The 72,089-nt window shown below is 38.8% G+C and overlaps 4 protein-coding genes across 4 annotated transcripts; 3 read left to right on the forward strand and 1 right to left on the reverse strand.

Moving 5' to 3' along the window:
* The first annotated feature begins 21,978 nt into the window (after positions 1–21,978).
* LOC141590526 (uncharacterized) lies at positions 21,979–22,818 on the forward strand. Its single transcript, XM_074411113.1, has one exon. It carries the CDS (start codon positions 21,979–21,981, stop codon positions 22,816–22,818), a length of 840 nt encoding a protein of 279 aa, XP_074267214.1.
* Positions 22,819–47,358: 24,540 nt separating this feature from the next.
* Positions 47,359–56,090, reverse strand: LOC141592550 (GDSL esterase/lipase At5g03980-like). The gene is made up of 6 exons (XM_074413281.1): positions 55,799–56,090; positions 48,881–49,056; positions 48,578–48,790; positions 48,326–48,474; positions 47,790–48,063; positions 47,359–47,688 (listed from the first exon to the last, which is right to left on the reverse strand). Exons 1-6 carry the CDS (start codon positions 55,960–55,962, stop codon positions 47,447–47,449), a joined length of 1,218 nt encoding a protein of 405 aa, XP_074269382.1. The 5' UTR covers positions 55,963–56,090; the 3' UTR covers positions 47,359–47,446.
* Positions 56,091–69,141: 13,051 nt separating this feature from the next.
* LOC141590528 (uncharacterized) lies at positions 69,142–70,022 on the forward strand. The gene is made up of 2 exons (XM_074411114.1): positions 69,142–69,537; positions 69,624–70,022. The coding sequence occupies exons 1-2, from the start codon at positions 69,142–69,144 to the stop codon at positions 70,020–70,022; spliced, it is 795 nt and encodes a 264-aa protein (XP_074267215.1).
* A 27-nt stretch (positions 70,023–70,049) lies between these two features.
* Positions 70,050–70,439, forward strand: LOC141590529 (uncharacterized). The gene has a single exon (XM_074411115.1). The coding sequence runs from the start codon at positions 70,050–70,052 to the stop codon at positions 70,437–70,439; it is 390 nt and encodes a 129-aa protein (XP_074267216.1).
* The last annotated feature ends 1,650 nt before the right edge of the window (positions 70,440–72,089 follow it).

Raw genomic sequence — 72,089 nt, forward strand, 5'->3', positions numbered from 1 at the left:
TTGGGAAGTGTAGTGAGACGTGTCTTGGGATGCTAGTGCTTAGAACTTGACTTAAAATGGATGAAATTGAATGGTGGATTTGAGGATGTAGGATTGACTAAGTAAGTCGAGTTTGTGATTGGCTTTCGTAGTCGCTTTGGATATGAAAACCTTGTGGAATATTTGAGGAACCTTTCTGGGAATTTAGGACTTGAGATTAGGATCCTTGATTGAGGATTTTACCATTTTGGGAAACTTATAGATGACACCAGTTGGATACGAGTATAGCCTTGTTGGAAGTTTTGATCTTGATCTTGTGGAAGTTGTTTGTGGATGTTTGAGGATTTGGAGTGATGAGATCACACTTATAGTGGAGTACCTTGTTTCATGGAATTGCTTAGGATGAAGTAACATGAGTGTTTTGAGGAAATCCTTGGAAGTGTTGTGATTATGAGTTTTGTTGTTAGGAAATTTTCGGAACCGTTTAGGCTGATATTGTTATTTGGGATTCGAGTACTTGGCGTTTCCTTTTTGCCTAATTCTCTTTCTTCTTTGACCATAAGTGTTACCGTTCGTACCTCTCTTTCTCGCTTCATCATGCTCCTCCTTTAAGTTTGGACTCTCTTAGCTTACCTTTTAATTATGTTGTCTAAATTGCCTTTCATTTTATACAATGTCTAAACTTTCAAGCTACCATTTTTGTTTCATTGTTAAAAGTTTATGTTACTTTTACAAAACCTTGCCTATTATAAAAATTTTGAAAATAAAAGTTTGATTTAATTCCATATTTGTTCCTTGAATATAGACTTATTTATCATGATTTTAATTGTTAAACCCGAGATTTCTTTAAATTTTATCCAATTTCTATTAACTTTGATCTATTTATGGCTTTTTGTCAAAATTTAATATTACATTTTCAGCAATTTAACTCCCTTTTGAGCTTAAAGGTGAAACCTTCATTTTTATTTTGACTTTTGCAAAAGAAAATTTAAGTGAACTACCATTTTCTTTTGATTTTGACGTTGACCGGATGTTAGAACTCGTTATTGGAGACGTTTGATAACTTGTTCTACGCTTGTCGGCGAATGATTTTTGTTTTAAACTTGTCTTTGACTTGGAAAGTTAGCGTTCTTGTGTGCACGACAAGAACAATTTCGTTCCATGAATGAGACTTACACTTTTGAAAACTCTCCGTTAATGTTTTTGAAAGTGTTTTGATTTGGATTTATACAAATGATTTGCCTTTCGACTTGGTTCTGTCGGAAAATTTTAGTTGAAACTTTCGAAAGAATTTTAAATTCCTAAAAATAACCTTTTAATGTTTTGGTTACCGATTTTAAAAGTCGAGTTTTATTTTTATATAAACTTTCACTTCAACTTTCAAGTTTCGAGGACGAAACTTTTTAAAAGATGGGGTGATTGTAACACCCGCGAATTTCCTTTTTTTGACAGTTAAAATTTATTAAACCGTTTAATTATTTTGTTATATATTTTTTAATTATTCTATTTAGTTAATTTTATGTCAAAACACGATTTTTATAAACGTATATTATATAAAAGCTCATTTTTATAAAAATACGTATTAAATTATATTCTTGAGGCATAATTTATATAAGAATAAATGTATACATATTTTTAGTCGGGTAATAATAATAGTGACTGTAATAATAATGAATTCCGTCTTAATTTCCGTCTAATATTAGACCGTCACATTTCACTTTGTACCTCCTTTAATCCGGACCAACCAGAATTTGACAACACGCTCACCTACCCCTTACACTCTACCTTTAAATATCTCTTCTAATTATTATTACTATATATTATTATAATTCATTTGTTATTATTATATATTATTATTAATATTATTATGTAATATATGTTATTGTTGTTGTTGCTTTATCGGGTCCCAACCCCACACCCGCTGCATCTCCTCTTTCTTCTTTCCCTTCATTTGAAAACAACAAAAACGCAGCAACAACAACCCAAACTTAGCAGCTCCGCCATTTTACGCTCCTCCCACCTCAGATCCCGACTTCATTCCCCAACCAAATCTCATTATTTTTGCACCAATAGCTTCCCCATCTCGTCCTCCTCCTTTATATACAAGAAAGAACCCAGCTTTCGTCCGGTTTCATTTCGACCATCTTTCAAGGATGCAGTTTCTGGGCTAATATCTTCCATTTTTGGGTTTAGAATCACCCTTGGATGGTTCCTTGGACGTTTAAGAGATCATAAACAGGTAACGGTGATAGGTTACTCGACAAAATGTCGAACTTTCGTCTTATGGGTCGTTTTATATGCTTTTATTCAGTAAAGATTGGTTCTTGTGTCCTTTCTCCTTCGTATGTAAAGTTCCGTCTCGAATTGTTGTTGGTAAAGGCTGTTTTGGGATAGTTCTTCCTCTGTTTTAGGAGCCGTCGCAATAATGGTAGCGGGACTAGTGTTGCGGGTTCGGGGTAGTCAAGATAGGAGTTGTGAACCACAGTCATGGTCACTGTTGGATCAAGCTTTTATGGTTTTGCAGGTTACCCGACATGACCGTGCATGGCGTGTTTAGAGGGCTGTTTGGTGGACCGTTTTTGATGGGTGGTGGTGGTTGTTTGGTTTCATTTTGGGTCGGGGAGAGTAGCCTTTCAGGATTGATTCGGGTTACTTCTTACCTGTGAACTCCCGCTTTGAACCCGTCTTAGGTGCTCTCTTAGCATAGCTCAAACTAAGACCGCTTTGTGCGCAAGTTTGTAGTATATTAGGGCGTGTTGCACTCCGTCTGTGAGAATCAGTTTTTGTACATATATTTCAGGACTGGTTGGAGGTATTTTTGGCAGGTGTGCGGACTGTATTGGAGCCGTGGTATGGGCTGTTTGAGTCGAGTGTTGGCGGCTTGGCCGTGGCCTAGGCGGTGGCCTAGCTAGTCGCGAGGTTTAGGTCGTGTATGGTGGGTTGTGGGGCCGAGTAGTGTTGGAGCTTGTGTCCTCCAAAAATTAGTGTGATAACATTTGTAAATCTCTTACAGGTTCACAAGGGCATACTTCGTATTTTAATCAGTTGATTAACGATTACCTAATAACGGTTGGCTTGCTAGAAAGTTTGACGTTATTATCATACAGATGGCGGTGATCAACTGGTCCCTAAAGGTTACACCTAAAGGATGTTTTTGAGAGATATGGTTATGGAAATGTAATCACATTGATGCCTTATATGACTAAACAGTTAGTCAATGTGTTGATGAGACAATTATTTAATGCCGATTAAATAATATTAGTTGAGACGAATTAATCATCAATTAAGTAAATTGAATATAATAAATTATATTTAATTAATGTATATGATGTTAGCTTGGACGAATTAATATGTTAATTCGTAATTAAATGTAATCGGTTATATTTAATCAACAAGATGAATGTGTCATAGTGGTAATAGTAAGGGTACTCAAACCAAGAGGTTATGGGTTCGATCCTCACTAGATGACAATTTATATTTAACACATTTTATACATTTTTGGAATAACCGAAAATAAGGATTTTAATCCTTATTATTTCGGTGGGATTTGGGCCGAAATGAGGAAGAAAAAAAGACTCCCCATTCATTACTCTTTTTCGGTTAGAATAAGAGGAAGTGGGAGCTTATTTTTTTTTACCTAATTCTATTCCCATTCTTGCCTCTCATCTAAAAACACACAAAAAAAAAAAAAACCCTAGCAATTTTTACTAAAAATTCGGGGATCGATTCTAGCAACAAGTTAAGGGCATATCTCATATCGTCTTGGGTGCAACTGATAGGCGAATATCAACTTTGATATTGTTCTTGGGCCGTTTTTGCTAGGACCGAATGTTATTTCTTAATCCTTTACGATTTTGTTTATGCAATTTAATATATGACTAGTTTCATCAATATAAATTTCGTTATAATCCTTAAAATTAAGGGGATGCATACAGATAAATCCCACAAGTAGGTGGCTGCCAATTTAACCCTTGAGTCGTACTTACGGATGGCTTGGCGCTAGTTTAGTTCATTTAAAATTTAATTAAATAACCGTCTCGTATTTTTATATAACGATAATTTGTTAATATCGTTCTTTCAGATAGTCATTTTGTTGGGCTTACTATATTTCTTTTCTTGGGCTTGTTATGTTCAATTCGTAGGGATTGTTGTATTTCATGTGTTGGACTCCATATGATTTATTTGTTGAACTTTATATGATTTAAATGTTGGGTTTGACATGTCTTGTTTGTTGGGCTTAATATGATTCAATTATTGGGTTTCTCATAATTTGTTTATTGGACTCATTTTGTCACTGGTATTGGACTTGTTTGCATTCCGTAATTCTCACATGACGTAAATTATTCATTATCATCCATATGTCTTATTTAATCAGCATGTTAAATTATAAAATGAAATATTTATCTGCATAAGACAAGTATGAGATATTTATTGTTAAATAATTATTTGTGAAGGGTCATATCCTTGATAATGTCTAGTATTGTTCGGTTGTGAGAGTCTTGGTTCTACCGGAATACTAGGGGTGAGCCTGAGGCCCTCTAGTTGCGGTATGAACGTCGGGAGTGATGTTCCCATCTGTACTTATGGTGATGCAGGCCATAAGTATGAATATGACATTAATCATCTCGACCCTGAGTCTTGGTCCTATCGGATACTAGGAGTGAGCCAGAGGCCCTCTAGTTGCGATATGATTCGTCGGGAGTGATGTTCCCATCCGTACTCATGGCGATGCAGGCCATAAGTATGAATGTGACATTAATCATCCCGTCCCTGAGTCACGGTCCTATCGGATTCTAGGGGTGAGCCATAGGCCCTCTAGTTGCGATAAGGTCGTTGGGATTGATGTTCCCACCCGTACTTATGGTGAGATGCAAACCATAAGTATGAATGTGACATTAATAATCCCGTTCTATGTGCTTGTTTGTTATGCTTGTTTGTTGTGCCTCGGACATGTTTTAAGGGTAACCTCTGAGTCGGGCACTTGTTTGTTGTATTTGGCCATGTTTTAAAGGTAACCGCTGAGCCAGATACTTGTTTGTTGTGCCTCGGACATGTTTTAAAGGTAACCTCTGAGTCGGGGACTTGTTTGTTGTATTTGGCCATGTTTTAAAGGTAACCGTTGAGCCAGATACTTGTTTGTTGTGCCTCGGACATGTTTTAAAGGTAACCTTTGAGTCGGGCACTTGTTTGTTGTATTTGACCATGTTTTAAAGGTAACCGCTGAGCCTGATACTTGTTTGTTGTACCTCGGACATGTTTTAAAGGTAACCTCTGAGTCAGGTACTTGTTTGTAGTATTTGGACATGTTTTAAAGGTAACCGCTGAGCCAGATACTTTATGTGTTGTGCTTCGGACATGTTTTAAAGGTAACCTCTGAGTCGGGCACTTGTTTTTAGTATTTGGACATGTTTTAAAGGTAACCGCTGAGCCAGATACTTTAGAGGTCGTGCTTTGGACATGTTTTAAAGGTAACCGTTGAGCCAAGGTACTTAAGGACTTGTGTCTCAGACATGCTTTAAAGGTAGCCTCTGAGCCGTATGCTTTGCTTACTATGTGATGTTAGTAGTCTCATTTTATGTATTGTATGTTGTTTGGTTTTCAAAGTTGAGTGTATCATATGCCTTATCTATGATTGACTACGCATATTTTGAATGTTAGTCTCATGTCTGAGTGCTTGCATCAAATAGTTATATTCATGATGTTCTAATATGTTCTTGTTTATCTGTGTTTCGACATATTGTGGCTGGGAGAACCTTGAGTTACTCCCCACTGACTGTGGTGTTCATGTTTACATGAATGACAGGTGGTGAAGATGCTTACGTGGGGAAGACGTGTGGGCTAGCGAGAACTAAACCCTTGGACCTTAGTTTGCTAGTTTAGAAACCCTTTATTTGTTTATTCGTGGGATGTTATTTCCCCGCTTTCTAGACTTGGGTTGTAATAACCTAAGTTTGTCTATTGTAGTATTTGGTTCATTTCTTTTGGCACCCGCGTGTTAATCTTTAACTAGTAATTTTAAAAGTTTTTAAAATCTTATAAATTTCCGCTTCAATTTATTAGTTATATTTTCCGCTTTATCGCGGGGTGTCACATTAACAATTAACTTAGCTCTTGTAGACATCGGCATATCTTTCTTTGCAACTTTTAATCATAAATCTCATTTATATTTAAGGATACAACTTTGTTTCATTTAGGCTCTTAAGTAAATATCAATTTTGAAACTCTATTTATATCTAGGTCATAAACTAGCAAAATCTCTTGTTGAGACTTTTCTTTAGTAAATTTTTTCAAGAACTTTCTTTTGGTCTCCTCATGTAGTTATCTTAAGAACATATTTTTTCGATTACTTCACTTGGTCTCTTTTGTTATGTAGATCTCATCTATTCATGTATACCATCTATTTTGGTATACAAATCATTCTTTCTTTCGTAGTTCTCATTTACTCAAGCATACAAATTATTCTTTGTATTCTTTGTGTCTTCATTTTTCTCCCACTCTTTCTTTAGAATAAATACACTAGATATTCAAAGATAGCTTATGAGACACAAATAATTATTTTGAAGTAGAAGGAGGACTATCTCATAGATTGACTGATAGATTTTAGATTTGATGAGTGTACTTGGTAATTGACATTCCTGTAGGAGAGTTCATCAACTCAACATCACTTTATAATTGATCATACACAAGTTTCAAGCTTGTGGACATATAATGAATCCTATCATTATAATTGTATATTGTTTCACTTTAAGTAGATGTTCATATGTTTCTATGTGCAAGCATATAAAGACGAATTTTTAGAACAAACAAATACGATAAAAGGGGTGACTTGGGTTGCAAGCCAAGCCACCAAAATCCAAAATACAACCATTGTTTAAAAGGATCACACATTTCCATGTCGAACACGGAAATCAAAATAGTTCTAAAATCCATAACATTAAAATAAAGACAATAATAAAAGCCAAACTTCATTGGTAGCTACTCCTAGCTCCTTCATGATTTCTTAAGCTTGCTTCTCTTTTCCCTTGTCTTTGCTTGGAGGAGGCCCTATTTACAATAAAAAGGGGATACATTATCACAACTTGTATCAAAATACCATAGTTGAATTAGAAACATAAAAGAAAGGATAGTCATTTACCTACTGGAGTGATCTTTCCAGCTTTGATGTCACCAAGATACTTGGAACAATTCCTCTTCCAATGTCCAACACTATTACAATAATGGCATTTATCAAGAGGACCCTTCTTGGGTTTGGAAGTGCTAGCTTCAAAAGTCCTAGCCTTGGTGTTCATGGGAGCTTGTCTCTTACTCTTTTTCCCATTCTTCTTGAACTTCCCCTTGCTCTTAGTGCTTATATTTAGCACATCCTTAGGTGGCCTAACATTTAGCCCCATGTCTCTTTCGGCTTGCACAAGTAACTTGTACAACTCCTCAAGAGACACGTCCTTGTCTTGCATATTGAAATTCACCCGGAATTGCACATATGCTTTGACTTTGGATAAGGAGTGAAGAATCCTATCAACAATGAGCTCCGTGGGGATTTCAACCTTTTGAATTTTCAATGTCTCGACTAGCTCCAATAATTTGAGCACGTGATGGCTAACCTTTTGGCCCTCCTTGAAGTCGAGATCAAAGAATGCTGAGGCTGCCTCATATTGGACGATCCTTGGTGTTTGTGAGAACATTGTCACAAGTTTGGAATAAATTTCATAAGCGGTGCCCATTTTGAAAGCTCTCCTTTGGAGATCCGCCTCCATCGCAAAAATTAACACATTTTTAATTGCGGCGGATTCCTTATGGTAAGCTTCATAGGCTTCCCTTATTGCGGCACTCGACCTAGCATTAGGTTCGGGTGGAGAGGCCTCCATAAGGTAACGAACCTTATCGTTACCTTGGGCGGCTAGCTTGAGTTGGGCATCCCAACCGGAAAAGTTTGACCCATTCTTTTCAAGTTTACAACGATCCATGAAGGATCGGAGCCATGAAACATTAGTGAGAGCATGAGCGTTGTTGTTTGGTGCGGCCATTAGTTATGAGAAATAAAAGTGGTCTACAAAACAAAAATAGAAGGAATAAAACACTTGTCGTTTTTAAATTAATAATAATACTCGTAAATTATAATTTAAACAAGTTTTATTGCATTTATCTAGTGACCTCTACCCAACTTTGATAAATGATTCCAAGCCCAAATTCATATCAACTTGGGCACGATTTGGCGATACATCCCTTATCAATATAACTCGGTGGATTAACCCTTTAATCGATTCTACTTTTAGAACTCTTGGTCGATAAAATTACATTAATTTTTATCTTTAGCCCAAAACACATCCGGCTATGGTCGAGAATACTTTTGTTGAGTACAACCCAAATTTCGAATAAATGTGTCCATGATCCAAATTCACATTAACTTGGGCACGCTTTGGCGATACAACCCTCGTCAACATGAATTCGGTGGATAGACATTTATCACCCACTTCCCCTACGTAACAAGGTTTGTACCCCGGTTTGGCCGAGCGCACTCCCTCACGAAATAGGTTTTCATGGTTTCTAATTTTTGGTAAGGCTAAGTCTCAATTGTTTATTTAGCGAGAGGTCATGTCAATTTATTATCTATCACGTTTTAAGTGAACTAAAGCGGTGAACTACGATAATTGTAATTGACACGGTCGATAAACTCGATTTAAATGCATGTTTAGTTATGGCGATTTAGCGATGCATGCAACATATAAATAAAATGCAAAGCATAAAAATAAAATCCTATTATGGCCTTCCTAAAATAGTAAATCTAATAAACTATTACAAATGCGGAAACCAACTCCTTTGGTACCTTGAACTTCGGTCTTGGCACGCAAAACGAGGCAACACCGTCTTCTTCGGGAACTCCGGGAAATTACAAAATAAATTACATAATTTCCTATTATACATTTGTAATAAAAATTAAATAACTATTAAATTACAAATTGGTGATACGAGATCACAAAATTACAACCGAATCGATATTCCCATACATTTCGGGTAATATTAACTAAAACTAAGGCAATACTAAGTAAAATTACATGATTCAAAATTATATAAACCAAAATTATGACAATAATAAATAAAATGAAACATTTATAATATGTATGAACATGCCAAATTTTAAGCTAAATCGCCTTTAAAGAGCCAATATCGTATATTAATCGGTTTTTACAGATTTGCGTGATTTAACTTATTAAATCACAATATGTTACATAAACTCATATTTATGTTCAAGTTAATTATCCTAACTCACTTAGGACTCAAAATTTAGTCTTCACTAACACTTTGACAATAATTCAACTTGATTTGATAATATTGTTCATTATGGACTTAAAATTACAATTTTATAACATAAACTTCAAATTAAATCAAAATAATTTCAAATAATTTCAAAATTTGAAATTAAAACTTATGAACATACTGGAAAAATACCATGACTCTCATAATGTTCAATACTTAGGTTAAATATTTCGAAAAATTATCGAGAAAAACAATGTTGCGGTTTATCGGTTTTAACAAATATGACAATTAAAATATGAGAAAATTTATTTTCATCAATTTTTCACTTTTAGATCTGAAATATATGATAAAATGCAACATGTGACGTTTTTCTTTAGTCATGAAGTATGTTTTAGCATTATAACTAATTATAGTCACTATTTATGTGATTTTTCATCAAAAATTCATAAATCATGCAAAACGACTTCACTATAGCCTAACAATTTACACACATCTTGTAAAATTTCATGTGACAACATACTAAAATTTCATGATTAAATTCGAAATATAACTCATATTAACCTATTTACCCATTTAAATACGATTTTAACTTATAAAATTCATATTTCGAGCAAAACAACTTATTTTAACATGAAAATTTACAGGCCATCAGTATGTATTACATGTGAAAACATATACAAAAACCACTGGAAAATTCGAAGTTTAAGTAATTTTCGTCTAAATATGACATTTATATATACAAAATCACATTTTTATGTCATAAATTAACAAAATGAACAATATAATCCATAAATGAACCAAAATATCCCAAATACATTTTAGGACCAGAAACTTTAACATGCAAAGTGATTTCGTGATATATCATAATAAACACAAAATTACAAATTTTGTTTGTTAATAAGATTAACTCGGAAAAACAATAAATCGATTTGCATGCAAACAACCTAAGGCTCTGATACAACTTGTTGGGATTCATTAATTCTATTTCTATACATTTCATACAAATGTGATTATTTAGTCATAAAATAATAACTAGATCTTATGCATGCAAACTAAAAACAAGATTAGAGAAGAAAACGTCAATCTTACTTTGGAATTTCGGATCAAAAGGGCACCAACAAATTCACCTATTTGTTAGTTCTTGAGCTTCCTTATAATGGATGAACAAAGGTTCAAATTAGAATCTCTCCCAAAATCTTATACCCAAGGTGTTACTCTTAATAATTAATAATATTATGAACTAGTAATATTATTAATCTAGCTTAAAAATTTGACCCAAAATATAATTTTTGGTCTCTTGTTATTCGGCCAAGAGAGGAGAGAAATTGGATTATTTTCTTTCTTTAACTTCTCTAAGTTTTGTAGTGAATGAAAAATGAAAAATTACACTAGTGAAAAGTGTTGTAGTGTAGTGTAATTATAGAGCAAAATCCCTTGGCTTTCTCCTTTCTCTAAAACCGGGTGGGGTGGGTTTTTAGGGCCAATGCATGACCTTTCCTTCTACCCATAAATTATAGGTATGTAAGACTAGGTTTTTAGTGTGATAATTTCTATTTTAAATAAAATATACGGATAATTCACATGGCGCCCTTGAAGTTTGCCTCGTTGCACATGGTACCCAAAAAATTAAGTTTGTGCACCAAATACCCCTTAATTTTCATTTTTGGTACAATTTGGCCAACATTAACAGTTTTGTCTTAACAGCCGTCAAGATTGCATATTATGGATCATCCTTGTCATTTATTACCTCTAACTACATTTACCATACAATTAATCATTTAGCTAACCTTTTCTATACTTCTATACTGAAACATTAGACATCCCCCTCAAAAAAAAAAAAAAGTAGAAAAAAAAAACTCATTTCCTCAAGACCACAAAAACTCATTATTCAATCAATCCAAAACCTATCTATTTCCTCTATCCTGAATTCATTATCCTTAAATTCCATTGATCTCCCTTCAATACACCATTGTACCACCTTTACGCGCCACCAATTATATCATCGATTGTCTTAGGAGCCTTGAAAAATTCGTCTCAAGCATCCCAAATGACAAAATTGAAGAGAGTATGATCCAAATTTAACATCACAAAACCCAAATAATTAGTCAACCATAAGAGTATCAAAATAGATACAAATATTTGGTGTTGCCCAACAAATTGGGTTGGTAAATTATGGGTTTCAATGGGCTTGTAAATTTGGAATGTTAAAGAAGATAACACTTTTTTAACAATTAAAATCTTAAGGTTTGAGATGAAAAATCTGGTTTCAAATTGATTTTGAGGATAAATTTAAAAATGGATTATAGATGGTGTTGATGATGAATTTTAGCAATTTGTGGGTCTTTGAAATTAATTGTGGTTTTTTTGTTGATACTACGGAGGATGAGAGGATCAAAGCTCAAATCTCAAATCTCAAATCTCAAATCTCTAACAAGGCAATGGTGAGATGGTGATTATAGTAGTAGAGATGATGATTAAGGTGGTAGAGGTGATGTTTTTTTTTTTTGATGTATATGTTAAAGGGGATTGAAAAAATGGAGGCGATTAATTATAAAAGAAAATACTGTAACTTAATTCACCCATTACCATTTTTTAACATTAACCTCACGACACATGGGCAATATTACTAACAAAAGTTAACAAATATGATGGTTTTGGTCACGGTGTACCAAAAATAAAAGTTGGAGGGTATTTCGCGGACAAACTTATTTTTTTGGATACCACGTGCAATGAGGCAAACTTTAAGGGCGCCATGTGAATTATCCGTAAAATATAAAGCACCCTTCAAACCCTAAAACCACCCTATTTTTTTCGGTACATATCATGTAAAATGGAAAGTCCATTTATTTTACACATTATTTTGTCAATTTGTCAAATGTCACATGTTACTTGTCATGTGAAATTGTAATGCATTTTTAACATATTAAAAATCAACATACTCATAAAATATGTCATATACAAAATCGACTAGTAATTCGTAATTACTTGTACCAAAACGGTTTATCGTATTATAGATTACAACGTCTTGTATTTATATACAATAAATTATTCATTCAATTTCAATTGTTTCGTAAACAATAATTTTATCTAAGTAATAAAACAATTTGATTACTTAGTCCGTATCTTATTTAATCGAATTACAATAAGACACGTCAATTATACTCACAAAATCGTCCGTCAATTTCAAGCAACTTAATCAACCCGTATCTACATACGATTAATTAAATAATCAATTAAGAGCGTCACCCTTTAGGTATGACCTAAGGGGATCAACTGATCACCACCGTCGCACGACAGTAATGTCAAACTCTAGTCAGCCAATCATTACCGATATGTGAGGACCAGTTGACTGTAAAATATTACTTCCCACATGTATTCTTAAATATGAGATTTAAACATGTGATCATCATGATCGATAGTTGTGATCGCATTATTGTCGAAGGACACTTATTCCAACAGAAAAGTTGTACTCATCTTTAAGGTCGTTCCCATCAAATCCTGCAACTCTTGCCAAAACCGTGATATAAACCTCGCATCTCAATCTGACACTATGTCCTTTGGCACACCATGTAACCGAACCACATGCTTCCTATAACCCAAAGTTAGTTGTATCTTGGTCCAAGTATCCTTCATCGGAATGAAGTGAGCTGACTTTGTTAAACGATCGATGATCACCCAAATCATACTGTTACCTTGCTGAGTCCTTGGTAACCCCACGATGAAGCCCATGGAGATCGACTCCCACTTTCACTCTGGCACCTCAAGTGACCGAATCGTATCTTGTGGTCTGCGTTGCTCACCCTTTACTCTTTGGCAAGTTAGACACTTAGCCACAAACGCGGCTACATCCCTCTTTATAATAGACCACCAAAACGTTTTCTTTAGGTCCTTATAAAGCTTGTCACCCCCTGGGTGAACTGAATAAGGAGTGCAATGAGCCCCCGTCATGATCAACCTTTTCAAATCCGCATCACTAGGAACACACCATCTCCCATCAAAATGAACACTCTCATCTGTGTGGATAGAAAACCTCAAAGCCATGACACTCTCTACCCTTGCCTTCCACTCTTGGATCTTTGGATCAAGCTCTTGTTTCCTCTTTATGTCATCATACAAGTCTGGTTCGATCGTCAAGTCCCCGATGGCATCCCCTTTTCGAATCATATGAATCCCCATCTTGGATATCTCATCCCTCAACTTCAACAAAGACACAGCTATATATAACGAATGTACACTTTTCCTACTCAAAGCATCTGCCACAACATTGGCCTTACCCTCGAGATAGATGATACCCATGCCATAGTCCCCGATCAACTCCATCCACCGTCTCTGTCGCATGTTCAGCTCTTTCTGTGTGTAGATATACTTGAGACTCTTATGATCTGAAAACACCTTAAATGTTACTCTATAAAGGTAGTGCCTCTAAATCTTAAGAGCAAAGACAACTGCACTTAGCTCCAAATCATGAGTAGGATAGTTCTCCTCATACGGCTTCAGTTGCCTCGACGCATAAGCTATAACTTTCCCATTCTGCATCAAAACACGCCCCAAACCATTCTTTGAAGCATCGGTGTATACCTTAAAATTCTCACTTCCCTCAGGTAAAGCTAGGATAGGAGTCGTGGTCAAGCGCTCCTTTAAGGTTTGAAACCCCGTCTCACAACTCTCATCCCAACGAAATCTGGTCTCTTTTCGCATCAGCGCTATCATAGGTCTTGCGACCTTAGAAAAGTCTTTCACAAACCTCATGTAGTAGCCAGCTAAACCCAAAAAACTTCGAACCTCGGCAACATTTTTCGGTGATTCCCACTTAGTCACTACCTCAATCTTGCTAGGATCCACCGACACACCCTCTTTAGATATCACATGACCCAGAAAAGCCACTTTCTCTAACCAAAACTCGCACTTAGATAGCTTGGCGTATAACTGATTATCTCGCAAAGCCTACAAAACTAACCTCAGATGCTCCTCCTGCTCCTCCTTAGTTTTAGAGTAGACCAAGATGTCATCAATGAAGATGACCACAATCCTATCCAAGAACGGGCTAAAAATCTGGTTCATAAGATTCATGAAAACAGTTGGTGCATTCGTCAACCCAAAAGGCATCACTACATACTCATAGGGACCATAACGTGACCGAAAAGCTTTCTTAGGAATATCCTCATCTGCTATTCTCAACTGACAGTAGCCCGACCTCAAATTGATCTTAGAAAAAACCCCTGCGCCACTCAGCTGGTCAAAAAGATCATCAATCCTTGGCAAAGGATACCTATTCTTCACCGTGACATAATTCAGCTCCCTATAGTCGATGCATAGCCTCATGCTCCCGTCTTTATTTTTCACAAATAACACTGGTGCTCCCCACGGTGACACACTAGGCCGGATATACCCTTTGTCTAACAGGTCATTCAGTTTCTTCTTTAACTCTTCCAACTCTTTAGGCGTCATACGGTACGATGCTTTAGATATAGGTCATGTCCCCGGTTTGAGCTCAACATTGAAGTCGATATCTCTCTTAGGTGGTACCCCCGGTATATCATCTGGAAAAACATCACTAAACTCCCCAACCAAAGGTATATCAGACGCCGACTGCTCCTCCACACACATATCCCTCACTTGGCAAAGAATCAAGGGATACTTCTTTCTCAAACATGACTTTAAAGCCATCACTGCGATAAACTTACACTTTGGTCTCACCACAAACCCCCTATATGACACCTTGACTCCCTTAGGACCCTTTAAAGACACTGTCTTTTGTCTGCAATCTATCTTAGCATCATATGTGAACCCCCGCAATAAAGGTAAGATAAATACAATAATAAAATGCGGAATTTTAGGAAATTTTTGAAACTTTTAAAAATCTAAAGCGCGGGTTCATTAAAATCCAAAACACAAATAAAGGTTGCGGAAATAAAGATTTAATTATACAAACGTGATAGTCAAGGTGAGGGAAAATATATCCCTCGAATGACAATACAATAAAAGGTGAGTCTAAGCAATCCTAATAAACCGACTACAAGGCCAAAGTGCTCGCTAGCTCACACATGTCTTTACCCCATAAATGCACCAACTAGTACCTATCATTCATTTAAACATGAACGCCACAGTCAGTGGGGAGTAACTCAAGGTTCTCCCAGCCATAAATTGTCAAAATGAACATAACAAAGAACTAAAACAGGTAAATCATATAAGATACTTGTAAACGATATAAATATCAAGTTTATATGCGAACATGGCAATTAAATGAGATGGAACAAGATAGATAACATCGACATAATAAAGATTCAACTAATCATGTGAGACAATTAAATAAGTGTTCAACCAATGCAAACTACAAGAATGGAAACTGTAGCCATTACTTGGAAAACCACTTAGCAAACATTGCACAGGACGTGGCTACTAATGTCACATTCATACTTATAGCTTGCATCTCACCATAATAACGGATGGGAACATCAATCCCGACGGTCATATCGCAACTAGAGGGATTATAGCTCACCTCCAGTATCCGATAGTACCAAGACTCTCACAACCAAACAATAGAAGGCACAACTCTTGCCCTGAAAGACATATACAAAGTATAGACTCAAACAAGACAATCAACCCAGACTCCAACCTCTTGTAGGACGACGATCATAATACGGTCCTAGTCTAAACCTTGATCCAGACTCTCGGGATGGACGTCACTCGATTCGACAAACGATATACTAATCGTATCCAAGACTCGAAACATGACACACATATCCGTAACCAAAGGTCGAGTAGCCTCACATCGGAAACATGGCACACATATCCGTAACCAAAGGTCCGATGAAAGACGGAAGGATAACCCAATCCGGAAACATAGCACACATATCCGTAACCAAAGGTCCGAAAGGGGTAGAAGGGTATCCTAATCCGGAAACATGGCACACATATCCGTAACCAAAGGTCCGAAAGAGGAAATAAGGAATGTCAAGTAGTCACACAATGTAAAACGTCACACTTGGGTGACAAATAAGAGTAAGAATGATTACACAAACATAATGTAAACAAATCATGTGAAGTCCAACAAACTAATTATATGAAGTCCAACAAATGTGACACCACTAGCCCAATTTAAAATAAATGTGAAGAGTCCAAATGAATAAATATGACAAATGAATGATATTTAACGAATTACGTTATATAAAGCACGAGTCAAAATTTAAGTATATCCAATAACTCAGAAGTGACACCAAAAGTGCCATAATATGTGGCCCAAATAACATGAGATGTAAACGAGCCCAATCAAATAAACGATACAAGTCCAACTAGATGGACAAGACCAACCCAATTGGATAACCATAGTAAGCCCCAATCATTTAGTAACCAAATAACCAAGACTTGAAATAAACAAGGGAAGAGGGGAAGAAGGGGGTGTGCACTAGCCCCTTTACCTGAGACCAAACCAAACCACTAGGCCACCACCAACTCACGGCCAGGCACCGGCACTCGGCCAGCCTCCACCACGGTTAGCCACTAGCCATGGCCAACACTTCCCCTAGGGCGGTCCAAAACACCACGACCATTACTACCCAAAAGCAAGCAATACATGTAAAAACAAGACGAACTCATGAGTATGATTTGAGACGGAGATTACGACGACATTACTACTTAAAAATAGCCGCCTACAAGCACCAGGTTAGCCACCTAACTAATCCAAATACCACGCCCAATAGGGCAGCCGTGTACAGCCCCAAAAGCAGGCCGCAGACAGCTCCATATCATCCCCAAGAACCGTGTCAAAACCTAAAATTTGACTACCCAAAACAGAGTATAAAAACTGTCCTAAATTACTCCCTTTTTACGCATAAAATAGTCCAAAGGTGAGCTTTACGAAGACAACATTTGAGACGAGATCAAGACGGAAACTACTAACGACATTACGACCCAAATCAACCCTTTTATGCACCCCGGCATAGCCACCTATGACGGTCCTAAAACCGTACCCAAAACAGCTCGCAAAACACTGCACCCCAACTGGTATCAACACAGTCTTAAAAGAGTACCCTACCCGTCCCAAAAATGAACCCAAACAGCCACAATCACAAGTCCATGTGAGCCGTAAACCGAACTCAAGCAAACAGAGCTCAAGACGGAGTTTCGGACTCAAAACAGTCTATTTCAGACACCTATTTAAGACGAAAATTACCATAGAAGAAAGAAAAGAGTAAAGAACCAAACTTTATTACTCAAGAGCATATAAAACAACACATAAGACGGAAATTTCGACATTTGTCGAGTAACCTATCACCATTACCTTAGCTTCTCAAATTTCCGAGTGAAAACGTCCAAAAGAGCACGAGATTCCCTCCGGGTCTTCAAGCTCGTCAGCTAGAAGTAAGAAAACGGGTTATTTGAGTCATAAAACCGAGGTTGTCTCAAGACGGCATTTTTGAAATCTCAACAAAACTGAAACCTTCTTACCTTGAAAGAAGGAGGAAGGAAAGGGGAAGAGGATGGTATAAAAATTAGAGGAAAAGGTGGAGAAATGGAGTCGAAATCCGGGTTTGTAGGTCACGAAAATGGAGGTTGAGTATGGTTGTTGTTGCTGCTATTTTGTTTTGTTGTTTGCAGGATGATACGAAAAGAAGAAGGGAAAAAGAAGGGGAGGTGGGGACGCGAGGTGTGAGTGAGGGAGTATAAATATAATAATAATAATAATAATAATAATAATAATAATAATAATAATAATAATAATAATAATAATAATAATAATAATAATAATAATAATAATAATAATAATAATAATAATAATAATAATAATAATAATAATAATAATAATAATAATAATAATAATAATAATAATAATAATAATAATAGAATTGAATAATAATAATAATAATAATAATAATAGAGGAGAGAGAGAATGACTTTCGAGAGAGACTGCGATTTAGGGTTCTTCTGAATTTGTTACTGCAATGGCTCGATAAAAACGGAATAATCCCAAATTTAATAGAATAATTAGAGTAATGTCAAATAATAATTCATCAAAAACAAAAAAAAAACTAGTAATACGCCAAATACTAAAGCCAGTGGATCGAGATTTCAATCTTTGGATCATGATGACGATGTTCTTCCTGCTGATATTCAGTGCGAGGAACACGATCCTGATTCCGAGGATGTAATCCGTCCATTTTCCCTCAGTAATAGGATGAGTTCGATTGTGGAGGAGGAATCTGATGACGGTAGTAACTGGACGGAGGTATCTCATCATTCCCGTGGGTCTGAATCGTCTAGGGTAAGTCCTCTTCAACTAACTAATGAAGATGTCGAGAATGAACTTGCTTATTGGTCTACTGTGGTGTATTGTTATGTGTTGGGTGCTAACCCGTCGTTCAAAGTGGTGGAGGGTTTTGTCAAACGGGTTTGGGGATATACTGAGTATGAGAAAATTTCTTTTCACTCTAATGGTATTTTCCTTATTCGTTTCAAAACTGAAGCCATGAAATTGCGTGTGTTGCAATATGGTCCTGTGTTTTTTGATAACAAACGTGTGGTAGTTAAGGAATTGACCTCTGCCTCAAAATTGGTCAGGGAAACTGTGGATATGGTGCCCATATGGATCAGATTCTATGGTTTACCGCTGAAATTTTGGGGAAATGCGTTAATGAAAATTGCTAGCCTAGTAGGGAAGCCAGTGAGAACCGATAGTAATACCCACCTAAAAACATTCATTGGGCATGCTAGAGTGATGGTTAAGGTTAAGATGCGGGGGGGGTATTACTTGATGTCATAGAATTTGCTGATGAAATGGATGTTATGCACAGGCAGATAGTCCATTATGAGTGGAAACCTGTTCTCTGTCCGGGTTGTAATGGGCTTGGTCATATACAGCGGGACTATAGGAAGAAGCAGGAGCCTAGACAACAAAAGGCGAGGCAAGTCTGAGTTCCTAAGAAGCAGCCTCAATAACCTCTTGCTGAGCTAGTACCTCATGTGATTCATGTGCCAAACTTTTCTGTGGTCCAATCACAGCCAGTTGGAGGGGGTTATGCTAGGGGGATGGTTACTCCAATACCATGTTCTTTTACTCCTCTATCTCCTGCTATAATTCTTACAAGACTGACTAGGCAGGGGACTCAAATTGGTGCTGGTAGGAGAATATTTATGGAGGTCCTTGAGCATTCTGTCCACTATAGGAGGGTGCTTCAGGAGGACATGACTGGGGAACATAATTTGCTGGAAAATGGGTAGCATTGGATTCTGGAATATTCGTGGTATGAATAGTGTGAATAAGCAAAAAGACATTAGGTGGTTTTTGCATAATAATAATGTAGGCCTTTTTGGTTTGTTAGAAACTAGAGTTAGATTACATGCTATTAATAAAGTTCACCAGGGCATTGGGAGTGAATGGGCTATGGTTAATAATATTGGGAGTCATGATGGTGGAAGAATATGGATTATTTGGGATGGTTCTAACTATATAGTGGAGGTACTTAGTTCTGAGGCTCAAGTGATTAATACCAGAGTCACTTTTATACCTACTGGAAATATTTGGTGGATGTCTGTAGTCTATGGCTTTAACAGGGTCTCTGAAAGATTACCACTATGGCAGTCTCTTCAAATGATGCATCAGGTGGTTGCTGGTCCATGGGTGGTTATGGGGGATTTTAATAGTGTGCTTGCTATGGATGAGAGGATAGGTTCTGAAATTTCTGATGCTGAGATGAGAGATTTCCAGGACTGTGTGGATGTTTGTGGTATTAGGGATATCCCTTCACATGGATCCTTCTTTACCTGGAATAACAAGCATGAGGTTGGTTATATGGTGTTTAGTAGGATAGATAAAGCCATGGTTAATGATGATTGGCTTCTTAAATACCCTGACACTAGTACTATGTTCCACCCTGAAGGCATTTTTTACCATTGCCCTTGCACTATGAATATGAATCCTGATAGGGAAAGGAAAAGAGGGAGTTTTAAATACTTTAATATGTGGGGCAAGGACTCTGACTTTATCAAGATAGTTAAGGATGTTTGGGATGCTCAGATTCCTGGTCATAAAATTTTTCAGTTTGTCAAGAAACTTAAGTTGCTGAAAAAGCCATTGAAAGATTTGAATGGCTCTGTTTATGCTCAGATTGAGACCACTGCAAAACTTGCTCAAGTGATGCTTCATGATGCTCAGATTAATTTTCACTTGGATCCTAAGAATGTAATTCTCCAGAGGGAGGCCAAATATGCTGCTCTGATTTATAAAGAAAGGGTTGAGGCTAAGAGGAGTTTCTTAGCTCAAAAAGCTAAAGTCCATTGGGTATCTGATGGGGATGGCAACACAAAGTTTTTCCACAGTGCGCTATTAAAGCTAGGAGAATGCAGAATAGGATTTTGGCTATCAAAGATCTGGATGGGTAGTTGGCCTCTAATGCTGCAGAGATTGAGAAGGCTTTCATTCACTATTACCAGCAGCTATTGGGGACCTGTAAACCAGTGGCTAGGGTTTCTGTCCCAACTGTTAGGAAGGGCAATGTAGTCAATGATGATCAGAGGGTCCTCCTTACTACTGAGGTAACTGCTCTTGAGATTAAGGAAGCTTTAGCTGCCATTCCACCTAACAAGGCGCCTGGCCCTGATGGATTCACCTCCCAGTTCTTTAAAGATGCGTATGAAGTGGTAGGAGATGATCTCATTAGTGCAGTTCAGGAATTTTTTATTTCTGGCAGGATGCTCAAACAGGTGAATGCCACTACTCTTACCTTGATTCCCAAGAAGGCTAGGCCTGAGAGTATGACTGATTATAGACCCATTGCTTGTTGCAATGTGGTCTATAAGGTCATTTCTAAGGTCATTTGTAATAAACTTACTAGAGTGTTGCCTAGTATTGTAAGTGAGAACCAAAGTACTTTTATAAAAGGGAGATATATAGTGGATAACATCCTTATTTGCCAAGATTTGGTGAGATTGTATAAGAGAAAGACCTGCTCACCTTGATGTATTATGAAAATAGACCTGAAAAAAGCTTATGACTCCATTGAGTGGGAGTTTATCAAGCAAATGATGAAGGCTTTGGGTTTTCCTAGGAGGTTCATTCTTTGGATTATGGAATGCATCTCTACACCTTGGTTTACTTTATCACTCAATGGGAATAGTTTTGGGTATTTTCAAGGTAAAAGAGGGATCAGACAGGGGGATCCTATGTCCCCTTTGTTATTTACTATTTGTATGGAGTACCTCAGTAGGATTCTTGCTGAGGTTACTGCTACCATGGAGTTCACTTTTCATCCTCTTTGTAGACCACTTAGGTTGACTCATCTGTGCTTTGCAGATGATCTTTTAATGTTCTGTAAAGGGGAAAGAAATTCAATCATTGTTATACTTAGTGCCTTTGCTACTTTCTCAAGGGCTTCTGGATTGGTGATGAATTGTGAGAAGTCTGACATCTACTTCAATGGGATGAGAACAGAGGAGATTCAATACATTCTCAACATCTCTGGGTTCAGAGAGGGTCAGCTCCCTTTTAGATACTTAGGGATACCTATCTCTCATAAAAGGATGGCCATAGGTGATTGTTCTAGGCTGGTGGAGAAAGTGGTGCTGAGAATTAGAGGTTGGGGAGCCAGGAAACTTAGTTACGCTAGGAGATTGGTTCTTGTCCAAGCTGTGCTGACTCAATTGCATACCTTCTGGGCACGCATCTTTCTTATACCTGTGACTGTTCTGGACAGAATATAGAGGATTTGCAGAAACTATTTGTGGGGTGGTAATGAGCAATTCTACAAAATGCCTAATGTTGCCTGGGAGAAAGTTTGTTGTGATAAGAAATATGGGGGTCTTGGAATTGTGCACTGCAGGAAGTGGAACTTGGCTATGTTGGGTAAGTTTGTATGGTGGTTGGTATCCAAGGCTGATCATATGTGGATCAAGTGGGTGAATCATATTTACATCAAGGGGCAGGACTGGCTCTCTTATAACCCACATGTTCATTCAAGCTGGTCTTGGCGTATAATTTGGAAGACAAAGGATAAATTGAAAGCAGGATTTTGTGCAGGGACCTGGAATGAGCAACATGGTTACTCAGTTGCTAGTGGTTACCAGTGGTTGCAAGGACTTCAGGTTAGGGTGAATTGGTCTCCTCTGATTTGGAATAAAGTTAATTTGCCTAAGCATGCTTTTCTTGGGTGGATTGCTGTTCAGCAGAAGCTACTGACCAAGGATAGGCTTCTTAAGTTTGAGATTATCACTGATGGTCAATGTGATGTGTGCCTGGCTCATATTGAGATGCACCAGCAGATTCTATATGACTGTGTGTTTAGTGCTATGTGCTGGAGTCAGCTGAAGACTTGGCTAGGGATCAACATGCCTAATTCTGGCATTCTGGACTGGAGTATACGTTGGAGATGCAGGTCATTGATGAAGAAACAAATTGTCTTTACTGCTATCCTTGCAATGGTGTACCATATATGGCAAGCACGGAATCTGTGCAGAATTGAACTTCGTCTACCTAAGCCTGAGGTGATTCTTGCTAGGGTGAAGGTTGATATTCAGTTGCGAGGGCAATGTATAACTTGGAGGACTAAGTTTCAACAGATGCCTTGGGCACCATGGACTAGTATTGTTTGATTGTGTATGTTAGTAGGTGTCGCATTAAGAATGATGTACTGGTGACTATGTAATCTGAACTCTTAATTATTCTAATATATTTCACATTTCACCAAAAAATAATAATAATAATAATAATAATAATAATAGTAATAATAGTAGTAATAATAATAATAATAATAATAATAACAAGAATAATAATAATAATAATAATAATAATAATAATAATAATAATAATAATAATAATAATAATAATAATAATAATAATAATAATAATAATAATAATAATAATAATAATAATAATAATAATAATAATAATAATAATAATAATAATAATAATAATAATAATAATAATAATAATAATAAGAATAATAATAACAAGAATAAGAATAATAACAAGAATAAGAATAATAATAATAATAATAATAATAATAATAATAATAATAATAATAATAATAATAATAATAATAATAATAATAATAATAATAATAATAATAATAATAATAATAATAATAATAATAATAATAATAATAATAATAATAATAATAATAATAATAATAATAATAATAATAATAATAATAATAATAATAATAATAATAATAATAATAATAATAATAATAATAATAATAATAATAATAATAATAATAATAATTGTTCCGAGTGTAATTCCGGAGCAGGGTTTGTTACCACGTAAGCTTATAGAATGATGACTTTGCTTGACTCTTCCTTTCGGCCTCTCCTGAAACAATGAACAAACTGAGGGCTCGGCTTGGTACCGAGCGAACTCACTCCGACGCTCAAGTCAGTAAACTTAAAGGGATTAAGTTGTGTGTTACCTGGCACAAAATATATTGTAGAGAGATAAGGGAGTTTATACCAGATTAGTGTATTTAATCGATTATTTTCGGATCCTTTCCTCAATGAGGGTTGAGGAGTATTTATAGACTTTCACCTTTAGTCACGTAGTGGCCAAGTGGCCAAGTGGCAGAGCAGGTGGAAAGACTGTTCTACCCTCGGCCGAGGGACCCATGGCAGGCCGGCGGGCCCTATTGACTCCATGCCGAGGGGTCTTGGATGTGAGTACGCGGATGTGTATCCCGGCTAGTTGCCTAGCCGAGACCCAGTGACAGCCGACAGTCGCGCTGCGTCGGTTAGGGTCATCCAAGGTGTTGACTTGTCAGTGGATATCTTTGACCTTGCTCAATATATTGACTCGGTCGTGGGGTGCAGAATATGCCCCATCAATTTGCCCCAGCGTAGTCTATGCCGTGGTATGGACCTTCGATGAGTGTTGAGCGTATTCTGCGTAAGTAAAAATTTCTTCCCCAGCTTCTTCTTCCTCGGCTTGGTTCTGCTCAGGCCGTACCGTATCCCCCCTCCACATGGATGTGTAAAGGGCATCAAATGTGGAAAAGAAAATGGCGCTGGCCGAGACCGAGGTTATGAGTGCCGTGTACTTTTGATTGCCCCCAGCCGGTGCTGCCAAGCTCGGTTGAACAGCGGGCCGTTTGGAAAGTAGATACCAAGGATCATGTTGAAGAAGATACGTCGATTGGCATTCTGTCAAGGAGCGTGTTGAAGAAGTTTTGTAATTGTTTGTCGATTGACATTCCATGGCTGCATGCTTGACACGTGGCTCGGCGTTGATTGGTTGACGCTTCATAGGCTTTGCCCTGATTGGTCCGTTTCATGAGCTTTGCTCTATAAATAGAGCAGTTAGCCCCTGATTTTGGCCGCCAAAAATTCACTTTCTCAAAAAAATTTCTTCTCTCTAGCCTTCTTTGACGAAACTTCCCTCTAGTCTTCAAAGCGTTACTCGGCATAACACTTTTCTAAGGTAAACAAACAAATTTTTCAACTTTTATTTATTAAGTATTTGTTGTCATGTCTTCTGCTGATGCTGGACCTAGTAATCCTGCGGCGGGGGGCTCCCCGTCGCGCCCTGATGAAGAGGAGGCACTGGTTGTCACCCCGTTAACCGTTGGGGGTCCCAGGCCGCTTTCTCCTGAAATTGATCCAAAATATTTGGAGGATTTCGAGGATGATGGTGATGATGTTGATGATGACGGTGATGATGTTGATGATGACGGTGATGATGTTGATGATGATGGTGATGATGAGGAAAGGACTCATTCCGAAGAGGAGAGGCCGCATCTCTTGGATCACGGCGACGCCTGTAAGATCAGTCCTGATCGTGCTTGGACAAACAAGTTCGCCGGTTGTTCGTTACAACTTTTTGAACATCATTTCTCCTTCAAAGGGGAGTATAAGATCGTTATTCCTAAGGAGGGTCAGGGCTCACATTGTCCTCCCCCTCGGGTTGTATCGGGCGTATACATCGACACCGGAGTATGGGCTCCGGTTTCCTCTGAATGCATACGTTGCTGCCATAATTAAAGCAATGAACGTCGCTGTGGCACAGCTGCATCCGTTGGCCATTAGGACGATTGTTGGCTTTGTGTGGCTATGCCAGTTTAAGGGGGAGGCCCCAACGGTGAACCTCTTCCGCCGGCTTCATCACCTTCGACAGAACGTCCAAGGTGGCACGGGGTGGTATAGCATCTGACCGAGCGGGTTATATCACCGTCTCTAAGCTTACTTCCTGCAAGGACTGGAAGGCGCGGTGGGTATACGTCGAGGTTCCGGAGGATTATCCACTGCCCCGGTCCTTCCAGCACCGTGTCAATTTGCGGTGTGAGAGTCGGGGGAAGCGTGAGAAATATGTCTCCCGGAATAAGCTTAAGATTGACGCCTTGAGGGTTCATCTCAATGAGGACGAAAGGCGGGCAATGAAGTTTGTTTGAGGCGAGAAGGATGGGACGCCTTGAAGGGATGGATGCCCCAGACGCAGATCATTCTTCGGATGAGCCGCTCAGCACGTCGGCCTCATACCGCCCTCGAACAGGGTGAGTGGGGTCGGTGTGAGGCCCATCTCTGCTTTTAATGTTTCTGTTTTTGAACTTTGATTTATTTCTTTTACTTAACTCTTGCTTCGTTTCCTTTGCAGACCGCTTTGGCCCGGAACTGTCTGTTGACATCCTCGAGAGGTTGGGACTTGACAAGAACAGGAGAGTTGTTGAGTTGCATCCTAAGGCCGCGGCACGTGATCGCAGACCGGCCGCAAACGAACTCATGGAGCAGCAGTTGAAGGTTTTGGATGCGGGGGCGGCTCAGAGGAAGATCGCCGGTAACGTGCCACGCCGAAAGTCAAGTGCAACGTCTACGGCGGCGACGGCGTCAACTTCAGTTCAACCTTCAATCCCTGCAGTCCAAAAGGAGAAGGTGGTGGTCGTCGTTGACGTCGATGAGGAGGTCACCGTTGCAGAGGAATCTCCTCTTCTACGTAAGAGAAATAAGACAGCGTCTGCTGCTGCCGCTGCTACTGCTACCGAGGCCGGCAAAGAAATGGGTCCTCCAACCAAGAAGGCCAAGCCTGGTACAAATCTAACCTGTGGCTCAGATTTAGCTGGTTCATTAGGCGTTCCTGATGACAGGCTCTCTGGTATGTCAATGAATGTTGACATGGATGCTTTGTCCGAATTTTTTGTAGATCAACTGCCGCCGTCTACCGGCCCCTCTGAATGGCGATTAGAGAAGCGGCCTGTGCAGACGGGTGATAAGAATGCCGCCGTCGTCTCCTCCTCCCCGAAGCCGTCAGCCGCCCAGATTAGGAAGATGCTGGCGAAGTGGGCTGACGTGGCCGATGCTCACATTATGGAGCAAGAAAAGGTCATGGCTGAAGCTGCCCCTGTGCTTGAATGGCTTAGGCTTGAGCTTGATGCTTCTAAGCAAGAGGCCGAGAAGGCAAAGAAGGACTTCCAGGCCGCCGAAAAGGTTTTCCTCGCTGAGCGAATGCTCGAGGAGGATGCTGAGAAGGCGGTCCTAGCCGAGGGGGCCAAGGTTGAGGCTACGGAGGCTGACGCCGCTAAGCTGCGGGAGGAGCGGGACAAGCTTCAGCCTGCTTTCGACTTTGCTGTTGCTAAGAGGGAAGAATGGAAGTCTCTGTATTTGGCTCAGTCGAAGGCACACAGGTACACAAAGGCTATCCTCGCCCGGAGGGAGGAGGACATTGAGACGCTCCAAACTGACGTCATCCCTAACATGTGCGCCCAATACCGGGACCAGGCCGAAGAAGCTACCAGGGAAGTAATCAGAGAGCTCTTTCCTGACGGCTCCTTCCCATGGCAAAAATTCGACCAGCTGCTTGATGATAAGGTGGCTGATGCGGATGCAAAGGTCATGAGGAGACAGAGGCTAAGAAGGCCGCTGAGAGAGGTCTGCGGAGAAGGCGGCCCATGCTGAAAAGGTGAAGGCGGCCAGGGAGGAAGCTGAGAAGGCAAAGGCAGCTGAAGCTGCCAAGTCGGCTTCTGGGTCGCCCACTGATGGTGATGTCGTTACTGCTGCTGATGGCGAGCAGAATCAGGCATAGGGAGACGGGCGGTCGTCACGAGATTCACCCGGCATCTCGGATAGCTTCAGCTGTTCGGGGGCTAAATATTGAGCCTTTCCTCCTGTGGACAGCAGGGGCCCACGGGGGCGCTTGGGAAACAAGCGTTTGCATTTGTATGGAGTCGCCACCAATTTTTATGGGAAATTGGAACCGTTCGAGTACCTCGTGTCATGTCAAGACACAAAGTAGAGACATGAACACTAAGCAATCGTTACCCTTAGCATTCTATGTCTAGAATGACTCTCGTGGATGCCAATGAACACGGGTGTTCACAGATATCTGGAGTAAGGGGTGAGGGTGCGTATTAGGAAGCTCTTTTGATCGAACACCTAATCCCGCCCGCCTCGATAGCGGCCTCTACTAATGATTAGGGACATCATTCGTACTTGATATATCGTCGGCTATATGCATGCAATGCAACATCCAAGTTTTAATCCTAGCATGTGAGAATTAGACTAAGTCGGTTGACACGTAATTAGCATACAATTGGGTCGAAGTAGGATTTAATGCTCATTTACATGTGAGAACATACAAACAATAAAAGAAATACAATAATTATGAATTACAATAATGAAAATCACATTAATTACATTGGATTAGGCGATTTATGTCGAAAATACCTTTAAAAACGGATAGTTTGATAAAAAGGATAAAAGAAAGAAATAAATTAACGAACGGATCAGAAGGTGATATTACGAATAATAGTTAGTTAATACGTAGTCTAAACAAACTAGGTCAAGGCAGAAACGGAGTTCAGGGACAGAACTCAGCCAGGAACAGGCGCAGCAGAGCTCGTCCTTTGAATAGGCGCGCAGACGCGTCCATTCCGTGGCTCTGGCCCGTCGTGAAGCCGTAATTGCAAGCCGTTAATGTTAATTGGTGACTTAATGATCGATTGATGATATTTACTCGGATGAAAGTGATTAATAGGTTATTTAACATATGAATGGGTCATGAAAACAGTAAAACGTGAATAAGACGGAATTAAACGGATTAACATAAGATGGAATAATGACAGAAGTGAAAAATATTAATGAGTCAAACGAATTAAATCGATTAACTAAGTTAGATACGATGGATTAATGACTAATATACGATGAACATGTGAATAAACAGATGTAAACTATATCAAAGACGAATTCCAGAAACCCAATATTGACGAATCGAATCTCTACAACCTGGAATTGAATTTAATGACGAAAACCCGCGAATATGAGATTACAAGGGATTTAAGTCGGACTTATGATGGTTAAAACATATTAATGAATGATGATTACAACATACATATGAATTATATACTATTATGGCGAAGAATTAACAAACAAACGAAACAAAAGAAAGGATTTTGGAACGAATAACAGAGGACGAACAAAGAAGAAAGGAAGCAGGAACCGCGGCAGCCTCACGAAGAGGCGCAGCAGGAACTGCGCTCCTTCGAAGAGGCGCAGCAGTTGCTGCGTCCTTTCTCGACGGTTATCTACTGGAAATCCGTAAAAAGAGGTTTTAAAGCATAGTTTTAGAAATCGGTTTTAATGGTATTTTCGACGTAAACCTTACAATTGATGATACAAAAGATAAATACAATAAATAAATAAGGATTATACACCCTCAGACTTACATGTTGACGAAACGAGAAGGACTAAGATATCGATTAGTGATGCTCGACGCGAATGCAAAGAAAGTGCCCTCGTAAGAGGAAAACGATTAATTAATTAAGTTGATTGAGTGTAGTTGGTCAAATTGGTCGGTCATGCAAACGGGGAGGCTGGTACTCAGAAAGATCTGAGCTTACGTGGTCGAAAGTTCAAGCACGTAGACGCCAAAAAGTAAGAACAAAGTCTAGAATGCAAAGGGAGAAGAGAAGGGCGGACACTCGCGTGAGAAATATGAGGAGCGAAGGCTCCTATTTATACTAATCACGTGAAGGAATTAGGGTTTCGGAGACTCTTTCGAAGTGAATCTCGGAAAGATATGAAAAAGATACGAGAAACATGCAGAAAAGGGCCTGGGAAGAGGCGCAGCAGCCACTGCGTCTCTTGGAAGAGGCGCAGCACCTGCTGCGTCTGTTCCCAAGTGGTTTCCTCCTGCTGAAGAAAGATTTCCGTGTTTGAGTTATGGTAGGACGGAAATAATCCGGTTTTTCTTAATATCTTTTGAGAATATTACGGGAAATTGCTTACCAAAAGATAAGATTTATGAAATATGGAATAGAAATATCCGGAACATTCCAGAACATTCTGACTCGGGATTTAACGGTTATCAGAAAATGGAGACGGTTTTAGGCCCGGACTCCGAATGTACTCTAATTACTGTCAAAACGACCGTATCGGGACGTAGATGACAACTAAGAGGTAGACATTAATATTTGAGCAATCACTTGACGATAATCTTACGAATTGTCACAAATCGTTCCGCGTATCAAACATGCGGCCCAATCATCACCGGGTGGTTTGCGGGAGGTGCAGAAACGAGGTATCTACACCTCCCTGCCATCTTTTGGCACTTAATGTCTTATGTCTGTAACCTTTTGTTGTTCCTTCTCTTTTTGTAAACTCTTGGTAGGTTGTGTTTAGGCTATCCCAATGGGGATGGCCGTCGACTTCTTTCTTGTATTACCTGTAAATACTTTAATAAGAGTTTGCTTATTTTGCCTCCAGCTTGGCCGAGGTCTTTATCTCATTTTCATCTGAGTTGTCTTCTTTCGTTATTAGTTGATCGCTTTTTTTTTTTTTTTCTACCTTCGGCTTGGCCGAGGCAGTTAGAATGCGTATCTCAACTGTACTTAACGTTTTTAAACATGTTGGCGTGTCGGTCGCTTCCTCCACCGCCCGAGGCGGTCAGATTTGCGTTTCCCAACCGCCGTTGTGAACATGTTAGCGTATCGGTCGTTGTGTCCCCGTCACTCTCGGTCTGGCCGAGGCAATCGGGGTTACGGCGCGACAGACGTCAGATCTGAGACGTGTTGATCGCTTCCTCTTTCACTCTCGGCCTGGCCGAGGCGTCCGATTTGCGTTTCTCAACCGTACTTATACGTTCCTAAGCATGTTGGATCAACTGCTGTGGGGCAAGTCGCGTTTCCCTCATCACCCGCGGCTTTGGCCGAGATGATCGAGTTTACGTTTTGACTGCTGTTGTAAATATCTTGGTATGACTATGGGAGGGGCACTTCATTTTGATATAAAACTTGAAATATTCTTCATTAGATATAATCAAGCGTTGGGGTGCCCACAACGGTCTCGGACACCTCCGCCGCTATACGAAGTATTTTCTAAGATTGTCGGTGTTCCAGTGGCTCATTAGAGGCACTCCCTCCATGTCTGTCAGCCGGTATGTACCCGGCCTCATTTCTTCAACCACTTTGTAGGGTCCTTCCCAGTTGGCCGTCATTTTGCCATGGATGTTTCCATTGTTGGTGGCGGCCGACTTTCTTAGGACTAGATATCCTACTCTTAGGTCCCTTTTGTGGACCCTTCGGTTGTAGGCTCTTCTCATTCTGTTTTGGTAAACGGCTAAGTTGAGCCGTGCCGTGTCTCGACTTTCTTCGACCAAGTCTAGAGAGGCTTTCAGGCCTTCCTCATTTTCGACTGGGTTAAAGGTTTGCGTTCTGAATGTCGGCACCGATGCTTCAATTGGTAGGACGGCTTCAGACCCATAGACAAGGTGGAATGGATTGTATCCCGTTGCTTCTTTCTCCGTGGTTCTAAGGGACCACAGGACGCCGGGTAGTTCATCAGCCCACCTTCCCTTTAGATCTTCAACCTTCTTTTTTAGCCCGTTTAGGATTGTTTTATTAGCTGCTTCCGCCTGCCCGTTGCTCTGAGGGTGGCAGACGGAGGAGTATGCAAACTTGATACCGAGCTTTTCTAGCCAGTTCATCACCATGTCACTCCAAAACTCTCGGCCGTGGTCAAACACCATGACTTGGGGTAACCCAAATCGAGTTATGACGTTCTCCCAAATCACCTTTCTTACGGCCGCCGTGGTTTTGGCAGGTACTGCGACAGCTTCGACCCATTTGGTGAAGTAATCAACGGCGACGATCAGTACTTTCTTCCTCCGGAGGCCGTCGGAAATGGCCCTAATAAATCCATCCCCCATTGTGCAAATGGTAGGGGGATAAGTACTGGCTGCAAGTCTCGGGAAGGTGCATGTATCACCGGAGCATGCATCTGACAATTCTTGCACTTCTTGGTCTTAGTTCTGGAATCTTCAAGCATGGTAGGCCAGAAGTAGCCGGCTCGAAGAGCTTTGTGGGCTAGCGTTCTTGCCCCCATGTGATGTCCACAGATGCCTTCGTGAATTTCTGTCAGTATGAGCCCCGCGTCGGCTGGGCCGACACATTTCAAAAGTGGTCTTATCACAGACCTTCTGTATAGCTCTCCTTCGAACACCAAGTATCTTGCGGCGATCCTCTTTATCTTTTGAGAGAGACTGCGGTCCTCCGGTAACTCTTTTGTTAGTTTGTATTTCATTATCGGGGTCATCCACGTCGTCTCGGCTTCTATGTCGCCCACCATGCCGACGGTCTCAGTGATGCTTTTAGCATTCCTGATATCCACCAGCACGGTTCGGCTGACATTCTTGATGCTTGAACTGGCAAGTTTTGAGAGACCGTCGGCTCGGTTGTTCTCAGACCTGGGGATGCATTGGATTTGGAAAGATTTCAATTTTGCAGTGTCAGCTTTTACTCTTTCCAGGTATCTTACCATCCCGTCGTCTCGAGCCTCATACTCTCCTCTGATTTGGTTAGTCACCAATAGTGAGTCTGTCTTCAACACAATGTGTTCCGTCCCGGCAGCTCTAGCTAGCTCGACTCCAGTTATCACCACCTCGTATTCGGATTCGTTGTTTGAGGCCGAGAAGGTAAATTTCAAGGCGTACTCAAACTCGTCCCCGTTTGGGCTGATGATAAGGATGCCGGCTCCTGAGCTGTTCGTCGTGGAGGACCCGTCGGTGTATACTTCTCATACTTCGGGATTTGGTTCTTCTTGATATGTGCACTCGGCCAGGAAGTCTGCAAATGTCTGCCCCTTTATCGAGGGCCTCGGCTTGTATTGAATGCCGAAGCCGGATAGCTCTACTGCCCATTTGATGAGCCTGCCGGATTGTTCAAATTTTTCCAATGTTTTCTCCAATGGTTGGTCGGTAAAGACCGTCACAGGATGCGCGTCGAAGTAAGGTTTCAGTTTCCTTGCAAAGAACGACGACAAAGAAAGGCTGCTTTTTCAATCGGTGGGTAATTTCTCTCGGCGGGTAGCAGTGTATGGGTGACAAAGTAGATTGGGTGTTGCTTTGCTTGTTTTCTTCTCCGATGATTACGATCGATTGTGCGTGGCCGAGGTAATCGCTATGTATAGATATAGCGTCTCCCCCGAGATCGGCTGGACAGGTCGGGAGAGTTTGAAGATGAGCTTTCAGTTGCCTGAAAGCTGTGCTCTGTTCCTCCCCCCAGCTGAAGTCTTTATTCCCCTTCAACACTTTGAAGAATGGGGTGCTCTTGTCGGCTGACCGAGAGATGAAACGGGCGAGAGCCGCCATCCTCCCGGTCAACATCATAACCTCTTTTCGATTCCTCGGCTCCGGTAGGTCCAAAGATTGCTTGGACTTTCTCTGGATTGGCATCAATTCCCCTGGCGCCGACAAGTACGCCGAGGAACTTACTGCCGGACACCGAAATTGCATTTCATTGGGTTAAGTTTCATCTTGTATTTCCTTAGTGAACAAAATGTTTCGCTCAAGTCGGCCAAGTGCTCGCTGTCAGACTTGCTTTTTACAATAGCATCGTCGACGTAAGCCTCGATGTTTCGCCCTTTTTTATCTTGAAACACTTTGTCCACCAGCCTAGTATAAGTTGCGCCAGCGTTTTTCAAACCGAACGGCATCATTTTATACATGTATGTGCCGTGTATGGTGATGAATGCTCACTTAGGCATGTCTTCTTCGGCCATGAATACCTGATGGTACCACGAGAAGGCGTCGAGCGAGGCTCGGATAGTGTAGCCTGCCGTTGCGTCTATTAAACTATCTATTCGAGGCAAGGGATAGCAATCTTTAGGGCATGCTTTATTAAGATTTGTAAAATCAACACACATCCTCCACCCCCTGATGACTTCTTCACCATTACAACATTTGCTAGCCACTCAGGGTAAGTACAAGGCATGATAAAGCCTGCCTCTAACAATTTGTCTACCTCGGCCTTGATGGCCTCATCTTTCTCGGCCGAGGAGTTCCTCATCTTCTGCTTGACAGGGCGAGCGTTGGAGAGCACGTTCAGCTTGTGAACGATCACCTCTCGGCTCACGCCTGGCATCTCGGCGGCTGAGTACGCGAAGACGTCTTTGTTCTTCCTCAGCAGGTCTAGGAGGTCGGCTCTGAACTTTGGCTCCAGGCCGACATCGACAGTTACGGTGCGTCCTGGGTCAATTTCCACTTGCTCGGTCTCGGCTCCCTCGACCATGCTGACGTTGTTGGTGCTCATCGGATCACCCTTCTGTCGTAAGGATGGGCTCTTCCCCTTCTCTGATTTCTTTGCCACTTTGAGGGATTGCATGTTACACCCTCTGGCAGATATTTGGACATTGACAACTTCGTCTCTCTCGTCCTTTGAGACGAGCTTTTGTGCCTCCCCCCGGTCCGAGACATACATCAATGTCAGGGCCCGGATGGACATTACAGCGTCGGCCACGCTCAAAGTAACCCGACCTATCAGAACATTGTAGGCGGACGAACCATCAATGACCACGAACTCAGATAAAACATTCTTGGCCGCATCGTCTTGGCCGAACATCACCGGCAACCTGATTGACCCCAGGGGTACCAGGCCGGCCCCAGAAGTCAGTATAGTGGGTTGGTGCGGGGGCTCGGGTCCTCAATCTTCAGAGATTGAGGAAGCATTCCCTGAACATGATGTTTGTGTAGGCGCCCGTATCAATTAGGCACCTCTTAACCAAGTGGTTGGATATGTCCAGGTGGACTACCGGCGGTCGTCAGCGGGGGCTACGACTCCTTCGTAGTCTTTCCTTCCGATGGTTATATCGGGGACGGTGGAAGCGGGGATCGCTGTGGTGGGCACAAAGTTGATGGCTTGGTAAAGCTCATTTAGGTGTCGTTTGTGCCCATTAGCTGACCCTCCGTTCTCGTCTCCTTCGGTAACCACCTGGATCACTCCCATCCTCTGGAATACTGATTTCCTATTCGCCCCGTCGGAGCTCGTTTCCGGGGCCCCAGCTACATACTTGCTGAGGGCCCCCTTTCGGATCAGCTCCTCGATGGCGTTCTTCAGATGCCGACAGTTGTCGGTCTTATGGCCGGGCTGGCCGTGGTAATCGCAAAATTGGCTTGCGTCGCCTTCCGCCCTCGTCTTGGGGAGTCTTGCCCACTTTTGCCCTTCATTCTTGCTCAGGGCGAAGACCTCGGCCGGAGACTTGACCAGGGGGGTGTGACCGCTGTACCGCTTATGGGTGTATGGTCCCGAACTCCCCCCGGCGCCCGCCGAGTTCTGTCTCTTATTAAATCTCTTAGGCCGTGACCGATTCGTTTCACGGTGATCTTCATCAGCATTCTCCCGGCGGCTCTTCCTTTCTAGGTGCCCGGCCTCACTGTGGCCTACCCAGGTCTTGTGATAGTCCTCCACCTTTACGGCTCGGTCAGCCATCTTTCTGGCGGAGTCCAGATTGAGGACCTCACACTTGATCAGCTCATTTTTGAGCTCGCCTTTCGGGAGGACTTTCATCAGTGCGAAGGCCGCCAGCTTGGTGTTTAGCTCACGGATCTGCTGAGCTTTTGCGTCGAACCTCTTCACATTGCTTCGTAGAGACTCGTCGTCCCCCTGTCGGATAGTGAGGAGATCTGATGTCTCCACGGCCCTCCTCTTGTTACAGGCGTATTGGGCTATGAAGTTATCCCTTAGGTCGGCGTAGCAGTATACCGAACCATTAGGCAGCCCCTTGTACCAACTCTGGGCCATCCCATGCAGGGTTGTTGGGAAGACCCGGCACCATACCTCATCAGGCTGCTCCCATACCGACATGTAAGACTCGAAAGCCTCGGCGTGGTCGGTTGGGTCACTGTCCTCTTTATATGACAGGGACGGCAGCTTCAGTTTGGTCGGTACGGAGACGTCGAGGACATAGGCACTGAGGGGTTGTCTGACCACGTGTCGAATGACACGTGGCGATCGGCTCCGCGCAGCCCTAGTCCGGCTTCTCTCCCCGTGGCGGGAAGGGCTTCTTGTTGTCCGACTTTGGAAAGTCGGACTTCTTTCTTCGTTTCTTCGGGGGTGGCCTCGTTGTTGCGGCGGCGACGCTGTCCTCCCGTGAGTGGGGGAAGGACTTCGGTCTGCCACCAGCACCACGGGCACCGCCGGCGTCCTAGTATGCACGGCTCCTTGTATTGCCCCGGACAAGTTGTTCTGAGTCATTTTATGGGCCCTGGTCACCTGCGGGTGTGCTGTCGTCACCGTCGTTGCGGCGGGGGTGATCGGCGTATTACCCATCAGGTCCAGGAACAGCTTCAGTTTGGCTGCATCGACCACATGTCCCATGACAGTGACATGGCCGGCAGGCAGCGATGTTTCTGGTAGTATCGGCATCCCGTACGCCGGTTGAATTACTCGGCCGGTGGGGGACTGCCCGATCTCAGAATGAGGGACTGTGTCATCCTGGTAGAATGCAGTTTCGTCGCTCACAATTACTTCTTGTTGTTTTGACATCTTCTTAGCTTGTTGGGTGGGTTTTGTTTTGTGTTTTGTTTTGTAAGGGATTTGACTAGCTTTTAGTATTGAATTCCCCACAGACGGCGCCAATTATTCCGAGTGTAATTCCGGAGCGGGGTTTGTTACCACGTAAGCTTATAGAATGATGACTTTGCTTGACTCTTCCTTTCGGCCTCTCCTGAAACAATGAACAAACTGAGGGCTCGGCTTGGTACCGAGCGAACTCACTCCGACGCTCAAGTCAGTAAACTTAAAGGGATTAAGTTTTGTGTTACTTGGCACAAAATATATTGTAGATAGATAAGGGAGTTTATACCAGATTAGTGTATTTAATCGATTATTTTCGAATCCTTTCCTTAATGAGGGTTGAGGAGTATTTATAGACTTTCATCTTTTGTCACGTAGTGGCCAAGTGGCCAAGTGGCAGAGCAGGTGGAAAGACTGTTCTACCCTCGGCCGAGGGACCCATGGCAGGCCGGCGGTCCCTGTTGACTCCATGCCGAGGGCTCTTGGATGTGAGTACGCGGATGTGTATCCCGGCTGGCTAGTTGCCTAGCCGAGACCCAGTGATGACAGTCGCGCTTGCCAGGTCATCCAAGGTGTTGACTTGTTTGTGGATATCTTTGACCTTGCTCAATATGTTGACCGGTCGGCGGTGCGATAATATGCCCCATCAATAATAATAATAATAATAATAATAATAATAATAATAATAATAATAATAATAATAATAATAATAATAATAATAATAATAATAATAATAATAATAATAATAATAATAATAATAATAATAATAATAATAATAATAATAATAATAATAATAATAATAATAATAATAATAATAATAATAATAATAATAATAATAATAATAATAATAATAATAATAATAATAATAATAATAATAATAATAATAATAATATTGGGTTCGGCAGCTGTTGCCTTGCTCAAGCGGATCCAGAAATTCTCGGTATCTCAGGATGCGGGGGCTCGGGTGGCCGCTTACATTTTTACTAGACTTAGCTTTGCTGTTGCTAAGGGTGTGGGAGCCCAGCTTGTTTCTCGGCTCCCCACTAATTTCATGTAAACTTTTGTTTTTCATTTAATGAAAGCTGCGCGCATCCTTATAATAAAAAAAAATATTAAAAAAAAAAAAAAAAAAAAAAAAAATTAATAATAATAATAATAATAATAATAATAATAATAATAATAATAATAATAATAATAATAATAATAATAATAATAATAATAATAATAATAATAATAATAATAATAATAATAATAATAATAATAATAATAAGGATTATATAGTTGTAGAGTGTAAGAGAGTAGGTACATGTGTTGTTGATATATGGTTGGTCGACATTAAAAATAGTCTTACATGTGAAATGTGACGATCTATTGCTAGACGGAAATTCGCCTTAAACCCACTATAATTTAAGACGGAGCTTTATTATTATTACTGTCGTTATTAATATTATCCGACTAAAAATATTTATTTTTATATAAATAAGCTTATAAAAATATAGCTTTTGTTAAAATCAAGTTTAAAATAAAATTAGTGAAATTAAATAATTTAGAAATATAAAATAAAGTAATAGAATGGTTAAATAAATTATAAATGTCAAAAATGAGAAATTCACGGGTGTTACATCATACCTGCCCAACCAGTCCATCCCGACGATGACCTCAAACCCATCCATAGGAAACTCTAACAAGTTGACTAGTAAGTCTACCTTCCTCACCAACATGGACACATCTCTATACAGCTTAGAACAAGACACTGACTCCCCAGAAGGTATAAACACACTATCTTTTACAAGTTCATGCTCTCCCAAACCCAAAGCTAAGGCATGACCCCTAGACACAAAAGAATGGGTTGCTCCTGAATCAAACAGAACGAAAGATGGTGTATTATGAACAACAAAGGTACTGGTAACCACATGAGCATCGTTCTCTGCCTCCTGCTTGCCCTTCATAAAGAGCTTCCCACTGCTTTTTTTACCTCCACCCTGGACCGTGGTAGTTGAAGTAGTCGGCTTAGCTGCCGAGTTCTGTGTCACACTGTTGCTCGGACGCTGATAGGACCCTCCGTTGTAGCCGCCATTATTGTTGTTCTATCCTCCACGATTGCCCCACGACCCAGATGGCCTGTTGCTAGCAAAGCTTTGGCCCGGAGCCTGAGAAAAGTTCCCCTGATAAGTCCCCGGAAAGCTCCTCCTACTCTGGTATTGGTGCACTCATGCCTCTTGTGACCCACTCCGCCACAGTTGAAGCATGTAAGGTTGGAGTTATCACTGGTACTCCGACCACCGCCTCTTCTCCAAGTTTGGGATCCCCCTGCATACCCAAACCCTCCAGAAAAAGCCCTAGACTGACCATGATTGCCCCTCTTGTGGCCCGACTGGTTGCCACTCTCACTGTCCGCCTTTCTCTTCTTAGCATTCCTTTCCTTAGCCTCCTTGGCCAAGTCCACCAACCTCTCAGCATGCCCAGCTCGTGCATATATCTCTTTCAGATCGGTAAGCACCCCAGCTAGTAGTATTTCCATGATCTTAAATGCCAACCCCTTTTCAAAACGGAGAGTTATACCTCGCTGACCCAACTGCATATCCTCGGCGTAACGTGACAACTCTAGGAACCTGTGGTAATACTCCGTGACAGTCATATCATCAGCTATGGTGAAAGAATCAAACTCAGCCCTTAGCTTGTGACGGATGTGCTCCGGCACAAAATGCTCCCTAATAGTGCTCTTGAGACTTGCCCATGGTATAGCATCGTATCCCTAATCCTTGTAGTATGCTCTGACATCCTCTTTCACATTCTGCCACCAAACCCCAGCCTCACCTCTTAGATAGTACGCCACTTGTTCTACCGCCATCTCTGCCGGACACTTCACGACTTCAAGAAGACTCTCCATATCGTGCTGCCAGTTATCGAGGAGCTTTGGCTCACTAGTGCCCTCATAAGTAGAGGGGTGGAAGCGAGCAATGATGGTGCTTAGATGGGATGCGACCACCGGTTTCTCACTTCCCATACCCACATTCTTGAGTGCCTCCATGAGCGCATCTTGCTGCTCAATCTCACGGGAAATCTCATCTACAAACATCTCAGAAGCTTAGCTTGGATGTATGCAGCTGACCTCTTTCGCGGCATTTTGAGCTGATATAAGTAAGGAAACGTAAGCACATAGCCTACGGCTCAAAATAAACAAAACCCTTCGCCAAAGAAGTACTCGGCCGAGTACGGTGAAATACTCGATTGAGTATGGACTACTCGGTCGAGTAATGCTACTACTCGGCCGACTATTCCACTCCAGTAGCCAACCTCAAAAACATATAAAACACACTCGGTTGAGTATACATGTTACTCGGCCGCCGAGTATGCCTCACTCGGTCGAGTACCTCTCTTACTCGGCCAAGTGATCACAACCAGTAGCTACTGCTACGTATACACAGACGAACACTCGGTCGAGTGCTTGGTTACTCGACCGAGTATCCCCTACTTGGTTAAGTACCCGCCCTGCTCGGTCGAGTCATGCCAAAAACGACCTATACACTTACGATGACATACGTAAACATGCAATTTCTATATCCAACACTTTACAACCCTTCCAAAAGCCAAGTAATAAATCACACATCATGCTCAAGTCTATCATGTTCTACTACGCAATTCACTTTCCCATATACTACCATGTTCAAAATACGCAATTCACCTTTTTCATTTCATCCAACAACTTCATAAGATTCACATCTACAAGTACAACACACCTAACTTTAAACACACAACAATCCCTAAGACACCCCCATGTTGACCGGCTCAAAATTGTAAGGGCCTCAATGCGACTTCAAGATGTTTCCCAAGTCTTTGCGGTATCTCCAAACAACTCTCCCCGGGTTCATTTTATTTGGACTCCATATGTTCATAAGGTTCACTGGTTTAAGGTTCCAAAATCGTCGCTCTGATACCACTTTATAACACCCTCACATACCAAGGTGCCTTACCAAGACCACCCTAGCAAGAGAGACTGTTACTATCTCGGTTTCCCGAGGCTAGTAGATCAAAAGTAACCATCCCATAACATTTATTGAAGTATATAAAGTTAACGATTACATTGTTCCAAAACCAAACTAATAGAAATGTTTACTAGTCTTAAAACAACTGGAAACAAAACAGCTAAACTCGTAACAGCGGAAGCTAGACTCGAAGTGATGACTTCCCATCTTGTCCCCATAGCTAAAGGCAACCATCACCTATCACAATCTGCTCACCATCCCCGAATGGATCACCATAAATTTACAAAACAATAACAGGGTCAGTTCACTGCATAATCAAAATAAGACAAAAATACAACAATGTCAAAACAGTTGTTCCACAATCATCTCCAACTCACGATCTCATCTCATAACTGACTACATACTTAATTGTGTAGTCCTGTCAGATTACTGCCGCAACAGATAATCCTCACCGCCAGTGGGGGACCACAGTCTTGCCCACCTAAGCCCCGCTCATCACACGAGCGATAACCCATGTTCCTTAATGTGCACATCTCCTCTTGTGGCGGGTTCCACAAAGGGCGAATCAAGGGCGTGAAGCCACTCCCGCAAGTGACTCCACTCAACCGAGGACGCACCTCGTAAATATCGTCAATCCATCTCAACTCCAATACTCCATCATACAATCAACCAACAATATTAATCATATCAATTAAATCACAACAACGCATCATAAATCAATTATACAATCAACTGAGTAGGGAAACCCTACCTTAGCACAAATCTGATATGAGTCAACAAGGAAGTTAGAACTGCTCTTCTACGAATTCTCCACCTAATAACAATCATAAAATCCAATTACCATATGAAATCATCCCAATTCCCCGATTCTCAAATACTAGGGTAAAACCCTAAAAGACGAAACTGACAAAAATTATAGGACTAGTGACTTACCGACGCAATCGACGCAAGAGGAATAAACAAAGACTCATGAACAATCAACAATCTCGAGAGAGATTAGAGGTGATTAGAGTTACGTTTAAATGTTTTAGGTTTTGTAAAAAGTAAAAGTGAAACTGTTAAACTCAATGTATAACTCTAATCCCCTTTAATCAAACAGCGAAAAATAATTACCATCAGACCGGATACTCGGTCGAGTATAGATTATACTCGGCCGAGTATCCCTTACTCGGTCGAGTATTACCATACTTGGCCGAGTATTCCTGGACAACAGCCTGACCAGAAACACACGACGCATTACTCGGCCGAGTAAGCCCTATTCGGCCGAGTAACAGGACTTAGAAAAGCGTAGTATTACACCAAGACCTATGGGCATTTGACTGAGGGAATGTAATAAGAATAATTATAATAATTGGGCCTCAACCATGACCTTAAGGTTTTGGTTGAGATGGTTCATCTATCATGGTATCAGAGCCGCCATGAGCCCATGACTGAGCAATATAATGCTTTCATTGCCAATCAAACATGGGAGCTTTTTCCACCCTCTCCTACCCAGAACATTATCGGTTGTAAATGGGTCTTTCACACCAAGTACAACCCTGATGGCACTATTCTTAAGCACAAGGCTCACCTTGTAGCTAAGGGCTTTCATCAGCGACCCGGCCTCGATTATACCGAAATCTTTATCCCCGTTATAAAACCGGTCACGGTTTGAATTTTGCTTATTTCGGTGACAAATAGTTGGGCTCTTCGTCAATTAGATGTTAATGATGCGTTTTTGCAGGGTACTCTCTCGGAGGCCGTCTATATGGCGCAACCTCCTGGTTTTATCGATCAAAATCGACCATCTCATGTGTGTAAGCTTCATATATCCATTTATGATCTTAAGCAAGCTCCACGAGCTTGGTATACTGAGCTTTTCACCTTCTTGCTTCAACTTGGGTTTACTAACTCGGTGTCCGATACCTCCATGTTTATTAAATTGGATGCCCATCACCCGCTTTATGTTCTTATTTATGTTGATGATATTATCATCACAAGTCCATCTCCTACTCTTGTTGCTGCATTTATTTCTACTCTTAGCTCACGATTTTCCTTGAAAGATCTTGGTCCGCTCTCCTATTTTATTCGTGTCGAGGTAAACTCTGTACCTGATGGTCTTGTTCTCAGTCAACATAAATATATCTCCGACCTACTTGATCGCGCTGCCATGGCAAACTTCAAGCCTATGTCTACCCCTCTTGATCCCTCGGCCAAACTTGGTCTCGCTGGTGGTAAGCCACTTATGCGTGTATTTTATATAGGGTTTTTACCTCATTTTTACACACATTTCTATGTTATTTACGTGGCATCTCGCTACAAATGCCCCCGAATAGTCTACTTTGGTTTGTATTGTATTAATTGCAGGTATGAACCGGAAAGGAGTGAAATTAAGCCTGAACCTGTCCCAATCACATGGATTTTTGATAAGGAGAAGCCGGAGCTTGGAATTTGTCACTAAGAGATGCGTGAGGTGGCCTCGGAAGTGTTTAAGAAGTCCAACCGTGCTGATATAGCTCGATCGACCCATTATGCTGCCTAAACTGGTCGATCGAATGCTTTATTCTCTTGGGAGTTCTCGATCGAGCTCTGCCTTTACTCGATCGAGATAACCGTCCCCTGAAGTCTTCGATCGAATACCCTTCCTTCTCGATCGAACAATTTCCTGAGTTAGATTCTCGATCGAGTGGTTTCATTTTACTCGATCGAGAGCTTTAATCTTTTATGCGGATTTTTAGTTATTTTCGAGATTTTGCTTTTGTAATTAGGAATAAATAAGAGTGACGGCAGTCATAAGAGAACTCTCTCTTCTCTTCCCTCTGCTTTGACTCCTCTTCCCCTTACACTCTCTTAGAACTTTATACTTGGAAACCTAATTCTTGGTTGTTTTCCTCTTTGTAATCAGTATTCTCTACTCTTAATCTTTAATTAATTATTTTCTTTATTGTTTACATCCCTTTAATCTCTACTTTTGTTATTCTCTTCTTAGACTTCTACTATGTTGATTTCTCTTAGTTTTTGTGTCATTGTTGTTTACCCGATAATTATGCATAACTAAATTCCTTTGCTAGGACATAGGGGAACCATGATTTTAAGGGAATTATGAATAGGTGATTAGAATTTGGTGCAATTTAGATCTATGTTTGTTAATCACTGCTTTAAATTTTTCTTGTTTACTTGAGTCGACGCGGTTAGATAATTAACCTTGGTACACCTTGACCTGGATCGGAAGATTGGAATAGGTTAGACCTGCAGTGAACATTAGAGCGTTCTAATGAGGGCGGAAGCTAAGTTAGAATTGTTTTAGGGCGAATAGCGGACCGGAAGGACCTTTTTACTACCATGTAGATCGAATTTGCATTGACCTAAGACCCTAGATTATATTTCTTAAGAATCATGGTGAACCGACTGTCTTAGATATTTCTTTTTACTTGATATTTGTCAAACTTTCTTCTTCATTTCTCTTTTTCTCTTTTGACCTCCATAGATTAGAACAAACTATTAAAACCCCCAAGAAACAGATACTCAGACGAGCTTAGTTTAGCAGACATTTTCCCATCTCCCTGTGGAGATCGACCCTACTTCCACTAGCTTCTGTTAGTTGTTTTAGGCATTTATTTTTGGTACAAAACGACGGTATCAAATTTTGGCGCCGTTGCCGGGAAGGTGGCGTAATTTTGTTGCTTTATTTAAGTTTGTCTCTCGTCTCGAGGGATTTATTCCTTGAGACTGATCTCATTTTTGTCTAGTGCTTTAATAGTTTTGCAGGAAATCTGTCCTAGAAGAGGACATTGTCATACCTGCCCTCCTATCAGCCCTGTTTGCCAAGATGCCAAACATCGCTAGTCACTCAGAACCTACGGTGGATTCTCTGGCTAAAGGTTTTCTGCTTCCCACTACAGATGCAGGAACCTTTGGGATCCATCTGTCTTATATACAGCTAGTTGAGAGAAATCTCTTCAAGGGGGTACCTGGCAAGGATACATGTAAGCATATAGAGTTGTTTAAGGAGTATTACTCTACCATTCCATTACCTGCCGGGGTGACAAAGGATAGGGTCAAGGGAGTCCTTTTTCCTTTCTCCATGACCGATGACACTCGGGAATGGTTGAGAGACTTAGATAGGGAAGCTGTTGGTGTTACTGACTGGAATTACCTAGCCTTAGCCTTCCACAGAAGGTATTTTCCACCATAGCGCACTAATATGCTGAGAGGCCAAATCACCACCTTTACACAGTTGGCCACTGAAGATTTAAATGAAGCTTGGACTAGGTTTAAGAAATTAGTTCGCTCTGTACCTCACCATGGTTTCCCACCATGGATCTTATGCACCCAATTCTATAATGGGTTGTACGATGATCAAAGAGCAGTGTTGGATAATGCAGCCAAAGAGAGATTCCAGAAAAATGTTGAAGATGATAAGGGATGGCGACTCATTGAGGAAATGGCCATTCATGTAGCTGAATATGGAAATCCAAAAGGAGGTTGATGAGTGAGCGATTCTTTAGTAGCTGCAGTGGAAAGTTCCAGTGGAAGGTTAGAAAATTCGGAGATTGTACAACCTTCGGGTGCACATGAACAATTTTGTGCCATAATTGAGCAAGAGGTAATTTGTGGTAGATGCGGTACAGAGGGACATGACCCTATTACTTGCATGGCGGATGTAGAGCGAGTTCGTGATTATCAACAATTCAAGCAAGGCGTACGTTCTCTAAACTATATGAAGACTTGACCATGACAAGTGCCCCTAGTCCCTCTAAACCAATGCCACAACAAGTCGATTCACCTTCTACAATTGTAGAACTTGCAGAGTTGAAATCTTTGGTGTTGAATTTAGCACTTCAACTTGAGAGAAAGTTGGACAAAGACGACAACGCTATAGAAGAGTTGTAAGATCAAGTCGCGCAACTCACATCCGAGCAAAGACAAGTGAATCACTCACCTCATTGTGACCCGATCAATGTCATAAATATCCGAAGCGGTCTTACCTATGATGGACCGAAAATGCCGGAAGATGATGATATAACTGCTGATGAGATCCCGGAAATTATTTTGGAGGAGATAATTAAAGATGCCTCTGCTGAGCATTGTCAACTCGCTCGATCGAATGCTGATTCTTCTCGATCGAGTGATATGTCCTCCGAAAGTACTCGATCGAATACACCCTTTGCTCGATCGAAAAAAGCTAACAATGACATTCTCGATCGAGGAGATTGTTCTTCTCGATCGAGTAATTTGCCCAACAAAAGCGTTCGATCGAGTGATTCAGGTACTCGATCTAACTATGCTAAATCTGCTATACTCGATCGAGAGGTATGCATTCCTCGATCGAGTAACTCGCCTGAAGAAAATGTTCGATCGAGTGGAAATAGTGCTCGATCGAATGCCTGTGCCAGCGAAAGTTCTATTTCAAAGCCTAATTCCGCTCCCGTGTCGTTTTCCCTGCTGCGGAGATGTCACGTTCTGACAAAGGTAAAGAGAAAGTCGTCAACCCGCTTACTGTTACCAGATTTCCTTATCCGGGACGTCTGAAAGATGCTAAGGTTGAGCGACAGTACGGTAAATTCGTGGACGTAGTCAAGAACCTTCAGGTAACCGTCCCTTTTACTGAATTTATTACCCAGGTACCTACTTACGCGAAATTTATGAAAGACATTTTGACGTGTAAGAGAGAGCTTAGTGAATTCGAGACCGTGGCATTTATGGAAGAGTCTAGTAATTTACTTCTCAATAAAGCTCCACCAAAAATGAAAGACCCGGGTAGTTTCTCTATTACCTGTACTATAGGCAACGAAGTGATAGATAAGGCTCTCTGTGATTTAGAAGCTAGTGTCAGTGTCATGCCGTTTTCTGTCTGCAAGAAACTTAATATGGGTCACCTTAAAATGACTAATATCGCCTTACAGATGGCTGATAGATCAGTTAGACGACCTTTAGGTATCCTAGAGGACGTGCCTGTTAAAGTAGGCAAGTTCTTTATACCAGTGGACTTCATTGTCTTAGATATAGCTGAGGATACCAGGACCCCAATTATTTTAGGAAGACCATTCTTATGTACAGCTGGGGCCATTATTGATGTCAAACAAGGGTGTTTGACTCTTGCAGTGGGGGGATGATGCGATCACTTTTAGTTTACCTGGTATACTTGCTCATCCAATGATAGAGGATACTTGTTATTCAGTTGATATTGTTGACGAGTCTGTTTATGAATTCTGGTCGGATTCCTTTATAAAAGATCCACTAGAAGCTTTGATGCTGTTAGATGAGTGTGCAGATAACCCAGAGAATAATGATGCCGTGTTGGATTTGCTTGAAGCTGCATTAGATGAGCGTGAACTCACCGACGCTGAAGGAGAGAGAGTGGAACAAATGATAAATACTTTCTGCGCTATTGAGGTAAAGGTACCTGAGCGTAAGCCTCTTCCTTCCCATTTTAAATATGCGTTTTTAGACGATACAGAGCAAAATCCAGTCATTGTTAGTGCTAAATTGGATGATGATCAGCTGACCGCTTTGTTAGCTGTCCTTAAGAAAAACAGGAAAGCCATGAGTTATTCATTGGATGACATTAAGGGCATCAGTCCTGATATTTGTATGCACAGAATAGAGTTGGAAGAAGGTCACAAGCCTTGGAGACAGGGTCAGCGCCGACTGAAGCAGAAATGCGGGATGTTGTGATGGCTAAGGTAATGAAACTGCTCGATGTAGGTATTAGCTTTGCAACAAGTGGTTACACGCTTTATTTGGATAAGTAACGAAGGAGATATGATCGTTTTAAGTTGAGCTATCCAATTCAGACGCAGATGACGCAAATGGTGCGAACACAATTTGGAAAGGATGAAGGATGAATTGAATTGTTACTTTCTTAAATGGAGTCTAGATTATTATTTTTCTATTCGGGTTGGTGAAATAATTTCCTAATTTATTTAGGAAAGCTTAGTTTCTTAATTTCTTGATAGAGTAGTAGTTATTTCCTAATTAGTTTAGGAAAGTATTATTTTTTAAAGAGTCTCTAAGTCGGTCTATATTAGTATAAAAAAGAGTCTTTGTATTAAGTTTTAATCAATCAATGAATTAAGTTTGAGAGAATAATACAAGAGTTATTGTTGTGTGCTTATTACTTGCGAGTTATAAGTATCTTTATTTCTTCCTTGTGAGGTTGATGTTTTAGGGTGATTCGATCCTTGCGAGATGAGAGCCACCATTCCTGTATATCTCCGAATTTCTTGCGAGGAAAGACAGTTTGTTCAAGTCATATGCTAGTTTTAGTAGGGGGGTCTTGCGAGATTTTTACAACTAATTCATATCCTTTTATATGTCGTTTTTACTTCTGTTCCAAAATTATCTTTGAAAAGTAAAATTGTGACTTTATTTTACATCAAAGCTACGTGTACGGTGTACCTATAAAGCTCAAATGTGTAACATTCTTTGTATTTCCTCCATATGATGATACAAAACGTTGGAATGTTAAGGAACGAAAAATACTCGGTACAATCAGGACTGAGAAACAAGGTTATCAGCAACATTTTGTAAGGAACGGAGCAGAGACGGCATTAACTTCTTGGCCATGACATAATAAGCTTGTTGAGTTAAATGTGTTCCATCCCAACTTACATATTCTTGAGGATTTTTACAAACCGGAACTCCATTATCTCCGCAACATGCTTTACTATTAACGTTGTATTCATCATCGCCAGCCCCACAACACGCCTTTGTTGTGACATTCGCATCAAATCCTGTATTATTGTTACGACATTATGTGATCGTTTAACAAAACTTCATCATCAAATAATAAACTATGCATTAAACTGCTTATGAAAACTAAGATTAAACTTACCATATAAAGTTGAATGTCGGAGTATTTCTTTGAGTGTTCCAAAGTAGTCCATGTATACAATTGTAACATTTGGGTTACTCTTCTGTAGTTCTATAATAGTTTGTTGTAATTGATCATTGTGATATATAGCATGCCTATTATATTCCTTTAGGCATTTCAATTCATCATACTTAGAGGAATCATTTGTTTTGAATTGACTAAGATACATTGGCATGCAACCTATTGGAAAATTTCCGGGAATACCGATTTGAGTAGCACCAAGATCAATAATTTCCTGCATATCAAAATCAATTATAATATGTGATGAATATTGGTAAAAACAAAACACAACTCGTAAAATTTAGACAATGATAGGGCGCTTCCGTGTGGTCCCGAGTTTCAATCACCCTCTTACATAATTTTTGAATACATTATTTTTAAAGGGTCTATCACGCCACTAGATCCTGCATAGTGTATGTGAGAAGGTGATACTAAAACTCGGTATCAGCTCATATCGCCATCTCATTTTTGTAAATTAAACTTTATATGTAGCCTACCTCAACCGCGCTTTTGATTTTTTGAACAACATCCGGAACCATTTCATATACATCTGGCAATGGTTTACCTTGGGTAAAGGCGAAATTATAGTCATTGCCTCCGACTTCACCCATAAGAAAAAGCCCTTTTGCAAGTTTGTTTCTCCTCTCTTAAATAGAAAAAGAAAAGAAACTAAATTAACCATCAAACTTTGTAGGTAAATGTTAAAAGGATTAAATGTAAAAGAAGATGTGTTAGATTGGTAAATTTACCTAATACATTAGGATAAAAAGAATGAAGGTGCGACTTGAACCAACCGAGTTGCACAGACAATGTAAGATTGGTAGGAGCCCATACATTATACTTCTCCCCCAAAACAGAGGAATTAAGAGCAGCCGCACTCGCTACAGCAAAATTCACTCCATGCGTGAAGTTACCATCTTTGTTAAGATATGCATCGAGCAAAGGTAGGTTTAAGAACTTTGCTGCATTTGTCCCGAAAAAATGATGTTAGAACGTCAACAAATGATACCGAGTTTTTAAAATAAGCTGGAATGGAAGAATTGATGCATTACCGAAATAATCAATAACAAGAAGGCCATTGGAACAACGCCCGGTAGGCTCGTTGAAGTAGGATTCACCATATGGCCAGTTTGCGCAGTTGGTAGACGGGTCGGCTCGAATTAGATTTCCAGTATCTGAAAGTGAATCTCCAAATTGGTAGATAGCATTGATCGGAGGACTTTTTGAGCTAGTTTGTATTGTATTACCATGATTCAACACACAATTTTCTAGTAAGTATAGGGTATGCAATTACCACCTTTTGGAGTAATCTATATCTATATATAAAAGAGAGTTTTTTCGAGCGATTCTAGAGCGTCCACATCATCAAAAATTAATTTAGGAAAGTTTTATAAATAATATTTTCCACATAAAAAATAAAGTGGAGAATCTTTTAATTATTATAATATCTATATTTCCTATTTTATATTCATGAGAAGTTTCTAATTTTTATATAAAACTTTGACATTTCATTTGGCAAAAAAATGTTGTTATAAAAGTTATGAAGATAATATAATTAGATTCGTGGTAAAAAAATGCTTTCATTAGAGTATAGATTTCATATGATTTGCACATATGAGTATTAAAGATTGTGTACTTCTTTTAATATGTTATATGTCCCACATTGAAAAACAATGTTAGTGTGGTGATTATAATACGTATAAATTATAAAATTGTCCCACATTGAAAGATTAACATAAGGTGGGTGATCCTATGATTATAAATAGGAGTCATCATTGGAACCGATATAACAACCAAAAACCTTTTGAGTCTCTTCAGTATTGTTTTGGAGAGCTCTTAAGAGTTTATATCATTATTTTCACAGTATGATATATTAATATTTTTTCTATATTATTTATTATATTCAAATGATGTTTATAATCTTTATATAAAAACTTATACATCTCATTTGCCAAAAAAATTATTAGTAAAAAAAACGTACGAATATTAATAAATAGTACTCCCTCCATTCAAGACCAAATACAACATTTTCATTTACACACTTGCCAAGACACAAATTACAATGTAAAATATCTTTAAGTTTACATTATAAAAAATTTAAAAAATTGATATTCTCATTGTACTTTATAGGAGTATCAACCAAAAATCTTTTGAATCGCTTGAAAATTATCTTAGAGAGTTCTTATAAGAGTTTGTATTAGCGGCAAACCTTAGTTACAACAATACTATACAGATATTAATCACGTAGATATTTATAAAAGCGATTATATATTACAATATTAGTGATATTATAATGTTTATTTTAAGACAATCGATAGTATAATAACTTTATTTAAGACAAAATCATAATTAAAAAATAAAATGGATGATAAATATACATAAATTGGTTATTAATGTGTCATATAATGATAATCTCGGCAATAAAATAGAAAATTTATGAATTATAATACAATCAAGTGTTGCATAAAAAGATCTTGAATCAACAAACAAATCAATAATGAGCTTTTTTACTTTGATAAATAGTAGAATTAAATATTTTTAACTTTCAAATATAGGTAATTATTATGCCTCATTACATTTGACTAACTAAAACACATCATAATTTTTAACCAATAATCAAAATCGCACCAGAAAAAGAAAATATTTTGCATTTGTTTATACATTTGATTGCTCCCTCAATTACACCTTAAAAGTCGTGTTAGGAAAAAATGTAATTTAAATCATATCATTTGTACATATTTTAATTATGACAAAAAATGGAAAAAACGTACGAATATAAATAGATAGTATAATATTTTCTCATTATTAAATCGGGTTAGACATCGAAATAGGTGCAAAAAAGATGGTGTACTTTTTCGTGTGTTATTTGTCCCACATTGAAAAATAACGTAGGTGTGGTAAATATACTACATATAAATAATTGAATTGTCCCATATCAGAAAATTATCATAAGGTGGGTGATGTTAAAAATTAATTAAGGAAAGTATCATAAATAATATTTTTTGATGTAAAAAATAAACTGAGAATCTTTTAATTATTATAATATTTATTTCCTATATTATATTCAAGTGATGTTTCTAATTTTTATATAAAAAAATTTTACATTTCATTTTGAAAAAAATATCATCAAGAAAATTATGAAAATAACATAATTTGATTCGTGGTAAAAATGATATCATTAGCGTGTAGATTTCATATAATTTGTACATATATAAAATTGTGTACTTCTTAGTATGTTGTTATATGTCCCACATTGAAAAATAATGTAGAATTATATAAAAATAATAGAATTGTCCCACATCGAAAGATTAACATAAGATATAGTGGTCGTATGATTATAAATATGAGGCATCCTTGGAACTTAGGTATCAACCTAACATTCTTTGCGTCTCTTAAATAAGATGTTTTGACTTTTGATCATATCTAAATAAATCATTAGACATAAGATGTAAATATTAAGACCTTATAACCATTTTTTTTGCTAAGTTAATTACCCCGTTGCAACGCACGGGCATCTAAACTAGTTCTATTAGTAAAACTAAATATTTTCCATCACTAATTAATAGAAGATATTACGGTATATATCGTAATATACCGTAATTGGAATAATATCGGTATTAGAATAAGTTATATTATATTGCGATATTAGTTGATATTATTTAGATACTCTGGGTACTATATAAATATGGTACCATTGTAATCATTCGAACCACGAACTATTATCAATAACACGATTTCCTTTATGAACTCCTCCCTCTCGATTTCTAATATGGTATCAGAGCCTCACGCTCTTGAGGCCTAACAACGAACTTCCGCCTACCGTGGAGGGACTAATGAATTACGATACCCTCCGGCGGGATTTTATCATGATGATCTATTTTTTTCTAGTTTAAAAAAAAAAAAAAAAAAAAAAAATTATCGTCGATTTTCGAGGCCTTTACTTGTATACGCAGTAAATGGCTTAATGTTTGATGGTTTAGTGCAATGCAACTACTTGTATTAACGAAACCATACAGGACTTTTCTTTTTCACTTTCGAAGAACATGAACTTTTCAAGTTCTATTGATTTATTGGAGATCGTATATATGCGTTCTCCACGAAATTCCCCTTTTGAATCCCGCATGTTCAAAGGAGGTGAATAAAGTGTGGTCTCTTCTTAATTATTGGCGATTTATACGAAATTCGGTCAAGCGAGTCCTATACGCATCGATCCGGCGAGTTACGCACCGATATTTGTCAAGTTCGAAAAAATACGACGTTCTTGACAACGAAATTTCAACGATTTGGCGGGTTTGAAAAGCGACGACGTTCCCGCCCGACGAAACCGATTCGAAAATAGAGCCGTTTCTCTTTGTTTACCTTGCAAACCCATGGAAATTTAGACAAATTACCATGGGTTTGAGGGGGGATAATAGAAGATATTACGGTATATATCGTAATATACCGTAATTGGAATAATATCGGTATTAGAATAAGTTATATTATATTGCGATATTAGTTGATATTATTTAGATACTCTGGGTACTATATAAATATGGTACCATTGTAATCATTCGAACCACGAACTATTATCAATAACACGATTTCCTTTATGAACTCCTCCCTCTCGATTTCTAATACTAATTATAAATGTTTCTAGATCAACATGCAAATATTGCTACAACGGTGTTGGGTTTGTGCCTTGAATCTGTTAGTCGTCATTTCGAACGATATTATGCGGGGGTCTCGCTGGTTTAGGGGTTCGAGGACGCAACGTGGTGCCTGGGGTTCAGGGGCAACGCCCCAAAACCTAAACGGTATCCGTATCTATTATTGGGCTAGGGTCTTTCTTGGGCCTTATTATGTCATTGTGTATTAGGTCTTAGAGAATATTATATAAACTCTCAAAGTCTCTCCCTAGCAGTCATGCTTATCATACCGTCTGAATCTGTAATCTGAAAACTCCTCATATATCAATAAAACTCTCTCCCTTCTGCCCTGTAAACGTAGCTAACACAGTGAACCACGTAAATATGTGCGTTTTCTCTTTTATTGTTCTTTATTTTGTTCTTTCTTGCTTCTGATATAACAAACGGTTTTAATAAGATCGACTTTGTGTATGAAGAAAACCGTAGTAATACAGCGAATATTGAGTTGGAATAATCATTGCATGCAGCCCTAGTCGTCAAGTCATTTATGTAATTCTAGAGTGGAGTTTACCCTTTTGCAAAAGGAAAATAAATAGCGCCATCCAATAATAATGAGTTTCATACCACTCTTTTACATGTAAAATGTTTATACAATCTTAATTTTTTTATTTAAAATCATGTTAAAAACCGTGTTTGTTGTTTGTTTGTGAACCATACATATTTTTTTTTTCATAATTCAGTATCGCTTGGTGGCACCCAACGTCTCTATCATTGTCATTTCTTTATATAGTGTTAAAAACGTGAGAAAATTTATGAGGTATTTGGTTTGACCTCATTAACAAGCTAAGAGAAATTATGTGGGTATCACTTATGACTCAAGACTATATCAAACTCTCACGAGTATATCTGTTTAAGCTCAAGACTGAAAAATATGCTCGTGTGAAATCAATAAAACAAAAGTAAAAAAAACATTGAAAAAGTAAAAGATTTGTATTATATTCTCATAGGGAATACTCCCTCCTAGTCGATCATTTCTTTCTCCTTTTCTTTTTCACGGTAATCGGATTTTCTTCTCTCTTTCCTCTTTTGGAAAGGTTTATGTGGTCCAAATTCATTTATATATGGGGTAAAGTGTTTTATATGGTCCAAAATCATTTTTTTTTATTGTACAAAATGGTATGGGAAAAAATGAGTAACTAGGAGGAAGTAATATTTAATCCCTTTTAATAATAAGACAAATACCTTCATTTTAAGGAAAATTAATTAATCATATGGTTGTGCAAAGTTCAAATTTGTGACACTGATATTAAGATACAATCTCAATACCATTCAATTATACTCCCTCCATTCAACTCCACACTACCACTTTCTTTTTTCACGTTTGTCAACGCGTCTTTTACGCGCTAAATATCGTTAACTACGTATTTCCAAAAAATATAAAAGTTAGATATTTTTAATGTACTCGTAACGACGAATAAAACAAGATCCCACATGAATATATTTTCACTTATGTATTGAGAGAAAATTAAAATTGAATGTTTAACTATGAATAGTATACAAAATAGATAATGGTAGTGTGGAGTTGAATGGAGGAAGTATATATTGACATTAAAATTAAGTCAATGTAACCATTTAATCTACAAAATGTTATTATTAGAAGTGTTATTTTTTATCCTGAAAATAATGTGAAAAATAATGGTAACATGTTATCAGAAAATAACATTTTATTATAAAATGACAACATGTTATCCGTCTTATTTCAGATGGGATACAGCCGTTTGAAGCAAGACGCACCGTAGCCGTTAACGTTCACTGATTTTCGAGTTCGTATTTGTGATTCATCACAAAATCTCATTTGTGACGGCACGTATCCGTCACTTTGGAATGACGGATATCATTTTCTCTCACAAATGACCCAAATAGAGGAGAGAGGGAAACACATAGAGGTGCCCCCACCTTGTCCCCCCTATTCGTTTTGTGAGTAACAATACCCGTCATTTGCTTCGACCCGTCTTCAGCAAAACTAATTGGTGATTCATACTGTATTATGGTTGTGCGTGAAAGCTGTTTGAAAAGTACATATGGGCGTCTAATCAAAAGTAGTCATCTACTCAAAAGATTAATAATTGAGCAATGAGTGATTACGACATCTAGACACTAGCTTTTTGTTTGAAAAGAGAAACAAATGTCAAAGACAATGGCAATGGATTCACGCCCACCCAATATCCTTTTTTTCTTTGCAATAAGTTGAGTTGGTGGGCCACATGTAAGGACAAACCATAAAAATGCATTTATAAATCCCGTGTTTCAGTACTTTTCACCCGCCAATACATAGACACCCAATTTAATAAGGAGTAGTTACTTTACTAACTTTACCAAAATGAAACATCAGCCGACTTGAAATATTTATCTACAATTCTACAAACTAGCACGTTTTAAATTCAACTAATTTGAATTTGACTCGATCGACTCTTCTGCCAAGTTTAAATGCTATTGGCTGCTTGTAATTAAGTAATACTCATTCCCATTGAAGGCAATGGTAAAAATTGCATTTTGGCAGCTACAACACAAAATATAGTCATATAAAATCTTGTTTGGTTTATCGTCATAAATGCTATAAAAATATCAAAATTTTATAGTTTTTAATAATGTGTAACTAAACAGAATTACGTTGTAAAAGGTGCTTCAACAAGTGTGATAAAGCAACTGTTACTTTTGGTTTGGATGAGAGGGTGAACATGTAATAATATAAGATGAACTCGATAAAAATCTCTAAATTTTCATTCTTTACTTGCTAATTCTCCCCTCAACTTCACAATTGTGGACACGTTCTTTTTTGATACTAGAGCATGATTTACGGAGTATATTGAAAATTTGAAATATATAATGACAGACGAACATCATTATTATTATTATTATTATTATTATTATTATTATTATTATTATTATTATTATCAACCACTCCAATGAATAAGATTAACATAATTCACCTACTACCGACATAACTGGACATGATAAATCATAGTCAGATGGTGAAAGGCTATCATAATTACGTGTTAATGTCTAAGTATATGTCCATAATTTAACTACTCGCTCGATACGGTTTAAATCATTATTAAGATGCTGAAAGACAATAAAAATTCATAATCAGTGATTTTTATGGTTTAAAAAACCGTATCCAATACCGTTTTTAAAACCGTATCGGGTATATGGTTTAGCTCACCCCTAGTCGTGAATATGATTATGTAATAATAGTGACGGTAACTACTAACTATGTTGTATATATGCATATAACGGTTTTAATTAACACAATCGATAAAAATGAAGGAGAAAATAAAAAACCTGGGAAAGGAGAGAAAATGGAACGAGGTGCGAGGCGAGGCGTGGTGAGATGGTAATTTGATGAGGTTGTGATCAGCAAAGTTGTTGGACAAACATATGGTAGCCAAGCAGGAGATGAATAGTGTTGCTATGAAGAACGAAGAATGTAAGAAATGAATAAACATGTCTGATATACTTGAAAATTAACAAATTACGAGTAGGAGTGCGTATAAAGGAGGAGGGATTACTGATTAGATGAAGAAACAAGTGTGAAATAAAATGGAGCAATAATTAACAAAGTACGAGCTGGATATATGGAGTGGAATTCTCCACTATCATAGATTATTAATGGAGTGTGGACCCTAGTATATACGTATTTCTTTGTCATTCGATGATAGACAAATATAATCTGTCAACATTCTACAACTACACATTTTCAGCAAATTAACGAAAAAAGTGGTTCATTCCTCTGAAAAACATGAAAAACCCAAGGCCATTTCATGCGATTTACCCGAATGGGCTATTTTTTCAATTTTCTTTTTCGATAATTTATCATATGACATTTGTCTCGTCGAAAATAAGCAATTTTGAAAAAATATCACCCGAATTAGACGCTTCAGTGTAAAGTTACGAGTACTTACTAGTTATGATCGTTCTAAGTTTTTTTTTTCCCGCTTGCAGCGCTTCTTTTTTGACTTAACTGAGAACATTTCGGTTTATTTCGATTTAGCGTATCTCTTCAATTAACTCTTACTTCATTTTAGTTTAGTTCAATTCATTTCTTTTCAGCCGAAAAGAACAGGGCCTTAATCGTCATTCTTGTTCTCAATTTAAATCGCCGTTATTAATTGCCAGATCTTTTGTAAGTTACATTATTTGAGTTTCAAAGCTAGGCAATGTTAATAAAAGCGAGAAAGGCGGGAAAAAAACAAAGAATAAAACCGGAAATTTTATGAAAAAGTCAGGGCGAGATACATATAGAAACTCAATTATTATATTATCTATTGTACTATTTAGTATTAATTAAGGGTGTTGCTCTTTCATGTACGCCTTTTACTCAATCATGTACGTAATTTCCAATTTTACCCTTCACTTTTCGTACCCTCTCTCTCTAAACTGCTATCCTATCTCTCTCCTTCCCTCCACCAAAACCCAACCTGATATCCTCTCTCACCATACACCACTGCACGCTCGTCTCCCTTCGCCGTCGCTCAACCACCTCACTCATTCCCGCAGCCACCACGGACACCAATACACCACTCACATCGACACACCTTACCACCTTGCACGAAAATAGAAAACAAAAGCAGCAGTATGTATCAATCACTTTGAACATTAAAAAATTTCAAATAAATCCCAATTCCCATTAATAATGAAAATGAATCATGAAACCATATATATGCACTATGGAGCAACGATTAGATCAACCTCTCATTTACATCAGCGCTTTTATTACGATTACGATTTAGCGGTAGCGAGTAGTAATTCTTTTATTCCTTTCCATGAATCGCGACTCTAATTGTGGCCACGAGCATCCGACTATGATAAACCTATAGAAATAGGGATGACAGGATGGTGGTTGGGGGAAGCGCGAGCGGCAACAGGGGAGAGATAGGTTGGATGGATGGCTGATTCTGGGTAGAATCAACGGGGTTGTGAGCGCTAGTTGTGGGATGATAGGACGGAGTAACAGTTAGGTTGAAGGGTAGTTTATGGAAATTTTATGAATAAATGTCCATGATTGAGTAAAAGTCGTACATGAATGAGCAACTACGTTAATTAAACCCTTCATCTCATGCTATTTATATTGCACAAATTCACATTTAAGACGGGTATATAAGTCTTAAACTTAAGACGAGTCAAATAATTAGAATAAAACAAAAGCAAGATGCATAGGAAAAAGGAACAGATTTGTCACATAACCTGTTTTAGTGTTAAGATAAATATATAAGGGAGACTTAGGCCCTGTTCTTTTGGACTTAAAGTCACTTAATTTAAGTTCATTTCAGATCCTATAAGTTCAGTTCAGATCCTATAAGTTAAGTTCAATTCAGATCCTATAAGTTCAGTTCAGATCCTATAAGTTCAGTTCAGAAAAATTATATACGGATTATTATTTTTAAAAACCGATACAAAACCATTTCATATTAGTTATTCGATACACATAATAATTCAAAAAAAAAACTTAATAATTTCACCTTGAGTTCACACTCATAAATAACACAAATTATTCACTCCCCTCATAAACTCAATACATTTACCACACTCCCCTCCCTCACCTAATTATCACCTCTCCCATTAATCATCTCCTTCATCACCATTGTTCGTTTCACCAAGGTGTTAAAAAATACGGAAAATTCACGTGGTACCCTCGAACTTTGCCATTTTTCATGCGGTACCCAAATTTTTAGGTTTGTGCACATGATATCCTTGAAATTTGCTTTTCAAGCATAACGTGCCCTTTTTATCGTTTTTAAAATTTTCAATTAAGCATAAATTATAGACCAGAAATCGGAACTGAATCATTTTTTTTCAAATTGATTAACTCTTCGAGATCTATATTATTGATAAAACGAAAATGGTCATTCGGAAATTTAAGATCGAAAATATGTTTTATTTGAGATTTTCGTTAAAAAAAACTCTATAAAGTGTCAGTCGACAATTTTTTTTTCTCAAATCGTAGATTATGACGAGATAATCCTGTAACAGAAAAAATTTTGCTGATTTTGAATTCCGATTTAGGAGTTATGCGCAATTGAGTTTTTTTACAGTGACAAAAAGAATATGTTGTGCATGAAAATCAAACATGGAGGATATAATGTACACAAACTTTAAAAGTTGGGTACCATGTGCAAAATGGCAAAGTTCGAGGGTACCACGTGAATTTTCCGAAAATAAATATGCCCCAAATATCATCTAAGTATCAAATGTCGATCATTGTTTCTAAATTCACCCTCCATAATTTTATAAGGATGCAAACTCATGGAATACCTATTATACAACATGACGTGAAAATTCAAGGAACAGTAGATTCGGGCATATTTGATAAAAAGCGGAAGAAGGCCATGTATAAGATGCGGAACAACATATAGTCAAAAACATTTGGCGAGGTCATGGATTCATTTTCGAGAGTGAGAGTGATAGTGATAGTGAAGATGAAAGTGATGAGGATTATGATAATATGGCAATTAATGGTTAGAAAAAAAAAGATGTAATATGTGATTTATTTTTTATCGTAATGTAATCGTAGTATAATGTATGAACAAACCAATGTATATAAAGCGGAAAAATATTTTATTTATTACCTTGTGTTGTAGACTATTTTTTTTATCAATGTCCTCTCATAACAAGTAGTAGTAGTAGTAGTAATAATAGTAGTAGTAGTAGTAGTAGTAGTAGTAGTAGTAGTAGTAGTAGTAGTAGTAGTAGTAGTAGTAGTAGTAATAGTGGATAATGGCATGTGTTACATCTCCCTACTACTCATTGCTCATTAATGGTGAAGTTCATGGGTTCTTCCCTGGTAAATGTGGGTTGAGGCAAGGGGATCCTCACTACTACAGATACAGCCTATAACAACGGGTAAAAACCGTTGGAAAATAAAAAAGCGGACGTTATTAAAGCGGCCGTTGTAGAAGGTATTTACAACGGTTTGCTTATTTAGTGAAACCGTTGTCTAAAGTATTCACCACGGTTAAAAGCCGTTGTTGTTGGGTGTTCTCCGTTGTGGAAAGTGTCTCAAAATTTTGGAGGGAATAATATAACAACGGTTGTCGTATGTATAACCGTTGTTGTAACTTTCCCTCCAAAATTATGAAGTCTTTTGACAACGGGTTTATGTTACATACCCGTTGTTGAAACTGTTAGTAACAACGGTTCTTTGTTTAATACCCGTTGTTGTAATTTTACCTCCAAAATTGTGAATACTTTTAACAACGGTTCTTCGATTAAAACCTTGTTGTTGAATATTATCTTGGGTATTTGTGAATGTCATTCACAACGGTGTTATTTTTATTAACCGTTGTTAAAGGTATTCACAACGGTTTTTTTTAGTAACCGTTTTTATTACAAACGCCTAATGTTTTGAAAAAATAAATTGGTTTCATGCTATTCAAAAACCTGCATATGTCGTGACACCATATACCAAAGACCAAGATAAATCACAAATGGGTTCATCGAACTCAATAGATTCAATTCAACCACAACAAAGAAATTTCTATCATATATATATATACTTACAAGGAGTTGAATTTACATGAACTAATCATTCCCTAACTTCAACAAAAAATTTACTAATAAGTTGATCTAAACTCTGAGTATCATGCATTTCTAATATATTCTAAGACGTAGTTGCCCCACATGTCTCTTACCTCGTCTATATCTATATTTGAGTACTGCTCAATCTGTTCTGACGGGTTGATTGCATACTGCGGAAAAAACAAAGAGAAGACATTATGGTATATATAGCAGCAAGCAAGACAACATAGCAACATCATGGCATATATAGCAGCAAGCAAGACAACATTAGCTCTAATTTAAAAAAAGTAATAAACACATTATTAAATTACTAACCTTTGGAGGAATAATGATATATCTTCGCCTAATAATCTCCAACATGAACCGACTAGCGTAGTATCCACATTGTATGCTATCCGGGTCAAGGCGAGGGCCTATTATTACATAAAAACAAACAGACGAGAGAAGGCTTACATCAGAATCTTGAACTTTAGGTATTGTATTAGTATTAAACACAGATTTTGCACTTAATGTTATTGTATTTGAGCACGTACCCCTGTTATCGTAATAAATTCAGGGCCAACATCAGAATCTTTCGTGGGTTGATCCTGCTCGTTTGCTCTTTTCTTCTCAAAGGCCCTTTTTTTTAAAAATAAAAAAGGAGGCAGAAACTCATTTTTTTAGGGGCAAAAATGAGCTTTTTTCTATAAATAAAAATTGAAACTTAATGTTATTATAAATAAATCAAGATATATAAACTTACATATTAATCAAGCGCTTAAAAGTCTCGCTTGGTTGGTGATGTATAGAGTCCAACCGTAAAACTTTTTCTTTGTCGGCATGATGGCTGCTAGCACCCAATGAGTCCTACATCAAGAGACATCATCATTATTAACAAGTACATATATTAGTTATGAAAATGCAATTGTAGGGGGAAACGTAATATTAATTTGTTTATTACCCTTTTTCATTATAAGCGCCAAAAATCAGCTTCTTGGTTGTCGTCAATTGCTGAGCAATATAATCTACCCGTTCTTTGAACGAGAAATCCGGAATAAATAAAGATAAAACATAGGGGCACAGGAATCCGTATTGATCAGATGGAATATTCTTCTCGGGGATCACTCTCAATTGCAATATCCTACATTATTACGGTATTAATTCCGGTATTTAAAACACTATCTACCTAGTAGTCGAATATTAGACTATGAAATTATTTATTAAGAAACTTACTTCATCCAAACAAATATGTGTGCTATATCAATCGGTCTAGTCCAGCCCATACGGCTAGCGAGATCCCATGATATAAGCGCTTGGCGCTCACCCTAGAATATCCTCCTCGAGCGGAATAATTATCAGTTGCTCGGAGGCTATGCGATGGCCAGCCTCCTCATACAGTCTCATCATCGTCCCCGTTCTTACTTTTTCCATGTAATCCTTCCCTTTATATTTTGTGGAGTTTATACTCCTAACTTTCACTACCGGAAAGAATGAGTCTTTGATGTGGTGCTACTACCACCACCAGCCTACACATGTAGTATAGATAATTAAAATAATAAAAAATCCAAAGGTAACATATCCTAGTTGGAGTAATAAAAATAAAAGCGTACTTAATTAAATACCTCGTCAACTGCTCTTTCAATGATGAGGTAGTAGTAGCGAGTAAGACTGGGACTTAGGCTTATCAGTCTTTTTGTCCCCTACACAAAATTACCATGCTTTTTATAAATACAGACAAAATATAAATAAAGGGGCGAGGTTAATTTTTAAAAAAATGGAGAAGTTAATTAAATACATACCTCATCAAGTTGTTGTGAAGTCGAGGTTGTTGGCATGTCTGTGGACTTAGGCTTATCCGCCAAAGCCGCCTTTTTTGTTCCCTACAAAAAAAAAAAAATAACATATAAATTTAACATATAAAAACATTCAACAATTAAAAATGTAACACATATATATATATAAAGGTATTTCTTCTAACCCCAACTGCTTTCCATTGCTCAAAGGGAGGCGGCGAGATATCTTCGCCAAGTAGATGTGAGTATTAGGCCATTGGATGAAACTTCCAAGCGCATCTCCCGAATGGTAATGTCGTCACGAATCGGGACAGCGGTGGAAAGTTTTCATGGCCTGGAAAGACTGTAGTTATCTCTACTATTGTATGATTCGGCAAAAGTTTTTCGCCATGAATAACTACGCTTTCCGCCGCAGATTTGTTTTCTACGAGACCCCGGCCAACACGCACACGTGGCTTTTCGATTCTATTAGGGTCAGAAGAATAACGGCCTATTGTTTACGGCCTGAAGAATATACACATACATACATTATTATATCTTTGCAAAAACGCTTCAAAGATTCAAAAGATTTTGCAAAAACGCTTTCTCTCGGGCCGATTTTTTGCACAAACTTCAATTCATATAAATTTAACTAATTAAACACTTCATGCATACCTTACTGAAAACAGGAACCGACTTGAAGGGGATGTATCTTTTTTTTCCATCACCGTCTTCTCATCAAGTTGCATCTCCTTTTCAGACCCATTATTTACCTAATAAAATTAACCAATTCAATGGCACCATGTCGAAGTTGGCAAAGTGAACACACCCCCTGATCTTACCCAAAAAAAACAAAAGAAAAATAAGGAAGTATATTAGGTACCCGATCGGCTTTAGTTGTTACAACTTCAGAAGCATTATTAGGTACCGATCTTTCGAATCTCGTTGACCGATACTTCCTTCTCATGTATTGCCAAGGTAGTAGCGGCCTCTTCACCAATCTGTTGTACCTTATTATTACCCCTTTAGAAATGACATCCTCCATCATCTTCACTTCTTCTTCGGAAAGCTTACCTCCAAAGATTCAGCTTTAGTAGTACGGATGCCATTAATCAAGTCGCTTGCCAAGAATGTATTGTGTCGGCAATTTTTATCCCAACAATAACATGTGAATTGAACTTAAATGAAAATAATAGAATAAATGTTACCATGTCAGCGTTCTCGGACTTAGTCTTCCTTTTCTTCTTTATCTGGTCAGTTTTCCCATAATATTTCGTTACTCCAACCTGTAACGGACGCCCCTCAAACGACCTGGATGTTCGGGTCGGCCGATCGCTCTAGCAAGAACGTCATTACGACCACTAGGAGTGAATTTCCCTTCTTCTACCTCTTTCAATACGTTATCCTATAATATATTAAATAAACTTCAAATTATATTTGTGACTAAAATAATAAAGTTAGTAATGAACTCGTCTTAATAAAATAATGCTTACTATGTTGGCCAAAACTTCCTCATCGTATTTGTCATGCGACGACCGGGATCCTTTAGGCGTGTGTCCATGTTTATAAGTTACATGCCGATCCACCTCTTTCACTCCCTTTGCCACCTACACATTAACATGGTAACATTTATACACGTAAATGTGTATCAATGCAAGTCCAAGTGTGATTAAAAAAATAAAGTCTCACAGGGCAATAATGCATGCTACTTACGAGGTCCTCTTCTATCTTTCTCAGAACCGCCTCGAGAACCATAGAATTTCCCCTTCTTGCATGAAATGTTAGCACGATTTCTTTTGCTAACGGCCTTCAAATAATTATATAAAAGCGCAAGTAGATGAGATAATAAAAAGATTATATAAAGGACTCATTAATTAAAAAAATGATAGGTAAATCGTTAAAAGGCGAGGATATTTAACCCGAAACTTCTCGCAGTTCTCATCTTTTGAAAAGATCCCATTCTTCCTGCTTGATGGTGGGACACTTGTTTTCCGGTGGGCTCTTACGCATCTCCCCCGTTGCCTTGTCCACATACAACCAATCCCTAGCAACGCCACACTTCCACCGCTCGTGGACATCACCGCCTTATGCATTAAATACTCATCATGACTTTCATCGGGTATAATAAAGCCTTCCTTTATACGAGCCAAGTATAACTCCGCCAATTTTGGATTCAAACTTTTAACATCCTCTAAATAGATAGGCACAAACTTGTCTTGTGCAAGCACCAATCCAATCGGAGAAAAGACCCGCATTTGGACCAAAAGAGGGAAACCCTTCTCACTCCATGTTATTTCGAACAGTGTTTTAGCGGCTATAGTCGCAAGGACTTTCTTGCACTTCGTAGCATCCCTCTCACCAGGCTTATTATCACCAGGCTCATTATTCTTTTGACTTCTTTTACGTTTTTCACCCATGATAATCCTAAAAACCAAATATGAATGATATAGCTGGATATGAACAACTTAACAACGTACATGCAGAGTATTATCTAAAACCCTAAACCCTAATAGGAATGAAAACTTAAAACAACAGATTGAGCTTCTAAAATCCTAAACCCTGATAAGAGGAGTAAAGTAGATGATGCGGGATGATAAAGATAACAAAGAAGACGAAAAACAAACAGATGCATGAAAAAAGAAACAAGATGATCGTCTTAAAACCCTAATGACGAAACACAAAATTAAAGTGAACATACCTGTTGATGATGATGATAAAGAGAACGAGCAGGATGATAAGGGAAGGCAACGGAATCTGGGCTCCGGAAACTGGGCGACGGCCGGCGACGAGAATGTAAAAAGCGAGGAATAGAGAAGGATTAACACAGGATACCAACGGTTGGAGTAATAATGTTGTTGTGTGTGTTTGTGTATGGCATGCTGGATGGGTTTCTATATTAGTTTTTTATTAAGACAAACTATTAACAACGGGTGCTCAAAGAAGAACCGTTGTTATATGTTAATAACAACGGGTCAATAAAAGTCAACCGTTGTCAAAACTTTATTACAACGGTTAAAATATACCCGTTGTAATATAGTTTCACCAAATTTGCGCCAAAATGAAATATGTCAAAAAAAAATAATTGACAACGGGTAGAGGTACTACACCCGTTGTTGAAAGTATTAACAACGGGTAATTTAAATATACCCGTTGTTATTGTTGAACCTCTTTTTTTTTAAAAAATTACTGTAATTCCATTACGGTCAAACTCAGTAATAATACATACTGCAACATTATTCAAAGAATTTCAACACCAAAGATCCACATCTAATAATAAGATCAAGAAAATAAGACAACTTACACCAAAGATGCTTGCATACCGTATATGTCCCGATGAACTATCTCAGGATCGGGACGTTTCTTGGATGTCATAGTTTCTTCGTTAACCCAAATACCTTCACCATGGTCATCACGCATATAGATGCTTTCGGTGTCCTCATGATCGTTGTCAACATCGTCGAAATAAGATACAAAGTGGTAGACCGATCCATTCCCTCAAAAACGACATCCCGATCATCATCATCATTATCGGATGGACTACTCCTTCTTTTCCTTATAGACAAAGACAACGGACCACTTCTTATCCATAGGATCGGTGACATAGAACACTTGTTTAGCTTGGGATGCCATTATGAAAGGATCATCCTTATTATTGCCAACCTTACCCAGATTGACCAACGTAAATCCCATCTTATCCTTTCGGACACAATGGATGTTGTTATCAACCCAGTTACATCGAAACAAAGGCATTGTGAAATCAATGTAATCTAGTACCAATATTTCTTGAATAACACCATAATAAAGGCATTTTCCCCAAATAGGTTTTTTTATCTTTTGAAGTAGCAAAGTGCATTGCCTCAAATTCAAAACTCACACCACTATTTTGCATTGTGCTCAACTCATCTTGCTCGCGGGTGTAAAAAGTATATCCATTAATGGCAAAACTGTTGTAAAAGGTGACCCTGGCATTTGGACCTAAACCAAGACGTAGTAACCTAGGAGAGATGTCATCACCGGTTTGATCAAGATACCTTTGTAAGACAATATTCCTAAACCACTCCGGAAACGTCTTCGTATGCTCGTTCGCAATCCACTTCTCGGTCTTGTTTTGGTGATCGTATTTGAGCTCATCTTTGTGTTGTTGAATATAAGGTTGCACCTCATCTTCGTTGTTTAGCACATACATGTGTGCTAAATGCAACATTTCACGTGTCACAATTTTTTCAACCCGCCCCTAATACCTTTTCCGTCATCCAAATCACTATGACGATTCTTAGGAACGCCAATCAACTCCTTCGGGGAGAGATGAGCGTAACAATATGAAAGAGCTTCGTCTAAAATAGCGCGTTCAGCAATACAACCTTCCGGACGATACCGATTAGATGTATAGTCCTTGTAGACTTTCATCAATCTTTCGAAAGGATACTGGTATCTCAAGTACACGGCCCAAGGTACAAAATCTCCCTAACCAAGTGAATGGTCAGATGAATCATGATAGTGAAGAAAGAGGGTGGAAAATACATTTCCAACTCGACAAAGAGAGGTTACAACGAGGTCCCGCAATGAATCCGCGTCATCGGGATCGATGACTTTCTCGCATATGGACTGGAAGAAGAGACAGAATCTAGTTATAGCATATCTTACCTTTTCCGGTAAAATGGAACGAATAGCCACAGGTAGTAATTGTTGCATCAAAGTGTGACAATCATGTGACTTTAACCCGGTGAGTTTTAGGTCTTGCATCGACACTAGGCTTTTGATGTTCGACGAATAACCATGTGGCACTTTAATTCCATTCAAGCATGCACTGAAACTCTTTTCTCTCATTCCGTGAAAGGGTAAAAGGTGCTGGCGGTAAAAATGTACGATTACCTCTCTTCTGTGGTGCCAACTCTAGCCTAATACCCATCATTTTCATATCTTCTCTAGCTGCGGCGTTATCCTTTGTTTTACCAGGAACATTCAGAAGGGTATTGATAATATTATCACGGACATTTTTCTCAATGTGCATGAAATCGAGGCAATGCCTGACCTCCAGTCGGCCAATATGGAAGTTTATCAAAAAATATGGATCTTTTCTTATACCCACGAGTAGACAATTTAGAGCCGCTCTTCTTCCCATAATCTATCTCAATATGCTTTACTTTCCGATAAACTTCATGCCCACTCAAAATTCTAGGAGGTTGACGAAGTTCTTGTCTTCCATTGAATGCTTTCCGCATCTTGCGATAACAATGGTCATGATACAAGAACCTCCTATTTCCCATATACACATACTTACGAGAAGACTTCAAGTATTCGGACTCGATATCCTCCCCACACAATGGACAAGCCTCTTTCCCATGAACTGTGTGCCCGAGAAAGGTCGCCATAAGCCGGATAGTCGGTTATTGTACACAATAACATCGCTCTCAAATTGAAAGTTTCGTTCTTATATGCATCAAATACTTCTATCCCACTATCCCACAACAATCGCAAATCATCTAGAAGAGGTTCCAAATATACATCTATATCATTTCCAGGTTGTTTAGGGCCGTAAATTAACAACGACAACATCAAATACTTTCTTTTCATGCACACATATGGAGGTAAGTTATAAATAGCCAACACTACTGGCCAAGTACTATGTTGGCTACTCATGTTTCCGTGTGGGTTCATTCCATCGATGGACGAGCGCTAGACGTAAGTTTCTAGGTTCATTGCCGAACTCGGGATACTTAGCGTCGAACGATTTCCATTGCTTACCATCTGCCAGGTGTCTTAGCTTTCCATCATTTATTCTTCCTGTTTCATGCCAAGTTAACATTTTTGCATCATCGGGATTCGCATAAATCCTTATGACTCTTGGTATCAATGGAAAATACCACAACACCTTAGCCGGGATCCCTTCCTTATCCTTATAACGCCACTCCAAACATTTAGGGCAATTGGTTAAGTTTTGATATAATTTCCGATACAATATGCAATCATTTGGACATGCATGTATTTTCTCATATTTCATACCCACTCCTCTTATTAGTTTTTTTCGCCTCATATGTCTTAACAGGTAGAACATTACCATCCGGAAGCAACTCCTTTATCAAGGCTAAAAAACTAGTGAAACACGTGTCACTCACCCCATTTGCCCCCTTGATATTATACAACTTCACCACAAATAGACATTTTTTGTGAACTTACAACCAGGATAAAGAGGTGCTTCAGACTCACACAACTTCTCATACATGTTGTTAAGGTCATCCCAATTACTAGTGTCATCACCTACATCTTCAAAAGCAATAGACTCATCATCATTCTCTTCATTATCTATAGACCCAACATTCAACTTCTCTACTTCCAACTCTTCCAACTCAAAAAACTCGGCAAACTCAGGATCATCAGTTAGCCTTTCGTGTACCTCAACATCATCTTCTTCAGAGTTATTCTCTTCCTCTAATGATTCCCCATGAAAAATCCAAAGTGTATAGGATCGACTAAATCTCCACTTTTCTAGGTGTATTTTAACGTCCGGAAAAGCCATATAGCTAATATTACCACATATTTCACAAGGACATGCAATACTAGAAGAACCTTTCAAATTGTTCGAAACGAATTCATAAAATTCAGCTAAACCATCCTTGTAGGTGCGGTCACTCATATTTGCATCAATCATCCAAGTTCGAGTCATTATTCTACATTCGTAATAATAGGCAACTAATTCAGAAAATACAATAATAGGCAAACAAATAAACGAAATTCGGAAAGCAATTAAGCTAAATTATCAACAAATTAGATAATAATCCAAAAAATCCTATATCTAGTTATAATAAGCGTTGCTAAGAAACATATATATACCGATTGATAAACACGCGATGAGGGAGAGAAGACGTGACAACGGTGATGGAGATGAAGACAGAGAGACGATCGGGAGGAATGGAGGATGATATAGTAGCGTATTAGCTTGTGTTTGTGTTTGTAGCGTATAAGCGAGAATAAAGTAATATGTTGTTCTTAAGATTTTCATAATATTAATAACAACGGTTATTGAGTCTACAACCGTTGTTAAAACGTATTAAAAACGGGTTCTAATATAACCGTTGTGATTACTTTTCACTAATTTGGCGCCAAACCATTAACAACGGTTAAAATTTAACCGTTGTTATTAGTTTTTTTATTAACAACGGTTGTTTAAGTATGACCCGTTGTTAAAAGAAATAACAACGGTTAACAACACATAACCGTTGTCATTAAGTTTGGTAAAATTCGCGGAATAAATTCTACAACGTGTTTTGATGATTTTCGTGAATAAGCGTTGTTAAAGGGCCGTTGTGGTTGCCTGTATTTGTAGTAGTGCCTCTGTCCCCTTACCTCTTTGTCATCTGCATGGAGGTGTTGTCTAGGCTGCTCAGAAGGCTCCCTAGGGCTGCTAATTTTTCTTATCACCCTAAATATGTCCAACTGAACCTTACTCACCTTGTCTTTGCAAATGATTTGCTAGTCTTTACTCGTGGTGATCTGCCCTCTGTTAAGGCTGTTGCAGATTGCCTTGATAAGTTCAGTCACTACTCTGACCTCCATGTTAACCCTTCAAAAACTGAACTGTATTTTGGTGGTGTAGCTGATACTGTCAGGGACCTTATTTTAGATACTACTGGTTTTAACATGGGAGCTTTCCCTTTCAGGTATCTTGGCCTTCCCCTATTTAATGCAAGGATAACTCAAGACATGTATCAACCTCTTGTGAACTCAGTTATTTTTGGTCTTCATACATTTTGGAGGGCAAGTGTTTTGCTCCCAAAAGGCATAGCTAAGAGGATTATAAAGCTTTGAAAGGATTTTCTCTGGGGTATTGATGCTGGGTCCAGGAGACATGTCTTCCTGAAGTGGCAGTTGCTATGCTCCCCAAAATTAGAGGGGGGATAGGCATAAAAGAGGTCCTAAGTTGGAATTGTGCGCAAATGATGAAATGGGTTTGGAAGCTTTTTTATAGACCCCATTGTATTTGGGCCAAATGGATTACAACCTATGTATTAAAAGGGACTAGTTTATGGGATGCTCAGCAAACAGTTTCCAACTCTTGGTACTGGAACAATGTTCTTAAAATGAAAGACCTCCTCCTGGGACTTACAGGTTCTCTTGATCAGGCCCTTCATATGCTTGATGCCTGCACTGCTCAGATGAGGTATAGTACTGATACCATGTATGGCTACATTAGGGCTAGAAGATCCCCAGTTACCTGGGCTCCTCTGATTCATGGGACATGATGTCACTCTAAGCATTCTTTTACTGGTATGTTGGTTATGAACAATGGTTTGCCTACTGTGGATAAGCTGATCTCCCATGGTATGTATTTGATCAACAGATGTGTGCTTTGTGAACATAGCTGTGAAGATCTCCCTCATCTGTTTTTCGACTGTGACTTCTCTAGGCGAGTTTTGACTGTTGTTGCTCACTGGGTTCATATGCCCCTGTGCTCCTTTTCTCTGGCTCATATCGTGCAGGCCAGTGTCTCTATTCGAAGAAATGTCAAGCAACAAGCTAGCTTGCTAAGTATCATCTACTATTTATGGAAGGAACGGAATGACAGGATTTTTAAGGGTTCTAAGTCAACTGTGGATGCTCTATGTGTTGTTATTAGGAAAGTTGTAACTTTACGCTTGTATGGTTCTAATTTTCCTTAGGCTTGTTGGTAGGACGTTTGTTCTTTTAGTTCTATCTTAGGGGGCTTTCTTAGTCTCCTTTGTAGGAAAGAGTGGCAAGGATCTTGTACTTATGTTTTATCATGAAATAATAAGATCCATAACTTTTCTGCAAAAAAAAATAAAAAAAATAAATAAATAAATAAATAAATAATAATAATAATAATAATAATAATAATAATAATAATAATAATAATAATAATAATAATAATAATAATAATAATAATAATAATAATAATAATAATAATAATAATAATAATAATAAAGATAAATTAAATTAAATTAAATTAAGTTAATTTAAGTTCAGATCTTATAAGTTCAGTTCAGATCAAGTTCAGTTCAGATCCTATAAGTTCAGTTCAGATCTTATAAGTTCAGTTCAGCTCAGATCCTATAAGTTCAGTTCAGTTCAGATCAGATCAGTTTTAATCCAAAAGAACAAGGCCTTATTGATTCTGTATAGAGCAGGCATTCCTCTTTGATTTTGGCAAAGGACAAATATTGCAAGCATAAGTTTTTCTTTGCGGATGTACTGCCCTTAATTTTGTTGAAGTAAATAACAAATCTCACAATATTTGTGAGATGAGCGCGACTGTTTAATTGGATTATTTAAATGTGTGAGGCAGTAAAACGGTATTTTCTTATGATAATTTAGAATGTAACTTTAGCGGTTAGAATTGGTGGTATTTACCCGTTGTACGGTGAGTTTAAAGGATTTGTCTGTATTGGGTTTGTAACTACCTTTATCAAGAGTATTGATATCTCCACTACCGTGCATATGAATAGCGGAGCTTGAGCTCATTGCCATGGCGGAATTAGGATGAAGAATTACAGAGAATTCTAGAAGGTTTAGTGAGAGACAATCTTGTAGAGAGAAAGAGTAAATAAAAGAGTGATTTTTATTAACTTAGTCAAACTGTACAATGTCAAGTGCTTATATACAAGAGGTAGTTAGTCAACATATGTACAAACTAGTTAGTCAACTATTTTCGCATCCCCTCTCAATGTGGGAATGCTAGACGAGAATCAAACAGCAATCCCAACTTGGAAGAAAGATAAAAATGTTGTTGTTGTCCTAATGGTTTTGTTAATAGATCTTCCAACTGACATTGTGACTTTACATTCTTGGTTATGATCAACCCTTCTTCAACTTTCTCTCATACATAATGGCAATCAATGTTCAAGTGCTTAGTTCTCTCATGAAAGACGGGATTTGCAGCTATATGTTGAGCAGACTTATTATCACAAAATAGAGGAATAGGTTGTGGCACAATGACTTTGAAATCCTGCAACAACCCTTGCAACCATACTATCTCACCAGCTGTATAGGACATAGCACGGTACTCAGACTCAGTTGAGGATTTTGAGACTGTCTTCTGTTTCTTGGTTTTCCAAGAAATAAGAGATTCACTGAGGAATGTACACTGGCCTGTCACGGACCTACAACTGAATTGGTAGGCTCCCTAGTCAGCATCACAAAATGCTTGCAAACTAAGATCGTTGTCTGTAGGATAGAATAATGCTGCATCCCTTGTGCCTTGCAGGTACCTCAAGACATGTACAACAGATTGTAGGTGAGGTTCCCTAGGTCTTTAATAGTGAAAGCCTTGTCAAGCACACCTTTCAAGTGTG

The sequence above is a fragment of the Silene latifolia genome, chromosome 7 (genome assembly GCF_048544455.1).
Source record: "Silene latifolia isolate original U9 population chromosome 7, ASM4854445v1, whole genome shotgun sequence".
NCBI lineage: Eukaryota > Viridiplantae > Streptophyta > Magnoliopsida > Caryophyllales > Caryophyllaceae > Silene > Silene latifolia.

Excerpts from the sequence above, each read along its gene's own strand:
- LOC141590526 (XM_074411113.1), top strand. The coding sequence starts at position 21,979 with ATGCCTAATGTTGCCTGGGAGAAAGTTTGTTGTGATAAGAAATATGGG.
- LOC141592550 (XM_074413281.1), bottom strand. The coding sequence starts at position 55,962 with ATGTTTATTCATTTCTTACATTCTTCGTTCTTCATAGCAACACTATTC. Across the intron at positions 48,791-48,880 it reads TCTTGTTATTGATTATTTCG|CAAAGTTCTTAAACCTACCT; the intron begins GTAATGCATCAA and ends GGACAAATGCAG. Across the intron at positions 48,064-48,325 it reads AAATCAAAAGCGCGGTTGAG|GAAATTATTGATCTTGGTGC; the intron begins GTAGGCTACATA and ends TTTGATATGCAG.
- LOC141590528 (XM_074411114.1), top strand. The coding sequence starts at position 69,142 with ATGGAGGTGTTGTCTAGGCTGCTCAGAAGGCTCCCTAGGGCTGCTAAT. Across the intron at positions 69,538-69,623 it reads GTCTTCATACATTTTGGAGG|GAGACATGTCTTCCTGAAGT; the intron begins GCAAGTGTTTTG and ends TGCTGGGTCCAG.
- LOC141590529 (XM_074411115.1), top strand. The coding sequence starts at position 70,050 with ATGTTGGTTATGAACAATGGTTTGCCTACTGTGGATAAGCTGATCTCC.